A 72,089-nucleotide genomic window follows, 5' to 3' on the forward strand; every position below is an offset into this window, starting at 1 on the left:
TTAGCTCCAGTTGGAACGATACCATAATTCCTATTAATACAAGAGATAAATTACCTGAATTAGTACAGGATCATTGTGGATACTTGGTGAATAAAAGATGACTTGATATAAAGTGAGTTCAATTTATCCTGACAACGTCAAAAAAATTTCTTCCAGAGGGAACTGTTTTTTACCTATCATAGGGACGGATTCCCTTTCGTGTAACTTAACTAGTTACGAAGATATGACAAGGAACATGTCTTTTTTTTTTAATGGAACCCTATGTTTCTTATGTAGTGGTAGATTTTCTTCTGGTCGAGACCTGTCCAAAAACGTATTGCCGTGCACTATTCATGGACACACAACGTTATTAAAAACGTTAACACAAATCTGAATTTTACTCTCGTGTACGAGCACACAGTTCAGGAATCTGGGCTAACGTAACTCTTCCACCTGCTAGAGTTGAAAATAAATAAACAGAAACGCAAGGACAGTAACCGGCCGGGGTGACCGAGCGGCTCTAGGCGTTACAGTCTGGAACCGCGCGACCGCCACGGTCGAAGTTTCGAATCCTGCCTCGGGCATGGATGTGTGCGATGTCCTTAGGTTAGTTAGGTTTAAGTAGTTCTAAGTTCCAGGGGTCTGATGACCTCAGAAGTTACGTCCCATAGCGCTCAGAGCCATTTGAACAAGGACGATAGCCACTGGTCATTCTCTCGGACGTCTTGACATGAAAGTTTGTTTGAGTGCAATTTACACCAATGAAGAGATGGTAGAAATTCTAGAACGTTGTTTTACATGTTCTAAGTTTTTAACACTTTTTTTGTCACTTTCTTGCCTGTTCGTTCGGTACAATCTTTGCAATTGATTTTAAATTAACTTCTCAGTGAGCTAGAGACTTTATATTTTCCACTTTGCTTAGAACTTGATAACAGTGCAATATTAACTCGCTTTCGCGCCTGGTATGTGGTAGAGGATACCTCGTGTAGCACTGGTATTTCTCCGTTTTTCCGTTCCACTCAAAGAATGTTTCGTGATAAGAATGGTTGCTGGTAAGTCAACCGCGCGAGCTCGATTCTCTCTAATTTTTAATTTATAGGTCTTTTCGTGAGATAATCGCAGGAGGAATCGATGTACTGGTTGATGCAGGTGAAGAGAAACTGAAATAATCCTAATATTTACCACCTGTCTCAATCATCTGATGATGATGATGATGTCCCGTACTCCGAGGAGTGTAGGGGACGGCGCGGGAGACCCGCACCACCTATTAGGCAAGGTCCTAGCGGATGTGGTTTGCCATTGCCTTCCTCACCTGTTATGGGGATGAATGATGATGATGACAGAACACCTCCAGTCACCTTGAGGCAGGGAAAATGCCTGACCCCGAAGGGAATGGAGCCCGGGACCCCGTGCGCGGGAAGCGAGAACGCTGCAGTAAGACTACCAGCTGCGGACTGTCTCTATGTAATCTCATCCAAATGTTTGGAATCAAATGAAAAACTTGAAACAATGAAGACTAGAAAACAGAAAATAATTCTTTAAATAATAAAAAAAAACCTTTTTAATACGACACCTTCTCAAAATGGTCTCAAAAGTGTAAAATAGTTTCTGGACAGTCCTGAAAATGTGTGGTGGTGAATTTTTTTTATAGCTATGAAAATACTTGTAGAATTTAAAATGAAAAAACATGGGGCACATGTAATGCATACCTGATGCATGAATAGTTCATAACTAGTACGTACTGCATTCGCCCCAGATGGGGCACACGCTGTACATAGCTGATGCACGAACAGTCCTCCTGCTTACTGTTGTCTATTGAATACGGCCCACGTTTATTGTTTTAAAGTGTACAAGTATTTGCATAGCTACTAAAACTTCACTATAATGAATCTCAAGGATTATCTGCATGGGTTTAGGAATCTGTATGGGGCTAGGGTAAATTGTTTTACACTTTTGTGACCATTTCAAAAATGTCTAACATAAAAATATTTTTTATTTAAATAATTATTATCTGATGATGACAGAAGCCAAGACGATCTAATAAAGAGAGGAATATTTAACGTGATTTAGACGGTTTTATTTATAAAGAAGCAGTTCTCCTGTGCAGCTATTAAAATGGAATAACACAAGCTAGCCACTTTGTTTCTGTGTGCTGTGTTTTCTGTGCTGGTCAGAGCGGGTTATGCGAGTGGCTGGTTACGGCACTTGAAGATCACACACACTGTGGCCCTCGGAAATGACCACCCAGAGAACCAGAACTCTGGTGTAGCTCGGTTTCTATACAACTGAAGGTGTACATTCGCAGTCAGAATGGTCAAGTGGGATGTGCCCATGAAATACTCTGTCCACAGCAGCGATCTGGTTGGGTGGGTATGGTGACTGCAGAGCGCCAGGCAGAGTCTACCTGCCGTGTATGTAACGGGGAATACAGACTCTGATATTATACTGCTACAGTGTGGGCTGGCAGGTAGTGGGAGGGATATTAAGGTTGCGCGTTTCGCTGGTGGAATCGACGCACCGTTACCACAGATCCGACTGTGAGGCTATCACCCGCACCTAGACAAAACAGCTCGGCGGATCGGTTTGCCTGTGCCCTTTTACAACCTGACGAATCAGGCCAAACGAACACATGCCTTCTTTTCACTTGCTGCTTGTTTTTACCGACGTTACGTACTGCCTCTTGGCCACTATGATCGGTGTATGGCAACCGAGAGGATCTGAGTACAGTTCCAATCGGATCTTACATCCGATCATATTGTTGCCCGTACCCACCACGTGGAGCCGGGCTTCTTTTCTTCTTTTTTTGTTTTTTATTTATTTTTGTTTAGCAGCGCTGAAGTTTATCAAAATACAGTATACGAATTGGAAATCGAAACATAAAAACTTTGTTGAATTTAAGAAGAAACAAAAAGAAAGATAAGAAAAAGAGATGTTGGTCCCACAGCCTAGATGTCTGAGGGTGAATACCTCGGTATGTCCTTCAAGCCACTGACTCCCAGACGTCTTACACATTGCTAAGTAGAGTGGTCCTGATACTTTTAATAGTTTTTTCATAATGTGGGGCCACAGTCATAATTATTTCTATAAAGTCAGTACCGCCATTAGACTGTTTCTTTTTTAATTTTTTATTTGCAGTGTTACATTTACACGATCATGATTTCGGCTTTAAGTTGCCATTATCAAGTGTTTTAATGTTGTACAGTGCCTAAGATGGCATACTGTCGTATTTAAAATATACTATTAGACACATTGTCTAAGGGTCAATATTTCTGGTAAAAGCCCAGGCTTTATTATTTCCACTGGGGATTCAACGAATTACGTGAAAGTGATGATATCCTTCTACAGCCTGAGTCTACTGTGATTGAGTGGTCGAGGAACTTGTGGGCAGACGAACTGCTTAACGGGGATGAGGGCTTCCACCTTGATAAATTACGGAAAACGCTGATTCGACGTTTGTGTCTTCAGTGCTCTGTTTATTCTGTGTGCGACATCGGCCTCAGATTTCGAGAACAATATAATAATACCTGTTTTTTTAATGTAGATAATGAGACATGTGAATATTATAGAACCATCAGGTTAGTGTGTCATGGTTGCTAAATAGAGATACGAACCAATTACAGAAGAAAGAAAAGACTTGTAGAAGCAAGACTAGCGCAAGATGAGTTTGGGTTCAAATGGCTCTGAGCACTATGGGACTTAACATCTATGGTCATCAGTCCCCTAGAACTTAGAACTACTTAAACCTAACTAACATAAGGACATCACACAACACCCAGTCATCACGAGGCAGAGAAAATCCCTGACCCCGGCGGGAATCGAACCCGGGAACCCGGGCGTGGGAAGCGAGAACGCTACCGCGCGACCACGAGTTGCGGACTGAGTTTGGGTTACGGAAAAATGTAGGAACACATCAGGCAATAGTCACACTAAGACTTGTGTTAGGAGACAGAATAAAGAAAGGCCAAACTTACTTTTATAAAGTTTGTATATTCACAGAAAACGTTTGAAATGTTGACTGCAAAATACTGTTTGAAACTATGGAGGTAGCAGGAATTAAATAAAAAGAGCGAAAAGTTGTGGACAACTTGTACAGAAACCAGTCAGCAATTGTAGAAGTGGGGGATGAAAGGGAAGCTGGGGTTGAGAAGATTCTGAGACAGGCTTGTTACCTATCCCTGATGTTATTCAATCTGTCCATTGAGCAAGCAGTAAAAGAAACCAAAGTAAAATTTGGTGAAAGAATTAATATTCATGGAGAAGAAATAATAACTTAGAGGTCTGGCGATGACATTGTAATTACATCAGGGACGGCAAAGGACTTACAAGAGCAGTTGACTGGAATGGACAGTGTCTTGAAAAGAGATTACAAGATGAGCATTAACAAAAGTAAGGCAAAGGTAATGTAATGGAATTGAACAAGACGATGTTGAGGCGAATTAGATTAAAGACAGTAAAAATAATAGATGAGATGAGCTATTTGGCCAGAAAAATAACTGAGGGTGTCCGAAGAAGAGACTGGCAAAAGAAAGGAAAATGTTCCCGAAAAAAAAAAAATTGTTAAAATAGAACATAAATATAGCAGTTTTGAATTCTCTTCTGAAGGAAGTCGAGTGAAGTCATGTACGGGAGCAAAATATGGATGATAGAGCGTTCAGACAAGAAGAGAATATAAAATTTTGAAATGTGGTGCTGAAGGAGCATTCTTAGGATTAGACTGGTAGATCGACTAAGCAATAGGGAAGTATTGTGTCGAAATGGCGAAAAAAGAAACTTATGGCAGGGTTTGGATATAAGTTGATAGAAGACATCCTGAGGAATTACAGTATCGTGAATTTCGTAATGGAGGGTAGTTCAAACGGCTCTGAGCACTATGGGACTTAACTTCTGAGGTCATCAGTCCCCTAGAACTTAGAACTACTTAAACCTAACTAACCTAAGGACATCATAAACATCCATGCCCGAGGCAGGATTCGAACCTGCGACCGTAGCGGTAGCGCGGTTCCAGACTGTAAATGGAGGGTAGTGTAAGACGCACAAATTGGAAGGTGGGAGGGCAAGACGTGAAATACCATAGACCAGTTCAAATACAGGTAGGTTGCAGTAGTTATTGAGCGATAAAGAGGGCTGCAAAGCGTACAAGAGGAAGGCCTCAGACACCACCGACTGGTTGGGCTCATCTTTTCAAGTTGCTTGCGTACAATCTAAAAGGAAAGACTTGGAGTTGAGAAAACCATCCATAAAGTTCATGACGTGCAGTCGACTCAATATACTGACGGAATCGATACATAACTGAAAACTGAGCATTTTTCATCATTACGTATGGGGTCTGAAAACGCATGTTTTCATAGAAATCGAGGAAAGGAACTGTTACGACTGCTGCCTTCTTACCCTTTAGATAAATGATGTCTCACGAGAACGCCGATGGTGGAGCAACCCAGGGCATCGGGCAGGGGAACAGAGAACCTGTGTTCGATTCTCAAATGCATTCAGTATCTTTTTAAGCTTTCATTTATGTTTTTATCGAAATGGGCAGGTATAGTAGAGTTAATACGGCAAGTAAATCAATAGAGGTAGGCAAATAAATTTCAGGGAGAGCTCGAGTTGCAAGGAATTAAAACTTTAAGCCACGTTGTATGAAAAAATCAAAGATTCTGAGTAATGACGCTGGGAGTTCGCCACGAGAGACAAAATATAGCTGATCCTCCGGCGCGTGTTTACCGTTTGGTGCGGGACAGAACGCACACAGGGACAATTATGTTATCTGCGTTGCCTGTTTGTCATGCCATAGCTTTCAACTTAGAAGCCTGAGAGTTTCCTACAGTAACAGTACGTATTACACATGTCAGTTGAAAGATGTTCTTGGTGGCGAGCGTAAATTTGCTTCGAATGTTTGTGTGAGAATTACCGTTCACGAAGTTGTTCTAAAAGCAAGTAAGGAGACGTAACAAAGTCAAAGACCATGTGCAGAACGACAGGTATTAAACCATTAATTCGTTACTGATGCACGTTCTTAGAGAAATTTATTTGGCTACTTTGTTATTATTCCCGATTGATTCACTTATCACGTTAACTGTGGCAGTCTCGGTACGGAGAAAAACACAAATGAAAAAAAGACTGCAGAGTGCATTTGGAAATCGATTACAGTTTCTCTTCTCGCCAGGTAGACGCGTTGGCCGCAACGCCTGCGGCGCTTTCGGTGGATAGCGTTTACCTTATGGGTACATAAGCGCCAGTGCTGTTTCTTTTCTCGGTTTCTAGGAGAATATGCGTTTGCGGACCCCATTTATGCTGATAAAAATGCTCAGTTTTCAATTACGCATCGATTTATGACGAGTGTCCCAGGAGAGTGTGATAGGAGCGCTCTTTATACATAAGTGATCTGACGAACAGATATGAGGAACAATCTGCGACTGTTTGGTAATGATGCTGTGGTTTACGGGCAAGTTGAGTGACTGTAGCAGGATATAAGATGAATTAAACAAAATTTCTATTGGTGTGATTAATAGCACGTAGCACTAAACGTAGAAAAATATACGTCAATCCGGATGAGTAGGAAAAACAAACCCATAATGCTCGAGTACGACATTACCTGCTTGAGCTACCCACGTCGATTAAATATCTAGGTGGAACGTTGCGACCGATATGAAATTTAATGAGCATGAAAGGCGGTAGTAGAGAAGGCGAATGGTCGACTTAGGTTTGTTGGGTGAATTTTAGGAAAGGGTGGTTGATCTGTAAAGGAGACCGCATACAGGACGCTGGTGCGTCCCAGTCTTGAGTACTGCTCGTGTGTTTGGTACCCTCATGAGGTCAGATTCAGGAAAGACACCGAAGCAATTCAGTAGTTGTGCTGCCGGTATTTTCGATAATCATGCAACAGCTACAGAGATACTTCGCGATCTCTCATGGGACTTTCTGGAGGGAAGACGACGTTCTTTTCACGAAATACAAGGTGAACCCAAAGTCTTGCCCTGATTATAAAAATTTATAAGAGATAACCGTTTGACATAATAAGTTACATTTGATGCCGTTACATAGGTTAGTGTTGCTACTTACGTCAGTAAACCTCAATGCGTGCTCCCTTGGTAGCTCGGAGAATGTCGAGGCAGTATTCCAGTTCCCGCCAGGTGTATTGTAGCATGTGTTCTGTTACAGTACCCACAGCAGCTTGTATCCTAGCCTTCAGTTCGTCGACGTCAGCAACTGACGTGACGAAGACTCTGTCCTTGATATAGCCCCAGAAAAAAAAGTCAAGGGGCGAAATGTCTGGAGAGCGGGATGGCCAGGGTGTTGGACCGTTTCTTCCAATCCACCGTTCCGAACATTACTCCCCTTTCCATACATTACTCCCTTGTAACTTTTTTCTGGGGCTATATCAAGGACAGAGTCTTCGTCACACCAGTTACTAACTTCCACGAACTGAAGGCTAAGATACAAGCTGCTGTGGGTACTGTGACACAACACATGTTACGAAACACCTGCTGGTAACTGGAATACCACCTCGACATTCTCCGAGCTACCAAGGGGCACTTGTTGAGGTTTACTAACGTAAGTGGTCTTAAAAAAAACTAGTAACACCAACCTATGTAACGGCATCAAATGTGAATTATTATGTCAAACGGTTATTCTGTAATAAATTGTTATAATCAGGGCAAGACTTTTGTGATTACTCTGCATTATTGAGAAAATTCAGGGAACTGGTATTTGAAGCTGACTGCCGCCATCGTCCATTTCGCTTAAGAACCACGAAGGCAAGATAAGAGAAATTAGATCTCACTATATTTGCGAGTGGAACAGAAAAGGTATAGTTTCCGCCGTGTACCATGCGGTGGTTTACGGAGTATGTTTGTAAATATGCATGTAGAAAAACGGTTCAAATGGCTCTGAGCACTATGGGACTCAACTGCTGAGGTCATTAGTCCCCTAGAACTTAGATCTTGTTAAACCTAACTAACCTAAGGCCATCACCAACATCCATGCCCGAGGCAGGATTCGAACCTGCGACCGTAGCGGTCTTGCGGTTCCAGACTGCAGCGCCTTTAACCGCACGGCCACTTCGGCCGGCTAAATATGCATGTAGACATCAATACGGCAACCAGGTTGAAATGGATGTATATTGCAGCAATTATACGGAGATGATGAACGTTGCGCAGCTTTGCCCAGCGTGGAGAGCTTCATCAAACCAGTGTTCACTCTAGAGACCGTCAGCAATCCAACTGGCTTCCAAAATCCTCCCATCAACTTTGATAATTAACACGTAATTTGTGAAGCTCTCTCGACTGGCTGCTGGCTGACTCGCAACACGGCGACTGACAGTAGATGGGAAGAGCCGCCCAAAGTGGCGGTGTGCGGGCCAGAGATGGGTTTCCCCCACGGGCCGGCACGTCATTGTGATTCAAGGCGCGCTTCGCCGGGGACCTGTTGAGCCGGCGGCCGCCTCGAGGGTCCTGAAGAGATCCGAGGACACCGCACTTGTCTGCTGGTGGCCAAGGCTGCTCCCAACCTGCTGCCCCTGGGGGGCCCGCTCGCCGGGACACCTCCCACCTGCTCACGGGAACACGGAGAGGCAAATGAGAGAAATACCGGCCACTCAGATTGCCTGTTCATGGATCCCTGTTGCTGATGCGAGTAGTCTTGGTTGACCAATAGTAAACGCAGATGTTCTTAGAGTGGCTAGTACTGTATAAAAATGGTTGAAATGGCTCTGAGCAATATGGGACTTAACATCTGAGGTCATCAGTCCCCTAGAACTTAGAACTACTTAAACCTAACTAACCTAAGGACATCACACACATCCTTGCCCGAGGCAGGATTCGAACCTGCGACCGTAGCAGCAGCGCGGTTCCAGACTGAAGCGCCTAGAACCACACGGCCGGCTCAGTACTGTATATCGCTGTGTATGTGTGTATGTGAGTAAGTGAGAGAGAGAGAGAGAGAGAGAGAGAGAGAGAGAGACAGAGGGAGAGAGAGGGAGACACAGGGAGAGAGAGGGAGAGAGAGGGAGACAGAGGGAGAGAGAGAGAGAGACAGAGGGAGGGAAGGAGACAGAGGGAGAGGAGAGAGAGAGAGAGAGAGAGAGAGAGAGAGAGAGAGAGAGAGAGACAGAGGGAGGGAAGGAGACAGAGGGAGGGAAGGAGACAGAGGGAGGGAAGGAGACAGAGGGAGGGAAGGAGACAGAGGGAGGGAAGGAGACAGAGGGAGGGAAGGAGACAGAGGGAGGGAAGGAGACAGAGGGAGGGAAGGAGACAGAGGGAGGGAAGGAGACAGAGGGAGGGAAGGAGACAGAGGGAGGGAAGGAGACAGAGGGAGGGAAGGAGACAGAGGGAGGGAAGGAGACAGAGGGAGGGAAGGAGACAGAGGGAGGGAAGGAGACAGAGGGAGGGAAGGAGACAGAGGGAGGGAAGGAGACAGAGGGAGGGAAGGAGACAGAGGGAGGGAAGGAGACAGAGGGAGGGAAGGAGACAGAGGGAGGGAAGGAGACAGAGGGAGGAAAGGAGACAGAGAAAGGGAGAGGGAGAAAGAGCGAGAAAGTGGGGGGGGCAGGAGAGGGAGAGGGAGAGGGAGAGGGAGAGGGAGACGGAGAGAGAGGGAGAAAGAGCGAGAAAGTGGGGGGGGGGGGCAGGAGAGGGCGAGAGCGAGGGCGAGGGCGAGAAAGTGGGGGGGGGGGGGCAGGAGAGGGCGAGGGCGAGAGGGAGAGGAGTGTGAGAAGGGGAGGGAGAGGACGAGGGAGAGGAGGGAGGGTAAGACGCATACTTGCCTGTAAAACATTTGAGGGACACTTCCCAACTCAAGTATATAGGAACTGTACCAAATAGGACTAACGAGTGATATCTGTATTATATCTACGGGGGTATACTGAAAAGTAAATCCTCCCTACCTGACTCGGTAAAAACGGAATCCTTATAGGATCACAATATTGTACATCTGTTGGTGTATCTGTTTGTCTCTTAATACCCGTTCTCCTCACAAAGGGAGCGACGTATGAAGTTGAAATTTATGTTACATAGTAAGGTCTATGTTCCCTTGGCCACATAAAATCTTCAAGATTCCAAGTCAGTGCAATCAAACGTTACGGCCATTTATATCACGTATTCAGTACTCTCAAATTTACTCATCAAATTCTCTGAGGTACTTCCCGTTGATCTAGCATCATAAAATTTGGCAAGGACCAAGATTTCGCAGTACAAGTAATGGGAAAAAACCGAAAATTATTAATCTGTAGTTATATCACACGTATTTGTTTTTTGCAGTTTGTGATTCCATTGTTTGTCTGCAGTGTGTTAAGTACCCTTTTTCTAAGAACGAGTTGACGTACCAGGCTGATATGTATTTTACGTGCTAAAGTGCACGGTCTGTTGGCGGAGTACAACATTTAAGTTTCTACGTCAAGGCAGTCAAAAGATACGGCCATTCATGTCACATATTTTGAAGTCTTGCCGAATTCTAGCGTACAATACGGCAGTGCGTAACGCAACTATGCCACTGTGTGAGAAACAGCTTGCTGTAATCCCTCAGAAATCTGAAAGCTCGAATTCGAATACTTGGTCCACACGTGGAGAACCTCCTCCTCCAGCACGACAATGGAAAACCACAACAGAGCGCAGCGACATCTTTAACAATCCGACGCCTTGGCTTCATTGTCGCCGATCGTTCTATACAGTGGCGACTTGACCCCTTCGTTTTCCATCGGTTTCCAAAACTTAAAGAACACATTCGAAGACTTCACTTTTGATACTGGTGAAGCGGTGCAAACAGAGGTGAAATTGTGGCTCCGTCAACAAAGTCAAATATTCTACAATGGTGGTATGAACAGAGTGGTCTGTCATTGGGAGAAATGTGTTCGTCAGCATGATGACTCTGTTGAAAAACCAATATACAGACACGAAGAATAAAGATGTAGAGTATTAATAATCTTTATTTCGTTTAAAAAAGTTGTATCATCTTCCACATAAAAAATTCGTAGGCGTTAGTTAACACCACGCCCTCTCATGTCACTGACAATAACCATCTATCCAGGAAACAGGAACCCATGTACAATTGTAGGCGCCTATCCAGCGGCTTTAAAGAGTAAATTAGATGTTCAATACTTCCGGTAATGTTAGACGAAATTTAAAAATTTGAATGCTGTCATAATCTACCCATCAAGTGATATAATCTCATGTTACAGTTCTAACTCAGTAGGATAAGTATTGTTGTTAGAAAGTGTGTGTTTCTTTTGAGGCAGTTCAGCAGACGCCGTCCAAATAATTCGACTTTATTCATCCATTATCTGAGAAGACAGCTCTTAGCAACTTCCAACAAGCTTTCACTGCAATTCCAAACGTGTTTTAAACTTTCCCTCTCTTCTATGCTTGGGGTCACATTGTTGTTGTTGTAATTCTGGTCTTCAGTCCAGAGACTAGTTTGATGCAGCTCTCCATGCTGCTCTATCCTGTGCAAGCTTCTTCATCTCCCAGTACCTACTGCAACTCAAATCCTTCTGAATCTGTTCATATCTTGGTCTCCCTCTACGATTTTTACCCTTCACGCTGCCCTCCAGCACTAAATTGATGCCTCAGAATATGCCCTACCAACCGTTCCCTTCTTCTAGTCAAGTTATGCCACAAGTTTCTCTTCTCTCCAATTCTCTTCAAGACCTCCTCATTAGTTATGTGATCTACCCATCTAATCTTCAGCATTCGTCGGTAGCACCACATTTTAAAAGCTTCTATTCTCTTTTTGTCTAGACTATTTATCGTCCACGTTTCACTTCCATACATGGCTACACCCGATACAAATACTTTCAAAAATGACTTCCTGACACTTAAATCTATACCCGATGTTAACAAATTTCTCTTCTTCCGAAACACTTTCCTTGCCATTGCCAGGCTACATTTTATATCCTCTCTACTTCGACCATCATCAGTTATTTTGCTCCCCAAATAGCAAAACTCCTTTACTATTTTAAGCATCCCACTCTAATTCCCTCGGCATCACCCGATTTAATTCGACTACATTTCATTACCCTCGTTTTGCTTTTGTTGATGTTCATCTTATACCCTCCTTTCAAGACAGCGTCCATTCCGTTCAGCTGCTCTTCCAGGTCCTTTGCTGTCTCTGACAGAATTACAATATCATCGGCGAACCTCAAAGTTTTTATTTATTCTCCATGGGTTTGAATTCCTACTCCGAAGTTTTCTTTTGCTTCCTTTACTGCTTGCTCGATATACAGATTGAATAACATCGGGGAGAGGCTAGAACCCTGTCTGACTCCCTTCCCAACCACTGCTTCCCTTTCATGGCCCTCGACTCTTGTAACTGCCATCTGGTTTCTGTACAAATTGTAGCCGCGCAGGATTAGCCGAGCGGTCTAAGGCGCTGCAGTCGTAAACTGAACTGCTGATCCCGGCGGAGGTTCGAGTCCTCCCTCGGGCATGGGTGTGTGTGTGTTTGTCCTTAGGATAATGTAGGTTAAGTAGTGTGTAAGTTTAGGGACTGATGACCTTAGCAGTTAAGTCCCATAAGATTTCACACACACATTTTTTACAAATTGTAAATAGCCTTTCGCTCCCTGTATTTTACCCCTGCCATCTCCAGGTCACATATTTAATGCATTAACGTATTTGTAAAGTTCTCAAACGTCTGAGGCTTATGTATGGGAGCTCGATTCTTACCAGAATGGGGCGTTTACTGGTTTATTGAGCTTTCCATTACTCTACGGCAGCGTTGTTCCTCATGCCATACCGAGCGAGGTGGCGCAGTGGTTAGACACTGGACTCGCATTCGGAAGGACGACGGTTCAATCCCGCGTCCGGCCATCCTGATTTAGGTTTTCCGTGATTTCCCTAAATCACTCCAGGCAAATGCCGGGATGGTTCCTCTGAAAGGGCACGGCCGTCTTCCTTCCCAATCCTTCCCTAATCTGATGAGACCGATGACCACGCTGTCTGGTCTCCTTCCCCAAACCAACCAACCTCATGCCATACGAAAAAATTATCACAAAATACTTAAAACTTGTTTCTTCTCTTTCTTTAACACAGTCAGTATTTTGCTACAGATACGGTTCCTTCACCGGTTATCACGGCAATTGTACTGCTGGCGTTCATATTACAACACCGACCATGACTCAGATGGCATTCCCGTCGCCAGAAATTACATTACTCCTACCTTTCTTCGATTGGGATTTCCTCTCGAATTACAATGTTTCCTTTCTCTATTTTGTCCCAAGACATATTTAATATTTTTTCGTAAGCCGCAATAGGCTTCGGATTTCAGTGACCAAATTAACACGGAGTATATCGTTCCTTTTTTCTCACCAATTCATGTATCCATTTACTCTTTTGTTATTTTTCAGAGCCATAGTTAATAAAATAGTAACACATGTATAATTTTTTGAACATTTTGGGTTCATGAAATTGTGCTGCCCAATGAAAATGCTGACATAATAGCTGATGATGTGTGGTGGTTTCAGTATATTGATGGATGGACAATAGAGTATTTATAACACTAACTGAACTTGCGGAGGCACCTTATGTACTGGTAGCACCGGTAAAGATGTGGACATGGTAGGCTGAGAAAGGCTTTCCTTCGCCCCAAGGCATATGTGACCAAACTATCTTGCAAAGATGGTTTCTGCGCATCTCAGCCAAACCCTGCTGTCTCCATGTACGATTTTCTCTATCATTTGTCTCCACAGCGATTTTATTACCTACAATACATGGATCTCACGAACAGTGGCATTTAATGAATCAGGTTTCCCTCGCCCCATCTGCAAGTGGAGCAGGGAAGGGATGGGCAACGTAATGACACGAAGTGCCCTTTGCTCTGCATCGGACAATAGATTGCGAAGTACCTGCGTAGACTGCGAAGTACGTGTTGTGTACATAGTTGCGCGTAGTCAGCGCGTACACAACTTTCCCACTAGAGCGCGCCCCGCTAAGCACAACAGCGCAGGCGCAGCTGCCTTAGAGACGGACCAAATTCTGCTTCCGTCGATCCACGTATTAATATGTAACGCAGCCAGTGAGATTGCTGCTAATGTAGAACCTTTTCTCCTCGCGGATCACACTCGCGCAGTGATACCTGAACGCGCGGGGTATTATAACGAGTGTACAGACTTCTGGTTAGTCAGTCTGCATTTGTCTGTACCAGTCTACATTAGTCTGTACCAGTCTATAGTCAAGTTTCAGTCTGCACCTAATAAGATTACCACAAAGGAACTTCAGATTGTCAGTTGTAAATAGCATCCAGAATCAAGTTAAGTAATGTCTATGATTTTTATTATTTTAATAAATGTGTGTGAAGAGTAATCAAGTTCTGTTTAAAGTTGGTCACCGTAAATCTGCTACTCTAAGCGTGCAAGTGGCATTTCTATCGTCTGACCTAACGGCAGAATATAAGCACGTCACGATAAGACCACTAGACATATTGCTGACACTCGCCTACTTCGTTAGAGGGACAAGTCAAATACTCTGATGGTGTGTGTACCAAAGGTCTTACAGTACGCACACCACAGTATGCAAGTAGATAATGCACCCACTAGTATCGAATGCTAATTGATTTTGTTTTGGTACATGTCCTTACTTCCGTATTAAATGTCCAGTGTATCGGTATGTTCTCCAGCATACTATAAACACATTTCCATACGCCTTGGTGTTCTTCTTGAAATGTGCCTGTGTTGGTCGTAAGTACGATGCAATGTTCCTTCTGATATGCGGCTACAACCGTTATGAAGTACATGAAGCGTATTCGTTGCATACAACGCTGGAACATGCAAGAGCATACGTCGTTCGTAGCCTACAGCAGTCAGCTTCCCGCCGGCCATACGCACAATACAAAAAATGTATTCGTAGTTGCGAATATGGACAATCATCAGCTGTATAATGGAACTACGGCAGTGAAAATCAGTGCCAAACCGGAACGTGAACCCTGATAACTCGCGCTTTGTGTTATGAAGATTGTTTTGCTGGGTTGTAGCAAGGAATGCAGGGCATTTGCAGACTTTCAGTTTGATTCATAATGCAGACTTTGGTCCGTAAGAAGAATGTAGCTCAAGAGTGTTCCCCTATGTTGAAGCGTTCTTAGGTAGGAAGTGCACCCTCGGTTCAGTGTGAATGTCTGTGCGCCTGCGACTGCGTGTGTATACACTCTAATCTTTTCCGAATCTTGATAATTTCTTCCTCTTTGTGAATTTTCTCTGTTTCATTACTATATTTCCGTTGGAAACCATCCATGTGGGCTAAAGTTAGTTTTTGTTGGCCCTCTGCCATTACCCTTTGCCTATTCAAATGTGTCCCCTGGCCGGCCGAAGTGGCCGTGCGGTTAAAGGCGCTGCAGTCTGGAACAGCAAGACCGCTACGGTCGCAGGTTCGAATCCTGCCTAGGGCATGGATGTTTGTGATGTCCTTAGGTTAGTTAGGTTTAAGTAGTTCTAAGTTCTAGGAGAGTAATGACCTCAGCAGTTGAGTCCCATAGTGCTCAGAGCCATTTGAACCATTTTTTTGTGTCCCCTGTAAAATGTTAATTGTTTGCAGCTCCGTGGTTTAATGTTGCTAAAATTTGGCCACGGTACGTAGAAATTGTGTCTCCGCAAACCACGTGGTGACACGAGTTAACTGTGAGCCTAACTTTCCTGTGGACTGCTGCCTCTGTCCTAGAGTTTACTTATTGCTCTGATTTTGGAATATTAAACATATCCTCTCCGTATTATTCAATTGTATTTGTGGTTTGCGATTGCATGTTATGCACGTAAGCGTCTATGTGTGGCCTTCGTTGAGGCTGTGTCTCCAAACCGAGATTCAACTTTAAATGCAACCATTATATTCAGATTTTCTCTTTTATGTAATCATTTCTCAACACAGTGGAACAAACCTCCCAGCTTCGGTGCATGTTGGTGTTGGGGCCGTCCTTGCTGTTCTTTGAGTGAATGTGGGTATGATTGAGAGTATTAAATTTTTCCCTTCCCCTTCTAATTACGACCGCGATTCTATATTAAGAGATTCTGTTGTGAATCGTGTAGCGTTTCACAAGCAATCGCACATAGTTATCAGGCAACATATAGACGTCTTATATAAATGTTTCTAGCCTTATCCAGTGTACCGATGTTATGTCTCCTTTACCTATGCCATTTACCTTGCAGTTTCCTTGTTAGCCCATCCACAGCGTTTCCAGGATCACAGGTCCAATAATTAGTGTTCTTTTTTTTTTTAAACAAATCAGATGGTACAGATGTTGTCTTCAGGAATGTTGCTGAAAGCTGCTCTTATTCACAGTGTTCACAAACTTTTGACTTTATTTTTATATTTGATTCATGTGAACAATCTGTGGATCATGTTAATAATTACATCCCATTTTTTTATGAGTGACATTACAGTGAATGTTCTTTTATGTGTTTTCCAACTCAGTCGAATCTCTTGATTGTTGTGTGGCTAGAGTTGGTGCCGACCCAATTTTTTACTTTAATTGTAATGCCAGATAGCATTTCCATTTGAGTATGGCTCTTTCAGCCACATGAATATAGCTCAGGGCTCCACTCATTTTATGAACACCACTTAAATTCGCGTCACTTACAATACTCAACACATTTCGCACGTATTTGTGCACATATTCCCCCCGTACCTCTAACGAATTTCACCCTGCAGCTTCATTTTTACACAACCCGCCAGTGTAGCTGAGAGCGCTAATGCGCTGCTTCCTGGACTCGGGTAGGCGCGCTGGCCCTGGATCGAATCCGCCCAGCGGACTAACGACGAGGGAGAGTGAGCTGGCCAGCCTGGATGTGGTTTTTAGGCGGTTTTCCTCATCCCACTAGGTGAATACTGGGCTGGTCCCCACGTTCCGTCTCAGTTGCACGACTCGCAGACATTTGAGACACGTTCGCACTATTCTATGGCTTACACTACACGCAGACAGCTGGGGTACACTGATTCCATCCTAGGTGTACTGGGTGGCGACAAGAAGGGCATCCGGCCACCCCTTAAAATTAACATGCCACATCCGTTTAACCATAACAGTAGACCCCGCAAGTTGTGGTTAATGCTTGGAAAGAGAGAGCTTCATTTTCACGCAGCTCATCTTTTATGATGCCGTATCTCCTAAACTGGGTCTTGTACAGTAAAACAATTTCACTGGTACATCTATTATGACTATTGTCTGTGAAATGTATAGCGCATGGAGTTAATGGTAAAGAAGTAAGAATTTAAAAAGTCATAAATGATGCCACAGTTTTTCCATGCCATTGCCTGATAACTACGTCCGATTGCACAGTTTTTCATTATCTCCTGAACTATGTGTCTTATAATGTTACTTTTTTTTTCTAGGTACATTCAGCAACATATATTGATACTGCCTACGAAATGTGTTGTGAACAGAGTAAGTAGTAAGGAAGTATTACACTAAAACGTCATGCATTATGCAGCAGTATTCCACGCATCTCAGTATTGGACGTCATAGCTCCCAAACTATGTGGCGTACAAAGAAATATGTTTTTGCAGTTACATTCAGGTCAACGGCCTTGCTGCACTGTTAACACCGCTTCCCGTCAGATCACCGAAGTTAAGCGCTGTCGGGCTGGCTAGCACTTGAATGGGTGACCATCCAGTCTGCCGAGCGCTGTTGGCAAGCGAGGTGCACTCAGCCCTTGCGAGGCAAACTGAGGAGCTACTTGATTGAGAAGTAGCGGCCCCGGTCTCAGCAACTGACATACGATTGGGAGTGCGGTCTGCTGACCACATGACCCTCCATATCCGCATCCAGCGACGCCTGTGGTCTGAGGATGACACGGCGGCCGGTAGGTAACGTTGGGCCTTCCAAGCCCTTTTCGGGCGGAGCTTTTAGGTGCATTCAGCTGCAGATGTGGTTACCGTCTGCAAAAAGCAATGCGAATAGAGTTAAGGGCAATGAAGTAATAGATTTAACGAATATCAGTACCGACAGCAATTCAGTGATTGAAACTATGCGAAAATGCTATCCCTGTAGCTACTATCCACACACATCCAGCATCTGGAGAAGTCTCTCCCACGTCCCGTATACTGATGATCACAAGCGAATTACCCTTTCATTTTAAGGAACTTCAATTCCCTTTTAAGGTTTCATAGGCCGTAACAAACAAGGCTCAAGGTCAGAGAGAGAAGGGAAGTGGACGGAAAGGGGAGGGGGAGTAGAGGAGTGTAGAAATATACATCAAGTGGGGGAAGGTGGAGATGGGCAGAGGGAGAGAGAGACAGACAGAGAGAGAGAGAGAGAGAGAGAGAGGGGGGGGGGGGGGAAGAGGAGGTGGACAAAAAGAACGGGGAGGAGGAGATGAGGGTGTATACCCAATTGCCATGCATATTTAGCAATTGCGGAACAGTGTCACGTTCGCTAGTATGCTGTGTAGGCTCGACAAGTGAATATTTGTCATTTGCTACCCCGCGAGCTGTTGTAATGTTAATGGTCAACAGTGCGGAATTACACACGTCCGTGCAGAGACACCTGTAATTTCTGTCCTACCGAGTGCCTCAGGTCAAAGCCTTCTAGATACAAGGCCTACGCACAGCGGCCATATTGGCACGTGACGTCACAAACTGTTGGCCATCTTATCTGTAGTCGGCAGTACTGTTGGCGTGCCACGTGAAAGAGATATATATTTCCTGAAGTATTCGCCTACAGTTCTTCGAAGTATGGGATACAGGTGTTGCGTTCCCTTTTGCCAGGGAAATTATAAATCCCAAAAAGGCATGAAAGTGCACATGTTTCGATTTCCCAAATGTGTGAAGTTGAGAAATCGCTAGATTGCAGCTATTCCCAGACAGGAATTCGTGTGTACGCATCATTAAAGGGTAAGTAAATGACAAAAAATTTATAGCGTGTTATTTGTTTCCATTGCACCACATTTCCCAACTGTTTTTCAAAGCAGTTATGTATCATGTACCAGTATAATTTGTTTCTTAATTCTGCACCATTGCTGCGAGGTTTATACGAAGCAACTATTGTCACACAGAATAGTTATATTAATTAGTGTGGCTCGAAAATGTTTAGTATTCCTTACCATTCCTGCCAGGTTATTGAGTTTCCAGTACTTTTATTTGGAAGAGCTACAGAATGATTTTGTTCAGTTTTACATATACAGTTATTCGGAAATAATTTCAATTTGAATAAACTACCTTAGAAAATTGCTTTAACGAATTCAGTGTTCGACAGATTAAGCAGTATAGAAAGCAGAATTTCCATGTAAGTTCATTGTGATTAAATTAACAGCACTCTGTGACATGAATTTCAGTCAAGGATATAGGAGAAACAATGTTTTCAAGTTTAAGGTTCTTAAGTTCTGGAGAAAGAGGGAAATAAAATATTTTTTCGGGTTTTTTGATTTATTAAACATTAAGCCAGAAGGTGCTCCATTTCGTCGAACGATTTGAGTTTCGTGTGAGGTCAGCAAATTTTGAAGTGGAGAGGAAAATTTACGAAAATAACCACGGAAACAAATTCTTAAATTCTGTAGGGGCTCCAGCTGCTTTATTTAAAACCGAAAACGTCTGCTTGTTATCGCATATTGCCAATTTTTTACTGCAAGAAAACAGCTTCTGAGGTAAAAGACAGAATTTAAAATTACAGTTTGTATTCCTGCCTAGAAACGCGTATTTAAGGCAAACCGTCAAAATAATTTTACATCTTGAAATGTCATAGGGCAGTTTTGTTCAGTTACTTTACGCAGTGATATAAATTTCCATCCATACTTTCATTACGTAGATTAAAACTGAAAAAACTGCAAAAAGGTGGGAATTTAAGGAGATGGGACCTGGGTAAACTGACTAAACCAGAGGCTGTACAGAGTTTCAGGGAGAGCATAAGGGAACAATTGAAAGGAATGGGGGAAAGAAATACAGTAGAAGAAGTATGGGTAGCTTTGAGAGATGACGTAGTGAAGGCAGCAGAGGGTCAAGTAGGTAAAAAAATTAGGGCTAGTAGAAATCCTTGGGTGACAGAAGAAATATTGAATTTAATTCATGAAAGGAGAAAATATAAAAATGCAGTAAATGAAGCAGGCAAAAAGGAATACAAACGTCTCAAAAATGAGATCGACAGGAAGTGCAAAATGGCTAAGCAGGGATGGTTAGAGGACAAATGTAAGGATGTAGAGGCTTACCTCACTAGGGATAAGATAGATACTGCCCACAGGAAAATTAAAGAGACCTTCACTATTATGAATATCAAAAGCTCAGACGGAAACCTAGTTCTAAGCAAAGAAGGGAAAGCAGAAAGGTGGAAGGAGTATATAGAGGGTCTATACAAGGGCGATGTACTTGAGGACAATATTATGGAAATGGAAGAGGATGTAGATGAAGATGAAATGGGAGATATAATACTGCGTAATGAGTTTGACAGAGCACTGAAAGACCTGAGTAGAAACAAGGCCCCGGGAGTAGACAACATTGCATTAGAACTCCTGACAGCCTTGGGAGAGCCAGTCCTGACAAAACTCTACCATCTGGTGAGCAAGATGTATGAGACAGACGAAATACCCTCAGACTTCAAGAAGAATGTAATCATTCCAATCCCAAAGAAAGCAGGTGCTGTCAAATGTGAAAATTACCGAACTATCAGTTTAATAAGTCACGGCTGCAAAATACTAACGCGGATTCTTTACAGGCGAATGGAAAAACTAGTAGAAGCCGACCTCGAGGAAGATCAGTTTGGATTCCGTAGAAATGTTGGAACACGGGAGGCAATACTGACCCTACGACTTATCTTAGAAAATAGATTAAGGAAAGGCAAACCTACGTTTCTAGCATTTGTAGAATTAGAGAAAGCTTTTGACAATGTTGACTGGAATACTCTCTTTCAAATTCTAAAGGTGGCAGGGGTAAAATACAGGGAGCGAAAGGCTATTTACAATTTGTACAGAAACCAGATGGCAGTTACAAGGGTCGAGGGACATGAAAGGGAAGCAGTGGTTGGGAAGGGAGTCAGACAGGGTTGTAGCCTATCCCCGATGTTATTCAATCTGTATATTGAGCAAGCTGTGAAGGAAACAAAAGAAAAATTCGTAGTAGGTATTAAATTCCATGGAGAAGAAATAAAAACTTTGAGGTTTGCCGATGACATTGTAATTCTATCAGAGACAGCAAAGGACTTGCAAGAGCAGTTGAACGGAATGGATAGTGTCTTGAAAGGAGGGTATAAGATGAACATCAACAAAAGCAAAACGAGGATAATGGAATGTAGTCGAATTAAGTCGGGCGATGTTGAGGGAATTAGATTAGGAAATGAGACACTTAAAGTAGTAAAGGAGTTTAGCTGTTTTGGGAAGCAAAATAACTGATGATGTTCGAAGTAGAGGGGATATACGAAGTGCATTCAAGTTCTAAGGCCTCCGATTTTTTTCTAATTAACTACTCACCCGAAATCGATGAAACTGGCGTTACGTCTCGACGTAATCGCCCTGCAGACGTACACATTTTTCACAACGCTGACGCCATGATTCCATGGCAGCGGCGAAGGCTTCTTTAGGAGTCTGTTTTGACCACTGGAAAATTGCTGAGGCAATAGCAGCACGGCTGGTGAATGTGCGGCCACGGAGAGTGTCTTTCATTGTTGCAAAAAGCCAAAAGTCACTAGGAGCCAGGTCAGGTGAGTAGGGAGCATGAGGAATCACTTCAAAGTTGTTATCACGAAGAAACTGTTGCGTAACGTTAGCTCGGTGTGCGGGTGCATTGTCTTGGTGAAACAGCACACACGCAGCCCTTCCCGGACGTTTTTGTTGCAGTGCAGGAAGGAATTTGTTCTTCAAAACATTTTCGTAGGATGCACCTGTTACCGTAGTGCCGTTTGGAACGCAATGGGTAAGGATTACGTCGTCGCTGTCCCAGAACATGGACACCATCATTTTTTCAGCACTGGCGGTTACCCGAATTTTTTTTTGATGGCGGTGAATCTGTGTGCTTCCATTGAGCTGACTGGCGCTTTGTTTCTGGATTGAAAAATGGCATCCACGTCTCTCCCATTGTCACAACCGACGAAAAGGATGTCCCATTCATGCTGTCGTTGCGCGTCAACATTGCTCGGCAACATGCCACACGGGCAGCCATGTGGTCTTCCGTCAGCATTCGTGGCACCCACCTGGATGACACTTTTCGCATTTTCAGGTCGTCATGCAGGATTGTATGCACAGAACCCACAGAAATGCCAACTCTGGAGGCGATCTGTTCAACAGTCATTCGGCGATCCCCCAAAACAAATCTCTCCACTTTCTCGATCATGTCGTCAGACCTGATTGTGCGAGCCCGAGGTTGTTTCGGTTTGTTGTCACACGATGTTCTGCCTTCATTAAACTGTCGCACCCACGAACGCACTTTCGACACATCCATAACTCCATCACCACATGTCTCCTTCAACTGTCGATGAATTTCAATTCGTTTCACACCACGCAAATTCAGAAAACGAATGATTGCAAGCTGTTCAAGTAAGGAAAACGTCGCCATTTTAAGTGTTTGAAACAGTTCTCATTCTCGCCGCTGTCGGTAAAATTCCATCTACCGTACGGTGCTGCCAGCTCTGGGATGTACTGACAATGAAAGCGGCCTCATTTTAAAACAATGCGCATGTTTCTATGTCTTTCCAGTCCGGAGAAAAAAATCGGAGGCCTTAGAACTTGGATGCACCTCGTAAAATGTAGGCTGGCAATGGCAAGGAAAGCGTTTCTGAAGAAGAAAAATTTGTTAACATCGAGTATAGATTTAAATGTCAGCAAGTCACTTCTGAAAGTAGTTGTATGGAGTGTAGCCATGTATGGAAGTGAAACATGGACGATAAATAGTTCAGAGAAGAAGAGAATAGAAGCTTTTGAAATGTGGTGCTACAGAAGAATGTTGAAGATAAGATGGGTAGATGACATAAATAATGAAGTATTGAATAAGATTGGGGAGAAGAGAAGTTTGTGGCACAACTTGACTAGAAGAAGTAATCGGTTGGTAGGACATGTTCTGAGGCATCGAGGGATCACCAATTTAGTATTGGAGGGCAGCGTTGAGGGTAAAAATCGTAGAGGGAGACCAAAAGATGAATACACTAAGCAGATTCAAAAGGATGTAGGTTGCAGTAGGTACTGGGAGATGAAGAAGCTTGCACAGGATAGAGTAGCATGGAGAGCAGCATCAAACCAGTCTCAGGACTGAAGACCACAACAACAACAAGAACAACTTTCATTACAAGGCCATGTAGAAGAGGAAAGCACGAGAATCCCTATGCAGTTTCAGATCTAAAACTCGTAAAGTTCGTATAGCTGCAGAGTGCTTAACGGGAGCATTCCGATACAGACCCGGCCATCAGTATGTGACGTCACAAGTGTGCGCGCAGGCCTGTTGTCTTAGGTAGTGTTGCTCAGCTGCACTGTTACCTCGTCATCCGCGGAGGCGGCTGTCGCACAGAAACGAAACAGTGTCCGGTAGCGCTGGGACGAGGACAGAATTGAATGCAAAGCCGCCTGTAACGGTGGGAACGATGCCAGTGGTTCGGTCCGCTTCCCTCGCGCCCCTATTTGTAACCAGCCGGACGGAAAAGCAGTGATATTTTACGCACACTGTTTGCGTTTATTTAAATGAAACGTTCGCATCAATGCTGCGGCCAATTTCCACTAACCTTTTTTTTTCGTACCAGTTTCCCCCCGAACTCTTTAACGACGTGTTTCCGACAGATCCGATAAAAACGGTTTAATTAATAATTCCTGCTCCTCCACATTTTAACAAATAAGTCATTAGCCAAATGAAATTACACGCGCTAGAATAACATGCGCGTTTGTTTTGTGAATCGTTAGCAGCACTGTACACGGTGCGAGTTGTATTTTTGGAATCTCTCTTCGATACTGATTCCTCCATCCCCATTGTCTGCGTAGCTCTTGTTACATTTTTCAGTAATTTCTTTTGTAGCTGTTCGTGTGCACGATTGTACCACATTAAAAATATATGTGAACCACCGTCTTCTGCACAATGAAATCTGTTTCTCCAGAACCTGTTCCCTCAGGATGCAGTTCCACTGCTGAACGGGAATAACCTAATTACCTTTAAGTGTTTGTCTTCCCAAAGCTTGGAGAGTAATGATGTTGAGAAGCGGCTGGTCTTAATTGTTTAAACGTTCAAAAATGTTTTCCCAATCTATACAGGTATTAATATGTAGACTTAAAAGTGTTTAGTAGCCTACTTTAGATACTAGTACATACTCATGTCTCCAAAGTCACGTACTGTGCCGGCCGTGGTGGCCGAGCGGTTCTAGGCGCTTCAGTCCGGAACCGCGCGACTGCTACGGTCGCAGATTCGAATCCTGCCTCGGGCATGGATGTGTGTGATGTCGTTAGGTTAGTTAGGTTTAAGTAGTGCTAAGTTCTAATGGACTGATGACCTCAGATGGTAGGTCCCATAGTGCTTAGAGCCATTTGAATTATTTGAACAGAGTGGTAGCGATTTATGACTGCTTGCTAATGATGCTGTACGGCAAGGTATCACCGTTGAGTGAGTGTAAGAGTACACAAGATGACTCAGACACAATTTCTACTTGGTGTGATCAGTGTCACCTAGCTCTAAATGTAGAAAAATGTACATTTACGAGGATCAGTAGGAAAACCAGCCCTGTAATGTCCGATTATAGCTCTAGTGGGATGCAGCTTGACACAGTCACTTCGATTAAATATCCAGGGGTGACGTTGCAGAGTGACATGAAGTGGAAATAGCATCTTATTGGGAAATGTTTCGGAAAGTCTAGCTCATCCATAAAGGAAACGGCGTATGGAGCGCTTGTGCAACCCATTCTTGAGTACTGTTCGAGTGTTTGGGATCCGCACCATGTCGTACTACAGGGCAACATCGAAGCAATTCAGAGGCTGGCTGCTAGATCTACTATCGGTATGTTCTAGCAGCAATGCCTGATTTAAAAGAAGGCAAAATCCCCAAGACTGGCATAAGTTTTGCAGAAGTTTGAAACATAGGCCAAACCTCCATGCGAGATGCTTTTAATAATTTCCACAACGAAATTCTGTCTCGAAATCTGGATTCTGGTCATTCATAAAGCACACCAGTCGCCAGATGCATCCAATACCTTCACTGCTTGATAACAACGGTAAAGTCACACATGAGACTGCCACTAAAGCAGAGTTATTAAACACGGTTTCCCGAAACTTCCTCACCAAAGTAGACGAAGTAAATATTCCTGAATTTCAATCAAGAACAACTGGCAAGATGAGAAACATAATAGATATCCTCGGTGTCCCAAAGCAGCTTAAATCACTTAATAAAAGCAAGGCTTCCGGTCCAAATTGTGTACCAGTCAGATTCCTCTCAGACATGCTGATACAATACCTCCATATTTAACAATTATATACAACCTCTCGCCCACAGCAAGTTCCGTACCTAAAGATTAGAAAATTGCTCAAGTCAAACCAATACCCAAATTGGGAAGTAGGAGTAATCCGCAGAATTACAGGCCCATATCACTAACGTTGGTTTGCAGTAGGATTTTGGAACATATGCTGTGTTCGAACATTATGAAGTACCTCGAAGTAAACAATTTACTGAGACGTAGTCAGCACGGGTTCAGAAAATATCGTTCTTGTGAAACACAACTAGCTCTTTATACTCATGACGTAATGAGTGCTGTCGACAGGGGATGTCAGATTGATTCCATATTTTTAGATTTCCTGGAGGCTTTCGACACCCTTCCTCACAAGCGTCTTCTAACCAAACTGTATGGCTACGGGATATCGCCTCAGTTGTGCGACTGGATTCGTGATTTTCTGTCAGAAAGGCTCTGACCACTATGGGACTTAACAGCTGAGGTCATCAGTTCCCTAGAACTTAGAACTACTTAAACCTAAATAACCTAAGGACATCACACACATCCATGCCCGAGGCAGGATTCGAACCTGCGACCGAAGCGGTCGCGCGGTTCCAGACTGTAGCGCCTACAACCGCACGGCCACATCGGCCGGCCTTATCAGAAAGGTCACAGTTCGTAGTAACAGACGGAAAGTCATCGAGTAAAGCAGAAGTAATATCCGGCGTTTTCCCAAGGAAGTGTGTAGGCCCTCTATTGTTCCTGATCTATATTAACGACTTAGGAGACAATCTGAGTAGCCGTCTTGCATTATTTGCAGATGATGCTGTGATTTACCGTCTTGTAAAGTCATCAGATGACAAAAACGAATTGCGAAACGATTCAGATAAGATATCTGTATGTTGCGAAAATGGCAGATGAGCGTGAATAAAGAAAAGTGTGAAGTTATTCACTTGAGCACTAAAGGAAATCCGCTAAAGTTCGATTACATGATAAGTCACACAAATCTGAAGGCTGTAAATTCAATTAAATACTTGGGGATTACAATTACAAATAACTTAATTGGAACGATCACAGAGATAATATTGTGCATAGAGCAAATCAAAGACTGCGATTCATGGGCAGAACACTTAGAAGGTTGAACAGTTCTACTAAAGAGACTGCTTACACCACGCTTGTCCGCCCTACTCTGGAGTATTGCTGCGCGGTGTGGGATCCGCATGAGGATGACATCGAAAAAGTTCAAAGAAGGGTTGATCGTTTCGTATTATCGCGAAGTAGGGGATATAGTGTTATAGACATGATATATGAACTGGAGTGGCAATCATTAAAACAAAGACGATTTTCGTTGCGACGGGATCTTCTCATGAAATTTCAATCACCAGTTTTCTCCTCCGATTGCGAAAACATTCTGTTGGCACCCACCTACATAGGGAGAAATTATCATCACGATAAAATAAGAGAAACCAGGGCTCGCACAGAAAAGTTTAAGTGGTCGTTGCCGTTCAAGAGTGGAACGGTAGAGAGACAGCTTGAAGGTGGTTCACTGAAACCTCTGCCAGGCACTTTATTGTGGTTAGCAGAGTAATCACGTAAGCGTAGATGTAGGTGAAGCAAGCAAGCATTAAGAAGATGCATCGCGAAGTCAAATGAGAATCCCTACTGGGGAGAACATAAAGCTCTTTTTGCGAGGCACTATGGCGGAAATTTAGAGAACCGCAATTTGTGGTCGATTACAGAACGATTCTACTGCTGCCAAAGTACCTTCCGTGTACGGACTATGAACATCGATGCGATAAATTAGGGCTTGTGCGTTGGTTTTTAGACAGTCGTTTTCCGTTCGCACTCTCCGCGAGTGGGTAGATAGATAGGTGTGGATATGGAATCGAACATCAAAATAATATTTCCAGACTGGATAGAAGGAGAGAAAACCGGTACTCTACAGCTGTGAACAGTGTCGTTTGTAGCTCAGTTCATAACAGCATGGTTCATGAAAGGCAGTAACAAGTTTCAAAAAATGGCTCCAAGCTCTATGGGACTTAATATCTGAGGTCATCAGTCCCCTAGACTGAGAACTACTTAAACCTAACTAACCTAAGGGCATCACACACATCCATGCCCGAGGCAGGATTCGAACCAGTGACCGTAGCAGCCGCGTGGTTTCGGACTGAAGCTCCTAGAACCGCTCGGCCACAGCGGCTGGCCAGGGACGACTTTATTTTACTCTGTTATTGACTAAATGGAAGCGAACTAAGAAGTATGGAAAATGATGACGGACCCACAATTAAAGCTTCAGACGCTGTGGATGACTTAACTAGTAATGCTCCACCGCTGCCCAGTTGCTGAAGACATCTCTTAAACGCTGACCTGGGTTCTCCTGAAGCTCTATTGACCTCTTTACGTGTCCCATTCCGCCGACCTCTCACTGCTGCTGCCAAGTTACTTAGACACCTCGGTGAACAGCAAGTTTTTCAACATTTGTCATACAACTTACAGTGACTGAAAAACAATCTCAGCACCAAGAAGGAGTTTGGCGACATATACGAAAGTTGGTAGGCGCGTTTATACGTCTGAAAGATGTCTATTCAAATTTCGCAACAGTGGTTTTAGAGAATGCGAATCAGGTTTGCTTTAAATACATGCTGTATCCGTCGTAGGCTTTAATAACCTTTGAGATAGAACGTGGTGTGTTGGTGGAGACCAAGACTGCCTTTAAGCGACGAAGACGCCATTTTGAACACCTCACTGCCGACCGTGGTGGCCGAGCGGTTGTAGGCGCTCCAGTCCGGAACCACGCGACTGCTTCGCTCGCAGGTTCGAATCCTGTCTCGGGCATGGACGTATGTGATGTCCTTAGGTTATTTAGGTTTAAGTAGTTCTAACAAGGGAACCTCCGCATCGCACCCCCCTCAGATTTAGTTATAAGTTGGCACAGTGGATAGGCCTTGAAAAACTGAACACAGATCAATCGAGAAAACAGGAAGAAGTTGTGTGGAACAATGAAAAAAATAAGCAAAATATACAAACTGAGTAGTCCATGCGCAAGATAGGCAACATTAAGGAAACTGTGAACTCAGGAGCGCCGTGGTACCGTGATAAGCGTGAGCAGCTGCGGAATGAGGGGTCCTTGGTTCAAGTCTTCCCTCTAGTGAAAAGTTTACTTTCTTTATTTTCGAAAAGTTATGATCTGCCCGTTCGTTCATTGACGTCTCTGTTCACTGTAATAAGTTTAGTGTCTGTGTTTTGCGACCGCACCGCAAAACCGTGCGATTAATAGACGAAAGGACGTGCATCTTCAAGGGGAACCGAAAACATTTGATCGCAAAGTCATAGGTCAACCGATTCCTCCACAGGAAAACACGTCTGATATATTCTATACGACACTGGTGACGGCATGTGCGTCACATGACAGGAATAAGTTGTCGACCCACCTAACTTGTACACTTGGCGAATGGGTAAAATGATTCTTCTACCTTGCCCAATTTAGATTTTCTTGTTTAGGTGTAGCGTCCCCATACTACGGCACAGTTACTTCGCATCGGACGGACGGATAATAATTGTCTGAAAATCAAAAAAATAAAACTTTTCACTCGAAGGAAGACTTGAACCAAGGACCTCTCGTTCCGCAGTTGCTCACGCTAACCGCGGGACCAGGGCGCTTCTGAGCTCACAGTTTCCTTGATGTTACCTGTCTTGCGCATGGACTACTCAGTTTGTATATTTTGCTTTTTTTTTCGTAGTTGCACACAACTTGTTCATGTTTTCTCGATTGATTTGTGTTCAGTTTTTCAAGGCCTATCCACTGTGCCAACTTATAACTAAATCTACGGGGGGGTGGGGGGCGATGGGGTGGTTCCCTTGTAAGTTCTAGGGGACTGATGACCTCAGATAGTTCCATAGTGCTCAGAGCCATTTAAACCATTTTTTTCAGCACCTCACTAAGTTTGAACGAGGTCGTGTAATATGGATACAAGAAGCTGGATGTTCCTTTTGTGATATTGCAGAAAGACTTGACGGGAATGTAGCTACTGAACATGATTGCTGGCAGCGGTGGTCACTAGAATGCATAGTCGCAACCAGATCGGGTTTTGGACAGCCACGTGACACTACCGAGAAGGACGGCCATCGTGCTCGGCGTATGTCTCTCGTTCATCGCACTGCATCTGAGCGGCAGTTAGCACCGCAATGGCACAACGAACTATTATAAATCGGTTACTTCAAAGAGAGTTCCGAGCCAGATGTTCTGCCCGAAACTATCGCCATTTACGATTTGAGTGGCAGGGTGGAGGTCTGTGTTCTTTTCTGATGAAACCTGGTTCTGTCATGGTACCAGTGATGGCCGTGTGTCGGTTAGGAGAAGGCCAATTGACAACCTGCAATGAAATTGTCTGCATGCTACATGCGCTTGACCTACACCTGGACTTATGGCCTGGGTTGCGATTTGTGGTTCTCCCAACACCGTGACTGTAAATTTGTACGTCAATATGGTGATTCGACCTGTTGTGCTGCTATCCATGAACAAGATTCCAGGGCGTGTTTTCCAGCTGGATAACGCTCGCACATATACCGCTGTTGCAACCTAACACGCTCTACAAGTGTCGACATGTTGCCTTGATCTGCTCGATCACCAGGTATGTCTCCAATCGATCACATACGGGACATCATCGGATGACAACTCCAGTATCATCCACGATTAACCGCCACTGTATTCACAGACCAACTGCAACGGCCATGGACCTCCACCCCACAAAGTGACATTCGGTACCTGTACAATACAATGCAGGCACGTTTGCATGGCTGCATTCAATATGCTGGCGGTTACGCCGGTTATTAATGCACCAATATTTCACATTTTCAATGGCTTATCTCGCGCTTACATTAACCTGTAATCTTGCAATGTTAATCACTTAAATATGTTACCTAGAAAAATGCATTTCGGAAATTTCATTACTCTACATTAACTACTTTTTGATGTTTCGATTCTTTTCTGTCAATATATGTGTTTCTTTGAGTGCTATTATTCGCAAAAAACCTCGTTGAACCGTTTACGAAATATGTCTTCATGATTCATGATATGCAGGAGCGGAAATGAGTACGTAGCACGTGATCTTGTGTCGGATATAAAAATCATTAACTCGAGAGTGAAATAAAATATCGTTCTATCCGCAACAGTAAATAAAATTTCCGTATGTCATCTACATTTCAGAGGCTGCAACATATGCGCTAAAATCAACGGTATACAAAGTTTACACAATGTGTTTTTACCTCTGAAAACACTTTACAATTTAGTGCAATGTTTTACTTAATTTGATTCAGTGCAGTTGCTATGACGAATAACAAAAAGAAATTATGTCATATATCGAGAGAAGTTATTGGAGTGTAAGATCTGCACACATCAATTTTTTTTCATCGAATAGCTTTCCTAACATCGGATGATGATTATTTCATAGCAGCCGGAAGGCCACCTCTCAGTACAGGCAGCAGCATTAGGTGAGGATAACAGACATGAAGAGACGACCACTCAGCACGAAATACATAGAGCACGTCTATAATTTTCGTTTGTTTTTCTATTGTGAGATAGATACCAAGCACCAGTTTCAGTTCCCTTTCATCTAATATCTTCTTTTGGAACAATCATACTTCCACCTAATCATTATACCTATTTTTTCGCCCTAGAGATCACTTCTCCACTTTCCCTCTTACAACTGGGAATCAGTCAAACTTCAATATTTTCTTTCTGAAAAAAACTTATTTATTTTAACCGTTTTTCGTTGTGTGTTTCTAAATACTTCCAACTTGTCAGATACAGCTTGCATTAACTTCTTTTCCCAGAGATACGTCAAGTTCTGTTTCGTTTTCCTATGATCATTCATTTTGTACAAACACACTATTTGGTCATAAGTATCCGGACACCTGACTGAAAATGACTTACAGGTTTGTGGCACCCTCCATCGGTAACGCTGGAATTCAATATGGTGTTGGCCCACCCTTAGCCTCCACGACAGCTTCCACTCTCGCAGGCATACATTGAATCAGGTGCTGGAACGTTTCTTGGGAATTGGCAGCCCATTCTTCACGGAGTGCTGCACTGAGGAGAGGTATCAATGTCGATAGGTGAGGCCTGGCTCGAAGTCGGTGTTCCAAAACATCCCAAAGGTGTTCTATAGGATTCAGGTGAGGACTCTGTGCTGATCAGTCCACAACAGGGATGTTATTGTCATAACCACTAGGCCACAGGCCGTGCATTATGAACAGTTGCTCGATCGTGTTAAAAGATGCAATGGCCGTCCCTGAATTGCTCTTCAACACTGGAATGCAAGAAGGTTCTTAAAACATCAATGTAGGCCTGTGCTATGATAGTGCAAAGCAACAAGGACTGAAAACCCCCTCCATGGAAAACACGACCACGCCATAACACCATCGACTCTGAATTTTATCGTTGCTTCTACACACGCTGGCAGATGACATTCACTGGGCATTCGCCATTCCCATACCCTCCCATCGGATCGCCACATTGTGTATCGTGATTCGTCACTCCCCACAACGTTTTTCCACTGTTCAATCGTCCAATGTTTACGCTCCTTACACCAAGCGATGCGTCGTTTGGCATTTACCAGCGTGATGTGTGGCTTATGAGCAGCCACTCGACCATGAAAACAAGTTTTCTTACATCCCGTCTAACTGTCATTGTACTTGCAGTAGATCCTGATGCAATTTGGAATTCGTGTGTGATGGTCAGGATAAATGTCTGCCTATTACGACCCTCTTCAGCTGTCGGCGGTCTCCGTCAGTCAAGAGAAGAGATCGGCCTGCATGCATTTGTGCTGTACGTGTCCACTTCACCATCACATCGGAAACTATAGACTTAGGGATGTTTATGAGTGTGGAAATCTCGCGTACAGACGTATAACTCAAGTGACACCCAATCACCTGACCACGTTCGAAGTACGTGAGTTCCGCAGATCGCCTCATTCTGCTCTTTCACGATGCCTAATGACTACTGCTGCCCCCATGAACCATGAACCTTGCCGTTGGTGGGGAGGCTTGCGTGCCTCAGCGATACAGATGGCCGTACCGTAGGTGCAAGCACAAAGGAGGGGTATCCGTTGAGAGGCCAGACAAACGTGTGGTTCCTGAAGAGGGGCAGCAGCCTTTTCAGTAGTTGCAGGTGCAACAGTCTGGATGATTGACTGATCTGGCCTTGTAACACTAACCAAAACGGCCTTGCTGTGCTGGTACTGCGAACGGCTGAAAGCAAGGGGAAACTACAGCCGTAATTTTTCTCGAGGGCATGCAGCTTTACTATATGGTTAAATGATGATGGCGTCTTCTTGGGTAAAATATTCCGGAGGTAAAATAGTCCCCCATTCTGATCTCCGGGCGGGGACTACTCAAGAAGACGTCGTTATCAGGAGAAAGAAAACTGGCGTTCTACGGATCGGAGCGTGGAATGTCAGATCCCTTAATCGGGCAGGTAGGTTAGAAAATTTAAAAAGGGAAATGGATAGGTTAAAGTTAGATATAGTGGGAATTAGTGAAGTTCGGTGGCAGGAGGAACAAGACTTTTGCTCAGGCGAATACAGGTTTATAAACACAAAATCAAATAGGGTTAATGCAGGAGTAGGTTTAATAATGAATAAAAAATAGGAGTGCGGGTAAGCTACTACAAACAACATAGTGAACGCATTATTGTGGCTAAGATAGATACGAAGTACATGCCTACTACTGTAGTTCAAATTTATATGCCAACTGGCTCTGCATATGATGAAGAAATTGATGAAATGTATGATGAGATAAAAGAAATTATTCGGTAGTGAAGGGAGACGAAAATTTGATAGTCATGGGTGACTGGAATTCGTCAGAAGGAAAAGGGAGAGAAGGAAACAGAGTGGGTGAATATGGATTGTGGGAGAGAAATGAAAGAGGAAACCGTCTGGTAGAATTTTGCACAGAGCATAATTTAATCATTGCTATCACTTGGTTGAAGAATTATATAAAGATTATATAATGTTAAGACCGAGATTTAAGGACCAGGTTTTAAATTGTAAGACATTTCCAGGGGCAGATGTGGACTCTGACCACAATCTATTGGTTATGAATTTTAGATTAAAACTGCAAAAAGGCGGGAATTTAAAGAGATGGGACCTGGATAAACTGAAAGAACCAGAGGTTGTACAGAGTTTCAGGGAGAGCATAAGGGAACAATTGACAGGAATGGGGGAAAGAAATACAGTAGAAGAAGAATGGGTAGCTCTGAGGGATGAAGTAGTGAAGGCAGCAAAGGATCAAGTAGGTAAAAAGACGAGGGCTAGTAGAAATCCTTGGGTAACAGAAGAAATATTGAATTTAATTGATGAAAGGAGAAGATATAAAAATGCAGTAAATGAAACAGGCAAAAAGGAATACAAGAGTCTCAAAAATGAAATCGATAGGAAGTGCAAAATGGCTAAGCAGGGATGGATAGAGGACAAATGTAAGGATGTAGAGGCTTATCTCACAAGGGGTAAGATAGATACTGCCTACTGGAAAATTAAAGAGACCTTTGGAGAAAAGAGAACAACTTGTATGAATATCAAGAGCTCAGACGGAAACCCAGCTCTCAGCAAAGAAGGGAAAGCAGAAAGGTGGAAGGATTATATAGAGGGTCTATACAAGGGCGATGTACTTGAGGACAGTATTATGAAAATGGAAGAGGATGTAGATGGAGATGAAATGGGAGATACGATACGGCGTGAAGAGTTTGACAGAGCACTGAAAGACCCGAGTCGAAACAAGGCCCCGGGAGTAGACAACATTCCATTGGAACTACTGACGGCCTTGGGAGAGCCAGTCCTGACAAAAACTCTACCATCTGGAGAGCAAGATGTACGAGACAGGCGAAATACCCTCAGACTTCAAGAAGAATATAATAATTCCAATCCCACAGAAAGCAGGTGTTGACAGATGTGAAAATTACCGAACTATCAGTTTAATAAGTCACAGCTGCAAAATACTAACGCGAATTCTTTACAGACGAATGGAAAAACTGGTAGAAGCCGAGCTCAGGGAAGATCAGTTTGGATTCCGCAGAAATGTTGGAACACATGAGGCAATACTGACCCTACGACTTATCTTAGAAAATAGATTAAGGAAAGGCAAACCTACGTTTCTAGCATCTGTAGACTTAGAGAAAGCTTTTGACAAAAAATGGTTCAAATGGCTCTGAGCACTATGGGACTTAACATCTATGGTCATCAGTCCCCTAGAACTTAGAACTACTTAAACCTAACTAACCTAAGGACATCACACACATCCATGCCCGAGGCAAGATTCGAACCTGCGACCGTAGCAGTCGGCGGCTCCGGACTGAGCGCCTAGAACCGCTAGACCACCGCGGCCGGGAAAGCTTTTGACAATGTTGACTGGAATACTCTCTTTCAAATTCTGAAGGTGGCAGAGGTAAAATATAGCTAGCGAAAGGCTATTTACAATTTGTACAGAAACCAGATGGCAGTTATAAGAGTCGAGGTGCATGAAAGGGAAGCAGCGGTTGGGAAGGGAGTGAGAGAGGGTTGTAGCCTGTCCCCGATGTTATTCAAATTGTATATTAAGCAAGCAGTAAAGGAAACAAAAGAAAAATTCGGAGTAGGCATTAAAATCCACGGAGAAGAAATAAAAACGTTGAGGTTCGCCGATGACATTGTAATTGTGTCAGAGACAGCAAAAGACTTGGAAGAGCAGTTGAATGGAATGGACAGTGTCTTGAAAGGAGGGTATAAGATGAACATCAACAAAAGCAAAACAAGGATAATGGAATGTAGTCGAATTAAGTCGGGTGATGCTGAGGGAATTAGATTAGGAAATGAGACACTTAAAGTAGTAAAGGAGTTCTGCTATTTGGGGAGCAAAATAACTGATGATGGTCGAAGTAGAGAAGACATAAAATGTAGACTGGTAATGGCAAGGAAAGTGTTTCCGAAGAAGAGAAATTTGTTATCATCGAGTATAGATTTAAGTGTCAGGAAGTCGTTCCTCAAAGTATTTGTATGGAGTGTAGCCATGTATGGAAGTGAAACGTGGACGATAAATAGTATAGACAAGAAGAGAATAGAAGCTTTTGAAATGTGGTGCTACAGAAGAATGCTGAAGATTAGATGGGTAGATCACATAACTAATGAGGAGGTATTGAACAGAAATGGGGAGAAGAGGAGTTTGTGGCACAACTTGACAAGAAGAAGGGACCGGTTGGTCGGACATGTTCTGAGGCATCAAGGGATCACAAATTCAGCATAGGAGGGCAGCCTGGAGGGTAAAAATCGTAGAGGGAGACCAAGAGATGAATACACTAAGCAGATTCAGAAGGATGTAGGTTGCAGTAAGTACTGGGAGATGAAGAAGCTTGCACGGGATAGAGTAGCATGGAGAGCTGCGTCAAACCAGTCTCAGGACTGAAGACAACAACAACAACAACAACAACGACTACTGAGGTCGCTGATATGGAGCACCTGGCAGTAGGTGGCAGTAGAAGACATCTAATATGAAAAACGAATGTTTTTGGGAGTGTGTGGATGCTTTGGGTGCATAGTGTCTCTAATAATACAATGTTTTACCCTCCTCATTACTGCCTTGTTTTCTACGTTTTATTGCCATATTTCATTATTAATTCTTCGTATGTCCGCCTCTAACTTTATTGTACGTTAACATTTCCTTTCCATTATTCTCTGTAAAATTTATAGGTTGTTCAATTTGTAATTCATGTAGGTTAATTATTACAAAGAAGAAAACAGCAATCAGCCACTATTAATACTGCTATTTATTTGGGTAAATAGCGCCGATACCGGTTTCGAACTGGCAAGTTCATCATCAGACGGCTGTTCACATGATTTTCAAGATACACTTTACATTATCGTCCGTTTCCGATTTCTATTATTCCACTGTGGCGAAGTATTTTTGGTGTGTTGTTGCCCTAGGGTGGAAAAACAGTGTTAGAAGCACACTATGTGAAAAATTTGTAATTCACTTGCTTACAGGCACTTTATTTGTCGTGTTGAATAGTATAGTTCTGTCTTTTCTTGAAAGACACCTTTCATTATGAGTACGTTATATGAACATAGGCCTGATTTCATATATAATTAATTGTTTTGTTTGATCTTGAATTGAAGCAAAAATGATCTTAACTGTGTACAAGATTGGCAGTGCAACAGTTGCTAAGCTGTTTTGGTTAAGATGCTCTATAGCGCGAAAGTAAACGAATTGCATCGGCTAAAGCAGATTACTTTTGGAAAGGTTACATATTTTTTGACCAGTTGCATATAATGTAGTTCCATATGGTTCAATACTTGGTCCAATACTGTTTTCCATATATGCGAGTACTCTTCAGTCAAATAAACATGTAACATTAAACGAATATTAAAATGACATTATAACCTGCTACCAAAAAAAAGAAAAAAAAAGTAGTAGCAGCACGAACGCTAACTACGCTGTGCTACCAGCAGTGAACCATGAATTTACTTGCAAAACCTTTTCTTAAGAATTTACTTTATTTGCTAATGATTCATCAAGAACATTAACAGATTTGTTCACACTATGTGTGCGTGGAAGTAGTTGCCAGTGGGTAACTGATGAAAACAAATTTCCACAAATGGAAATTTTATTCCTAAAAAACCTTTCCTTAAAAAAAAACAAATTTAAAATTATAATCAGAATGACATTCATCAACTTAAGAAATTGTGATTAATATTTTTAAGGCAATTTCAGATCCATTATCTACAAATTGTTAATTTTTCGGTCACATAAGACGCAATATTTTTTAGAAGTATTCTCCTGAAGACGACAGATTGCATGTTCTTGTCGCATATGTGTATTATGCGGGCTGTCTCAGGAGGAACGGTCAGTATTTAGGGAAAGAAGATCATTTGGGAAAAAAAACTGTGTGTTCTGCCTTACGGCATGTCTTGTGATGGAGGAAGCCTCGTCATAGAGGTCCAACGCATGAGCGTCTAGGGAAGTGATTCCAGTTGTGGTTTCCCGTTGCCTTCCTCTGATGATGATGATATGATAATGAGGACAACACAACACCCAGTCGCTGAGTCGAGAACGACCCAGCCGGGAATCGAACCCGGGTCTCTTGGCGTGACAGATCCCAGCGCTGACCACTCAGCTATCGGGGCGGACATTCTAAAAAAGGAACTCTAGTAAACATCTCTAAAACGCATACCTGAAAAGCTATGAGCACTTGTTCCGTAGAAGTGGTTCGTTGTAGCGAAGATGAACATGTGCTCATAACTCTTAAGGTATGAATTTCAAAGTTCATATTTACCAGACTTTTTTTTCGAAGGACCATTCCTGCCATATGCGTGAATATTGAGCATTGCTCTTGTGACACACTGTGTATATCCGCTGCTCCCTATGAAAGTATTGTTCACTGTATGGAATGTAGGAGAGACCAAAACAGTTCGGCTAAGAGGCTGTAAGGTGTTCAAGTAAACCACAACATACTTTGCACCGGCAGTGGCAGATGTTTCGCTATGACACACAGGCATTTCCCTCTGCGCCACCCTGCCCCATCCCCCAACACACCACCTCTGTTTCATAATGGACCAGCCGTCATGAATACAGAAGTCCATTACGTGTGTTTTAAATTTTCGCCGGCGAAATTGCAGCACCGCGCCAGGGCAGCGCGTGGGTGCAGCTGATTGATTCCACCCCCTCTCTATCACGGGGGAGGAAGTGTGGGGCGGGGGGGTTGGCGGTCTGGTTCGGGCGGTAGCGAGGGGTGTGGCTATTGAATTAACACCGGGGCTTTTCCCGGGACCAGCGCGCCGCAGTCGGCAATTGATGGCCCGTCTGCCTTCCGGAGCACCGGTGGTAGGTGGGGGTGGGGTGGGGGGTACATCGAGAGAGGAGAAACTCGACCAGACCAGGCTGCAGCCGGCGCCAGTGGGGAAGTAGGTACGGGAGCACCTTTCACTTTGTTTACACCAGGCCTGCTGGTCTGTCCGTGTGTCGTCCGATCATTTCATGCGTTATAGATTACAGAGACACGTTTTCCAACTTCTACACTCATTAGCTTCCGAGTGACATCTGATCATTTGGAGCAACATCAACCATAGCTTAGGCAGAAATTGTAGTTGCCATTTTCCAGAGAAGGTACCATGCAGTGGCAACAAAGTAAACAACACGTGGTACTGTAAAGTTTGCTTTGACAAAGGAAAGAAAGAGACTGGCAAGCGGACAAGTAAAGAAGGAAATGGTACATGGCGTACAAAGACTGCAGTGCTGGGATTTGTGTACCACATTCCCATGACCACCATTTAGAAATAAACTAGGTATAAATTTAAGTGTAATGATATTTGTTATGAAATACGAAAATATACTGTTGTGTACATAGTTCCACGTAGTCAGCGCATACACAACTTTCCCACTAGAATGCGCCCCGCTAAGCACAACAGCACAGGCGCAGCACTCGTCCGTCTCTGCACTACGAGATGGCGCTCCCTTAGAGACGGACCAAATTCTGCTTGCACCGATCTGCGTATTAATAATTAACGCAGCCAATGAGATTTCTGCTAACATAGATCCTTTTCTACTCGCAGATCACACTCGTGCAGTGATACCTGAACGCGCGAGGTGTTATAACGAGTGTACAGACCTCCGATTAGTCAGTCTGCATTTGTCTGCACCAATCTGTACCAGTCTGCAGCAGTCTGTATCAGTCTGCATTAGTCTGTACCAGTCTATAGTCAAGTTTCAGTCTGCGCCTAATAAGATTATCATATACCCGTACATAGCCGTGACGATAAATGAATAGGCACTTTGCCAAGTATCAGAGATACGTGAAAATGAGATTAATGTACCAAGACCAAAGGAACTTCAGATTTTCAATTATAAACAGCATCCAGAATTAAGTTACGTAATGTCTATGCTTCTTATTATTTTAATAAATGTGTGTGAAAATTAATCAAGTTCTGTTTAAAGTTGGTCACCGTCAATCTGCTACTCTAAGCGTGCAAGTGGCATTTCTATCGTCTGACCTAACGGCAGAAGATAAACACGCCACGATAAGACCACGTGACATATTGCTGACACTCGCCTACTTCGTTAGAGGGACAAGTCAAATAATCTGATGGTGTGTGCACCGAAGGTCTTACAGTATGCACACCACATATACCTACCTGAAATCTTTGTGTGCGCAAGTGTAAAACTTTTTACAGGGGGCAAAGGACAGCGATCTTTTCTTTTTCATGTTTTTGGCGACGCTAACACACCAGTACTGATGCGAACATACATACAGGGTCATTTTTTTCTCATCGTCCACCAACTCTACGGATTGATGGATGAGAAGATACGGAATAAAAATGCCTAGTTTTCATGCTACAGAACATTTATTCAATTATACTTTGCTAAGGAGACCGTGGTCTAATACGGGCAGTACCATGCAGCCACACTTATAGTATGCATGGTTTCCTCCTAGAGAGTTGTACTGTTCCTCAAACGTCATGCCCTAGCGCCATTTCCTGACATAGTACTCGTAATTGGTAATCTTGTGTCCGATTTACATCTCTTGCTGACTAACCTTGTAGTCGATGTGATACAGCGCTGCACACAATGGTTCAGTATTCGAATCGAGAGCTTGCCGACGTGATGTTTACTTACGGAAAGGCAAATGACAATAGGCAGCAAGGTTGTACCAGGAGACCTATCCATGCTGACAACATCAACAGCATTCAATATTTGCAACAGTGGTTCGACGTGTGTCTGAGACAGGATCGCTTAAGGAAGCAGCAAATCATGAAGGATGTACCCGAAAAATTCGGACACCAGACTTAGAGAAAAATGTGATAAACACTGTGGAGGGCGACTGCCGTGTCAGTACCAGGCAGTTGGTCCGCCATTACAGGTTAAGCCAGACGACCGCTTGGAACGATTCTTCTTCTTTACTTGAGCCTTTATCCTTCAATTTACGCACGGTCGGCACTATTACAATCGAATTTGGCAAGGTTAGTGCACAGGGGTGGCAAGATGTCCCTTCTGTCACCAAGCCATACCCCCTGGGATGGAATCAGTGTAGCCCAACTGCCTACTTTTAGTGGAAATCATGAAAGAGTGTGAACGTGTTTGAAATGTCTGTGTATCGTGGAACTGAGGTGGGACGTGGGGACCAATCCGGTATTCACCTAGCGGGCAGCGGAAAACCGCCTGAAAACCACATCCAGGCTGGCCGGCACATCGACCCTCATCGTTAATCCGCCAGGCGGATTCGATCCGGGGCCGGCACGCCTACACGAGTCCAGGAAGCAGCGCATAAGCGCTCTCTGCTAACCTGATCGGTTATTTTCCATGACAATTGTTACTACCATTATCAGATATGGCTTGTGCAGGGCTTAACAACGACAGACTGTCCACAACGGGAGTAGCTTTATCACTGTTTTTTCTTCACCAGGCAACCACGATTCTGGGATTTGTGTCATCCATCCTATTCACAGATGAGGCCACCTTTATGCGGAGTGGTATCTTCAGCTTACACAATGGTCATCTGTCGGATAGTATGCAGAACCCTCATGGTATGGTGACAGTGAATCATCAGCATCGGTGCAGCTGTAATTGTGGGCCGTGATAATTGGCGACCGTATTTTGGGACCATCCTTCATTTCACGTCGCCTAACAGGCTAGAACTATCGGCGTTTCTTGCGGACGACTGTCTCCCCTGCCGGAAGAAGTGCCATCGATGACTGAAAGGGTTATGTGGCTGGTACATAATGATACTCCAGCCCACTTCGCCGTTAACAACGGGACAGATCTCGGTCTCCCTGGTCAATGCATCGGACGAGGGGGTCCACTTGCATGGCCTATTCATTCACCGGATCACAAACCGCCCAATTCGGGTTATGGGACCACCTCAATAGTATCGTGTATGCAGATCATATTCCAGATGTGGAGACACTGGAGCAGCGTGTTCATGCTGCCTTCGACGCTGTTCGGATTCAGCATGGCTGGTGTGAACGTAGTAGGCAGTGAATGCTATGTCGCGTTCACGGATGCTTTGAGAACATGGAAATCATTTTCAACACATTCTGTAACTGTGGCTGCATAGTACAGCGCATATTAGACTGCAATATTTGTAGCAATGTGTGACTCAATAAATGGTCTCTAGCATGGAAACGATGCATTTCCGGACATAAGTTCAATAGTAGGTTTTTGTTCTATATCCTCCTCAATCCCTACAGATTGCACACGATGGAAAAAAATCAGCCGAAATATATTATGTGTGCCTGTAAGATGTTTGACTACTGTGTAATTCAAAATTGTTAAGGCTGTGTAAGTATTCTCTAAATTTCCTTAACAACCGCCAGCTAACATTCGCAATCGAAAAGGAGGGGTAGCACTGTTGAATGAGTTAACCTGCCAGTAAGTTTCAGTCCAGCACACACACACCGCTGCAGAGTGATAATTCACTACAGAAAAATTTCGAAAGTTGTTCAGCGATATTTTCTGGGTCTTTTCGCATAATGGAACTGCGTTCTTCGATGGCTCATTACAAAGTACTTGCATTTCGTTCCATGTCTTACTCCCATCGATTCATGTATGTGATTTGCTCTGCATGACGCTGAAAATGTCAATGGTATACGCTATGTGTCTTGTTTGGAAACTGTAACGCTAATTTTACTCTTAGCCCACAGGCTGCCATTTAGTACGACTCGATGTGGCAATAAAACATTTCACAGAACGAGGCAAAAAGGCTCGAGTGGGCAGGATATATGGCGTGTATGTCCAGCACTGTGAAACCAAAGCAGTGCTGGTGGAAAGAACAGCTTGTTAGGGCTAAGAAAAAAATGGGTGGACGAGATATTCAAAGACATCCCAAAGCTAGAAGTTGAGCTGAACTAGAGCAAACAGCTTGTCCAGCCAAACGGCGCTCGACGGTCGTGTTGCTGTTCCATTGGTGCCTGAGGCTTCTCCATGTGCACCTTCGCTGGTTATTGGGGCTCAATTCGATGCGGGACTCATCACTGAAGACAATTCTATTCCTCTCAACGAGATTCCACGAAGACGTGTCTGGAGGCGTCCCAGACAGCGATGGAATACCATCCTGACTGTCGCCGATACGATCCGACAACCAGGAGTGATGGTCTGAGGTGTTGTCATCCGGGGCACACTTTTACAGCGCAGCGGTACGTCGACGATAGTCCACGACCGTTTAGTTGGTCTTCATGGTAAGCCAAACTGGCCTTACGTTTCAGCAATATAATGCCTGCATGCACATGGCGAGAGTTATGTATCATGTCTTCGTGCTTGTCAAACCCTACCTTGGACTGTTAGGTAGCCTTATCTTTCCTCAAATGAGAACGTTTGGAGCATTATGGGCATGACCGTCCAGCCAACTCGGGATTTTGACGATCTAACTCGCCAACTGGACATAATTTGGCACATTATCCCTCAACAGGAGATCTAACTATTGTATCGATCAATGCCAAGCCGAATAACTGCTGCTTGCATAAGGGCCAGAGGTGGACCAACGCGTTATGGACTTGCTCCATTTGAGAAGGTCTTTTTATTGAAGAAATAATCCAATTTTTCTGAAACTGTCATCATTTACTTGTGTGTACATCACATCTACCAATTTCCGTCCCATTCGAATAATTCCTTCGTGGTGGGTCTTTTTTTTGTCTTAGAGTGTACTCCTATTGCCACTTTTCATTTTATATTGTGCTTTTTTTGACATAGCCAATTGTTTACCTGTCTAAACAAGAAAATTTGCTAATTTTGCACGTTCAATTACCTAATCCAACTACCCCAACATCATCTGAAAAAATCTACTCCATTGAATTACCTTTGTTTTAGTTTTGTTGCTGTTCATCTTACAAACTCTATTCAACACATTATCCATCCTATTCTACTGGCCTTGCAACTCCTTTTCTATCATTGACAGAACTACTTTGCCATTTGCAAATCTTAAGAGTATTTATTTTTCCATCCTGTACTATAATTTCATTTTCACTTTATTTGTATGTCCATCCTTTTAGCAGGACGTCTCAGGGACTACGGCCGTTTAATATCGAGACGAAAAATAAAAACACCTACAGCCGTCCTTACGATTTGATTTTATTTTGTCGCTACCACTTTTTCTCCTTAGTTTCATTTGCTTCTAGCTCAAGCTACAGATCGAATATCATGTGGATGGGCTGCAATCCACTCTCACCTCATTCTCAACTTCTGCCTCCCTTTAACGTCATTCAACTCTTCCTCCGCAGCCTGGTTTCTTTTCAAGTGGTAGAAAACCTTTCGCTCCCCGTGCTTTACTCCCGTTGTCTTCAGAAACTGAAAGAGTCTATTCCTGTAAAAAATGTGAAAAGATTTTTTTAAATATTGGACTGCTGTAAATGTGTCTTATTTTTTCTTCTAAGATACGCCATTTACTTTCAGAACAGCTGCGAATTTAATGAAAAATGCAATTATTTTATTTTTATTTCATTTATTCAGTAGTCTTGTTGTAGTATTTTAGTTATTCCATATTAACGTTAATTCTGTCTGATCTTGACTACTTTTAGTCTAGAAAGTCAGTAATCTCCATCCCACATTGATGGTACTGAGTTGTTATATCTTCAACCTTAACTGATGGTCACGAAAGTTAAAGAATTCCTGCAGTTTCTGCCAACGTGAACAATTTTTATCACACTTAACACCAGAAGGCACGGCTGCCACCGAGAGTAGTAATTCACGATAAATTTCTAGTGCAGATTGCTTACATTTATTGGCAACGGAAAGCGGTATTCCCGAAAGCTTATCTGCCTCTAATTCTGCAATCAGCGTCCGTTTAATTTCGAAACAGTCTGCTGCTGTGGTTGTTTTACGATGAGGCGATAGGACAAATTACACAGCGAAATGAAAGATTGCGATAATCCTTTTTATCGTGCCGCATCGGCAATTGCAATTCGAGGAAGATGCTATTAGCTTAACAGCTTCTGTCACGCATTTCGACGTCGCCCTTCTGATATACAACACTGTTTGATTAAGGCAGTGTGGTAAATGCCCTTCTTGTAGCGCCTTCGCGAAACGTTCGCAGCGCTGAACAAAATCAAATGATAACGTGTAGTTATCAGCCGTACAGCTTGGGTAATGAGTGAATTAAAACTTTAAGTAAAGTAGGCGGATGCTTCCGTCAAAATTCGGTAGAAAAATTTCATATTTATCGAAGACATTGACCGTGTATTACAACCACCACGACCATCACCACCAACATCATCATCATTTTCTTCTTCTTCTTCTTCTTCTTCTCCTTCTTCTACACTTTCCGGCCCCTTGTTTTGTCTGCTCCTCCATTTTTTCATGTCCCCCCACCATTCTTGACCCAGAACTCTGTCCCTATCATGTCCCCTCTTCTTCACAAACTATCCTTCACTGCATCAATCCACCTGCCTTTCGGTGTTCCGCTAGGTCTCTTACCTCATACCGTCATTTCATGAGCATGTCTCGGTGTCATACAAACGCTCCTTCTTTCAACACATGCATAGCATCATAATCTCGTGTTTTCTATGGTTTTTCGTATGGGCTGATCTTTTGTTATTTCTCCCATCATCTCATTCCTTATTGTATCCATTCCTATACGTCCTATCTTGCTTATTTAAAAATTATTCTCGTTAGCCTGTATTTTGCCCACCTGACTTTTCTCCACTACCTACTTTTCCGATGCGTACATGAGTACTGGAGCATAACATGCTCGGATAATTTCTTTTTTTTTTTTTTGCTCCAGACCAAGTTTATTAGACTCTGCACGAATCCATGTACTTGCCTTCACCTTTCACTAACCTCCTTATCAATCCTCCCAATATTACACTCCTCAGGTACTTGAAACTTTCTGCTTTCTGTAGCAATTGCTCACTGATATTTATATCCTTCGCTACTATCCTGTAATTCTTCGTTCTCCACATCACTTAAAATTTCTCTACATTAAATGTCTATCTATACCGTCCCACCAATCCCTCCCACACTTTGTACGTCTCCTTCCCTGTTTCACCACATCATTAAAGCATTTTCGATCACCATTGCTTTCATATTTTCATTTTCTATTCGCACTGCCACGCCTGTCAGTACTTCATTCGTAAAAGTGATGAAACGTAGACGTAGCCAACTCCCTAGTTTCATCCCACTTTTCTGTTCTTCCCAGTCTTTCTTCTCTCCTTCTATTTTTGCATCTCACATTACCTTGATGCAATTCCTTTATTCTTTTCATTGTCAGCGTACCAGTTCCTCTATTCAGACTAATTTCCAAGATCTTGCTTCTATTCACACTATCATCGTCTTCGTAATGTCCAGTACACCATTACTAAATTCTTCCCATATCCGCAGTGTCTCTCTTGGAGCTGACTTACCATAAAAATTAGATCTACTGTCGACCTTCCTTCTCTAAACTCATATTGTTTCTCCCGCAGTCATCCTCCTACTATCTTTCACTTTCTTCACTAACTTCGCAGTATGATACATCTCAGTAGCTCCCCTATGCATTTGACATAGTATCTTGCAATCCTCCTAAAACACTGGCACTATGATGTCGTTTTCCCATATTCTGGAGTGTTTTGTTTCGATACGGTTCTCACGACCAGACAGAGCCACTGCAAGAAGCTCTCATCAGCCAGTCCTTGCGCTTTTTCCCCTTTCATGGTCTTTATTGATTCCTTTACTTCCCTCCAGGTTAGGTAAATCTCGACATCCTGTAGATCCCCAGGTTTCTCATTTTCCTCTTCAGAACTTCCTTTCCCTACTATTCATCGTTACATTTCCTGTCATGCCTCTCTACTTATCCTTGACCATTCCCTCACTGTCCTGTTCCGCCATTGTTCTCCACTTTTCCATCCATTTCCTCTTCTTTCCTGCTACCACTTTCTTAGACATCCTCACTGACTGTATGTAAATTTTATTAATTATTTATCCATACGTTCCATATACCGATTGAACATTTAATTATCTGAATTACAAAATTTCAACTGTCATCGTATGTATTCAGCCACGTATTCTTTCGGAAAAACGCAAAATTAATGTTAATGACCTCGTAGTTCAGTGAGTAAGATCTCATGATTAACAGGCTAGTGAGTGAAGAAAAATTGCTGTTCCGTAGATTTCAAGGTTGGGACCAATCCAATTCTTTAACTAGGCCTTCAGCCTTATTGTTTGATTGTGATCTTTTAAAGCAATGTGTGAGAGAGTGGTTCTTAGAAAAATAAAGTTGGGTGTTTGATGTTTGTTTGTGCAACTCACAGTAACTGTTTACGGCCCCATCCACAATCATAACCTTATCCTGTGCGCTCTCTGAGTACGTACCAATCAGGCTTCACCCTTGTAACTTTCATCATTTTCCTGTAGCACCACGTTTCAAAAGCTTTTATGCCTTTTATGCCTCACATGTCACTTCCGTAAAGGCTACGCTCCAAATCAAAAAGCTGTAGAAAAGGACTCCTCGCACTTAAATTTATACTTTTCAGCAAACAGAAATACGTTTCTTACAATTGCCTGCCTGAGCTTCGTACACTCCTGTTCAGAAGAAACAGAACACCTCGAAAGCCTGGAGATAGGACGTTCAAATACACTGTGCATGTTCTGCCGAAATGATTACCATTTTAGTCACCTCGGTTCAGCATGTGTCCTATCCCCTAATAAGCTCAGGGTCCGATAACTTGTTCCATGCGTGACGACATCGCCGCGTATAAGGCGCGAATAGCGTCCTGTACTATAGCAATCTGTGCTTCTTTCACCAGGTTCTGAAGTTCATCTGCGGTGGCTGGCGTTTGGTCACACCGCTACACCCGTCATTACACCAGATCCCACATATTTTCGACTGGCGGCAAATCTGGTGAAACGGCGGACGAGGGAAAAATGCTGTCATCCTGTGACACCAAGAAGACACGTGTTCCTACAGCAGTATGAGGTCGTGCATTGTCTTCCTGAAAAATGAATCCTGGGGTGTTGCGCGGAAAGGGTGTGGCTACGGGTCACTGGATGCCATTCGCGTAGGTCACACTGGTCACAGTACCCTTAACACGCACCAACTGCGATTTGTGGTTGTATCCAGTAGCACCCCACACTTTAAGGCTTCGAGTTAGCGCTGTATGTCTTGTGTAAATGCAGTCACTGTGATGCCGTTCCCCGTGTCTGCGGTGAACCAAAATGCGGCCATTATTTTCAAACAAACATAACCTGAATTCGTCAGAAAACACTATCTGATGCCATTTGCCATTCCTGTCCCCAGTGAGGTCGTTCCATTCACCATTGCCCTCTGGAATGTTTCTCCACATTCATCAAAGGTAGGCGGAGGAGTGGACGACGCGCACGTAACCTGTGCCGCAATAAACGGTGACGGTCTGTCACCCCTGATAGTGTACAATGAGTCACACTACTCCGCTGTTCCACTTAATCCCAAGAGGACGCCTTTTTCTCCTGCTGTGCCATTCGTATGAGGTGTCGATCTTCTCGGAGGATGCTTTGGACGGTGCGACCCAACCCGTCTCGTCGTGTTCTACATCCTTCCGTGAACCATTCTGTACATACCCGTCCCTCTGGCCAAAGCACTTCGCCCCCACACGAAGCAAGTTCCCAGAAAGATGCATCACATTCCCTCATACCAATAACGCGTCCTCTTTCAAACTCACTGACGGTGCAGTTCGCTCATACACCTGCAAGTCACACTATTCCATTACCTTCGGTTTACAGTGACAACGAGAGCCGCAGGCACATTTTATCGGTAGGTGGTGGTGTGCCGCGATATCGCTGCTGACCTTGATTCCCCGAGCCGACATGGTTCAAATGGTAATGATTTCTGCAGAACATACTAATGCACATGTCCTGTGAGTATGAACGTCCTATCTTTAGTCGTTTATGGTGTTCTGTTTTTTTTTTTTTTCTCTGAACGTGAGTGTATCACTGTAATTAAATATTCATTAGGCCCACCCGGTTAGCCGAGCGGTCTAACGCACGGCTTTCCGGAGTGGGAAGGAGCGCCTGGTCCCCGGCACTAATCCGCCCGGTGGACTTGTGTCGAGGTCCGGTGAGCCGGCCAGTATGTGAATGGTTTTTAGGCGGATTTCCATCTGCCTCGACGAGTGCGGGCTGGTTCCCCTTATTCCGCCTTAGCTACACTATGTCGGCGATTGCTGCGCACGCAAGTTCTCCACGTACGCGTACACCATCATTACTCTACCACGCAAACATAGGGGTTACACTCGTCTGGTGTGAGACGTTTCCTGGGGGGGTGGGTTAACCGGGGTCCAAACCACACAACAACCCTGTGTTCGGTGTGGCGGGCCGGGGGGGGGGGGGGGGGGAAGTGGACTGCGGTAGTCGTCGTGGGGTTGTGGACCACTGCGGCTGCGGCGGGGACGGAGCCTCTCCGTAGTTTTTAGGTCCCCGGTTAACATACAACATGCAGCATACAATATTCATTAGCTATTTTCCTGCCCTGATGCCAAACTCCTCCTTCAATTCTTGGTACTTCGTTCCTAAATGAATTAACTCTGTATCACAAGATTTGACTATGCGCCACTACACTTTGTCTACCTTTGATGATATTCATCATATGGCCTCTTCCCAAGAAACTGTCTAAGCTGTTTTACCAAGTCCTTTGCCACCTGTGATGGAATTATAGTGTCATCAGCGAACGTCAAAGTCTTAGTTCTTCCTCCATGATCTTCGACTCCTTTTCCATGTTTCTTGCTCATTCCCTTCAAAGCTAGCTTAATCCTGTCTCACTCCCTTCTCATCTACTGCTTCCATTTAATGTCTTTCGAGTTTCATAAATGGAGTCTTGTTTCTGTAAACTTGTCAACTACCGTTCACTCCCTCTATTTTGACAACTTCAGAGGGTAGTCCAGTCGCCATTTCCACAACTCCAGAAAAAAACCGTTCTCTATATCTTTAAGCGCTATAAACGCAATTTTTTGGCATAGTTTCTAGAATCAGTGAAGCACTGCGTCGCGTGATTCTACATTTCTCCTCAACGCAAACTGACCCTCCTCGAGGTCGGTCTCTAAGACCTTTTCCATCGTCGTGTAAAATATTAGTCTAAATAGCTAGCAACCATGACTTAGTAAAGTAATGGTTTCTAATATTCTTACTTATTAGCCCCTACTTTACTGGAACTGTAAATGTTACAAGTTCATGGTTATTTACCCTGTTGCGTACATGTCACACACGAGGTGGCTCTCCCAAGGATATCAGCAGTTATTAAGGACTGTCGTCTACTCCCGGTGCCATGTTTCGGTTTGGGTCTTTCAGCGCTCTGTCATATTGTACTCGCATTATAGCATCTCCTGACTCAACTTTATTCACTTCTTCTTCTGCATGTATAACATCGTCCTGAAGTCCATTTCCCTTGTATATCCCTTCTATAATTATATTCCTTTCATCCTTCGGCCTTACCTTTCTATTTTACCGTTGGCTTGCCATCGGACATTTTGTATTCTTACAGCTGCTTCTCTTTTCCAATGCGCTTTTTAATTTTTCATATAGGTGGCATCTATCTTTCCCCTAGTCACGCATGCTTCTACAATCTTATGTATGTCCTGATTCATTTGCTGAATTTTTATGTTTTTTCATTTAAATTCAAGACGTATTGCCCTTGGATTTGTACTTTGTCTCGTCTGTCGGCTTATTTGATCATCTGCTGCCTTCACTATTTCATCTCTCAAAGTCACCCATTCGTCCATCCATTGCATTTCTTTAACCTGTTTCAGTCAGTTGTTGCCTACTGCTCCCTTTGAAAGTATCACCCATATCTGGTTCTTTAAATTTATCGAGTTCACATCCTCTTAACTTCCGGCCTTTCTGCATTTTCTTCAGTTTTAATTCGCAGCTTATAATCATGAAATGTTCTGGTGTCTATCGTAACATCATATAATGTATCTGAAACCTTCCAATGTCTCCTTGTCTCTTCCAGGAATACAACTTTCTTTCATAATTCTTAAACGAAGTGCTTTCACTGTTTAAATTATGATTTTTGCAAAATTCTACTGTGTGGCGTCCTCTTTCAATCATTTCCCTTACTCCATTTTATTCTACTATTTCCCTTCCCTTAGTTTACCTGCTATCGAATTCCTGTCTCGTATCAGTTACATATTCATCTGCTTTAATTATCAGGGTAACTTATTTTAATCTCATAATTCAATTTTTCGATCTCTTCATCATCTTTGCAGCTAGAAGGCATATAAACTTGTATTACTGTTGTGGGAGCGAAGTTCATATTTACAATGGCTACGAGCGATACTAACCAACTTCTATACAGATATAAATGTCAGCTCAACGTTTTGGTGTATGTTATTCGATACTTATTTCTCCCTCTCTTCGAGAATAAAGCAGGGTTACACGAAAGGAACCACGAAATCGAGTCTGCTCCCAATACCGGCAGTGGAAGAATTGACTCGTATTACACACGGGAAATGTGCCGTTCGTTTTCTCCTGTAGGAGAAACTGCATTCTGCAGGTGCACTTATTCGCCTTTCAGTCTCGTCCGAAAAGAAATGGAACTTGCTCTATCTGTGAGTCACTGACCGACAAAGAAAGGAAATAATTCTGATAACTGGCCGATATCGCGCCGACGAGATTTGCGGTGGATTGGAGAACCCGCGGATAAAGGCAGTCTAACAGCGGGGCGGCCAATCTCCGGCGCTGAAAGGGAATGGAGGTCAGATCAGGAGAGACCGTAAAAAAGTGGACAGGGGACGAGAAAGTAGGAGCAGAAGGGAGGGGGTGGGGGCTGGCGTTCTACTGGAGACTGGCTTTCCAAAATTAGTGAGGAAGGTGGGGAAACTGAAGTTATCGCATCCTTCTTAACACAACAAAATCCCCAGATGTAGAACAAATACCGCGAGTACACTAAGGTAATGTGAAAAGGGCTTTATGGTTTGCAATTTAGAATGATATTCCAGAATATTATGACTATCTGCTTGAAGGGGGACGTTCATGAAATTGACCGGAAATGTAGATTTTTAGTTTATTTTTTTGTTTATTAGTAGAATTAATGAAGAATGAGTTCCCAAAGTTTCATTGATGAAATCGGATCGGGAGTGACTGAGAAATAACTAAAAGAGTGACGCGGCATCTCTGTCTAATCGAGTTTTTGAAGAACCGCTTCAATACTAGCTCGGTGAACAATGATTCTGTGGATTACCTTAAAGCAGACTTGCTTGGGGTACATCTAGAAGGCTGTGATATGTACTGCTTGGTATCAGAGATCATTTATGACTCTTTCTCGTATCTTAGAAACAGTAACAAACCAACTGCTGTAATTTTGTTCTGCCTCGTGTTACTGATGTAAATTTGGGCCAGTATTCGTTTATGATGGTCTTGTGTTTAATGATGCGAACGTAGGGGGGATGGATGTTTCAGAGCGAATGGCATTTCAGACAGGAAATTTCACTCAAGACAACTTGAGGAAAATAGGTCTTCAGCGCGTCTCTGCATCTGAAATGTCTGTTGAAAACCTGGTAAAAGAAAGAAGGGAAAGACGATACTGAGTATAAATCTGGGGTCTTCTGAAGAGGTGACATAAGAAGAAAACATTAGCTTGAACTTTAAACAGCATTTCCAGAAAATTGTGTTTTTCAAAATTTATGTATCTTTTTCTCAGAAGCTATCAAGGATAGAATTATGAAATTGTGTACACATATTTCTATAGACCTAATAAAAATTGTCTCAAGAGTATATTTTTAAATTCTGGGTTCAAGCTGAGATATGAGGCAAAGTTCTTAGAGTTTTGCCTGAAACTTATACTATACTTACAGAATTATAATTAAAAATTACAAAAATTCTCCTATTCGATATATTAAAAAAGCCCCATGGGAGAAGCTTAGTAAATGCAAAGAGATTAATCACAGAAAATTTTGAACAAATCTCTTTAATAACTTCTGAGAAAAACGTACAAATATCATTCCTAGAAAATAAAGTTAAATCGCATAAAATAGTTAAACATAGATAATACAAAGATTTTAACAGTAAATGTGTTAATTCCATGTAAAGCATGACAAAATTTAATTGCCGGATGTTCTAAATTGTGGATTTCATACATCTTTTAAACAATGTGTGTGTCTCACGAACGTCCCGCCTTAAGGTGGTGCAGGCCCATATCTGACAGCCCTGTGTGAAATAAATATTTTAGGGTGGCACACGAGAAACCGTCTTCAAGTACTAAACTGCTCATCGTCGCCCGCCAATTGTCATCCAATATTTCCGAACTTTGCCACTACGTTTCGTTTTGTCAGTACTGTCAGACTTGATTAAGATCTGTGAAGTAAATATCTCAGCGAGATTGTAACACGATAGCTCTAATGCTCTACTGATTTATTTTGCCTTTTTGTTTTATTAATGTTACATCGATGAGCTTCTGTAAATGTGTTTGAATCGATAACACAAAATTGTATACTCCTGTCTTTGTTAAAACTTTGATGTCATGGTTTGATTCTATGCAATGTAGAATATCTGTCATTTAACTCCTTTGTCCCAATTGGAGGAAGACAAAACTTACTGTATATATTTGGAATTTGTTTAAATAATTTTGTTTAGAACTACATATGTGTGCAAATGATATATTTTGTTTAAAATGATTGTTTGCTGTTATGTAAACTGCTGACCTTCACTTAGAATTCTTAATTATCTAGTGAGTAAGAGGTAGTGTGGTTCCCCTCGGGAGCGGAACTAAGTAGCGCGCGCACATTGTGGTTGGCCTAGGAAGAAAAGGTGCAACTGAGAGTCTGTCGGGGACGAGCTACCAAACTGTGAACTGCCCACGTAAAAGTTGTATATTGTGCTGTTTCCGAGAGAGGCTTTTCCTCCCGCTTAACCAATGCCTCGGATGGATGGATAAATAGCTGGAACTAATCTGGAATTGGTATCTTATCATCGCCACCAAGAAGGGACAGAGTCCAGCAATTCTGCCTGCAAATCCACCTACCAACATGCAGTTGCCACCACGTTGCGCAATCACTGTAACGGAATACTTTAATAAAGTACAGTGAAGGATCAGCTTATTGGCTGTCTTAGTGTGCTCAAATATAAGGTAACTTATAACGGAATTCATGTACCAACCTTGATTTTTTTCCTATCACAACACCTCTCAGGTTCCTCTCCATTTGAACTACGATTACCGAGTGTCCTAGTTTGTGGAAAAAATGAAAGCCTCAAAGCCAAATAGTTAATTAAATAATTTTGTTTGATCTTTGGTAAGAAGGGAGTATTCCGATTTATTGTGAATTTAGTGAACTTGTTGGAGGTAGTAAATGTAGTCTTGTGAAAGCCTACCAGTGATGGAAACAGTCCAATTTAAGATTTTTTTTTTGGAGTTTCAAAGTCACCCATTTAATCATTTACTTGAAAGTAGAAGACTGTGGTAATTAATACAATTTGCTGTTTCTTTTGAAAATTAAAAGTTCTTAAAACTGAGGCTTATAAAGTGTTGCTTAGTTAATGATCATAGTGCTGCCTGTAGTAAATTTTAAAAGGTGAGTCAGTTTCTTGTAAACTTGTCAACATTGTGTCTCACTCTAGTAAAAGTCGTGAATTGCAGTTGTGGAAAGTTGGATGCCTGATAAGCACTTGTTTCTTTTGGGTATTGAAAGTGCATATTAATAGTGTAATAAGATCCACAGGTTATCCTTTACCACTATTTATGAAAAGAATAATTTCCTTATTCAAAAGACAGTGAGAAGTAACCTGTTAGTGAATTCCATTTAACTTTCATTCTAAATAGAATAGTATTTAGTTGAGAGATATTTAACCTGTGACCAGTTCATAATTTTGCAGTGAAATACACTTATAATTTTAGGTCAGCTAAGAAAATGTTTCAAGAATAATACTGAACCTATCTCCAATTAATGATTCTGCAGTGAATATTAATAGTAATGTTATAAACATCATTCAGTTTGAATAGGCCCTGAAAGTAATAGTGTGTTTCGTTATCTGTTATATTTATGCAAATAGTTTGTTCTGCTCTGTCAGTTCAAATCTTACCGTGAAAATATGCAGGTGTCAGAGTTCAATGCACTCGCGTGTAGCAAAGTATAGGTTGTGCTTATCCGTTAAGGTTACTCACACTTAATTGCTTGAACAAGAATGTCAATCATCCTCTTGCCTAATTAGGCTGGCGACCGTTTTCTTCATCTGTTAAAAAGTGCAGATAGGCAAAAATTTTGTTTGTTACTGTCCAAATATTTACGCAATTCTGACTTTCATTTCCGATAAGCCACCTCCGTTAGGTATATCACGGTCAACATAACAAAATCCCTCTCAGAGGGTAACACTGCTCCGTTGCTTTATACCATAATTGTTTTAACAATATAGTTTTATTTCACGACTTATCTCCTAATTTAAGGTTATGGTATAGCAGTAGCAGACGGTAGTGTTATAAGATGTATCCTATTCAAGAAGGAGTCGTCATAGTGGAGGTGTTACTGTCTACCAGTTCAATCAAGAGAACACGGTGCATCTTTGCAAAGTAGTTTCGTGGCGTTTCAACGCCAGCAAAGAGCCGTATACAGTATTTGGTGCAAAGTGGCGTACTGCCAGGGTCAGCTACATAACCAAAAAAGAATTGAGCCCCATCCTTTCGTACACATGATGTGACCGCGGATATTCGAGCATACATGATGCATTGTCCAGAGAAGGCTACATGTAAACTTCGTACTAGGCCTCACCTATCGACGTCGATACCTCTCCTCAGTGCAGCACTCTGTGAAGAATGGATTGCCATTTCCCAAGAATCCTTCTATCACCTGACTGACCGTATGTCTGCGAGAGTGGAAGTTGTCATGAAGGATAAGGGTGGGCCAACACGATACTGAATTCCAGTATTACCGATGGAGGGCGCCACGAACTTTTAAGTCATTTTCAGCCAGGTGTCAGGATACTTTTGATCACATGAAGTAGTCATCATCATCATCATCATCATTTAAGACTGATTATGCCTTTCAGCGTTTGGTCTAGAGCATAGTCCATCTTATAAAATTCCTCCATAATCCCCAATTCAGTGCTAACACTGGTGCCTCTTCTGATGTTAAGCCTATTACTTCAAAATCATTCTTAACCGAATCCAGGTACCTTCTCCTTGGTCTACCACGACTCCTCCTACCCTCTACTGCTGAACCCATGAGTCTCTTGGGTAACCTTGCTTCTCCCATGCGTGTAACATTACCCCACCATCTAAGTCTGTTCGCCCTGACTGCTACATCTATACAGTTCATTCCCAATTTTTCTTTGATTTCCTCATTGTGCACACCCTCCTGCCATTGTTCCCATCTACTAGTACCTGCAATCATCCTAGCTACTTTCATATCCGTAACCTCAACCATATTGATAAGGTAACCTGAATCCACCCAGCTTTCGCTCCCATACAACCAAGTTGGTCGAAAGATTGAACGGTGCACAGATAACTTAGTCTTGGTACTGACTTCCTTCTTGCAGAAGAGAGTAGATCGTAGCTTAGCGCTCACTGCATTAGCTTTGCTACACCTCGCTTCCAGTTCTTTCGCTATGTTGCCATCCTGTGAGAATATGCATCCTAAGTACTTGAAACCGTCCACCTATTCTAACTTTATTCCTCCTATTTGGCACTCAATCCGTTTATATTTCTTTCCCACTGACATTACTTTTGTTTTGGAGATGCTAATCTTCATACCATAGTCCTTGCATTTCTGATCTAGCTCTGAAATATTACTTTGCAAACTTTCAATAGAATCTGCCATCACAACTAAGTCATCCGCATATGCGAGACTGCTTATTTTGTGTTCACATATCTTAATCTCACCCAGCCAGTCTATTGTTTTCAACATATGATCAATAAATAATATGAACAACAGTGGAGACAGGTTGCAGCCTTGTCTTACCCCTGAAACTACTCTGAACCATGAACTCAATTTACCGTCAACTCTAACTGCTGCCTGACTATCTATGTAAAGACCTTTAATTGCTTGCAAAAGTTTGCCTCCTATTCCATAATCACGTAGTACAGACAATAACTTCCTCCTAGGAACCCAGTCATATGCTTTTTCTACATCTATAAAACATAGATACAATTCCCTGTTCCACTCTTAACACTTCTCCATTATTTGCCGTAAGCTAAAGATCTGATCCTGACAACCTCTAAAAGGCCTAAACCCACTCTGATTTTCATCCCATTTGTCCTCAGCTAATACTCGCACTTTCCTTTCAACAATACCTGAGAAGATTTTACCCACAACGCTGATCAAAGAGATACCTCTGTAGTTGTTACAATCTTTTTCTGTTTCATGTTTAAAGATTGGTGTGATTACTGCTTTCGTCCAGTCTGATGGAACCTGTCCCGACTCCCAGGCCGTTTCAATTATCCTGTGTAGCCATTTAAGACCTGACATTCCACTGTATTTGATGAGTTCCGTCTTAATTTCATCCACCCTAGCTGCTTTGTTGCACTGCAATCTATTGACCAGTTTCTCCACTTCCTCAAATGTGATCCTTTTTCCATCATCATTCCTGTCCCATTGTACATCGAAATCTGAAACATTTCACCTCCATTGAGCAACTCTTGAATATATTCCCTCCATCTGCACAAGGCATCAACAGGATTCACCAGCAGTTTTCCTGAGCTGTCCAAAATACTTGTCATTTCCTTCTTACCTCCCTTTCGAAGACTGCTAATTACACTCCAGAATGGTTTTCCAGCAGCTTGACCCAAGGTCTCCAAACTGTTTCCAAAGTCTTCCTAAGATTTCTTCTTGGATGCTGCAATTATCTGTTTGGTTTTGTTTCTTTCTTCAACATAACTTGCTCTGTCTACCTGAGTTCTAGTATGTAGCCATTTTTGATACGCCTTCTTTTTCCTTTTACAGGCTGCCTTGACTATGTCATTCCACCAAGCTGTTTGCTTCATCCTACCTTTACACACTACTGTTCCACGACATTCTTTAGCCATTTCTAGTACTGTGTCCCTGTACCTTGTCCATTCCAATGACTGTAATTGACTACATTCAACTAACTGGAACCTTTCTGAGATCGCTGTTATGTACCTGTGCCTGATTTCCTTATCCTGAAGTTTCTCCACTCTTATCCTCCTACATATGGACCTGACCTCCTGCACTTTCAGCCTCACAATACCAATTTCACTGCAGATTAAATAATGATCAGTGTCATCAAAGAATCCCCTGAATACACGTGTGTCCCTCATAGCCTTCCTGTATTACTGATCTGTTATTATATAGTCAATGACAGATCTGGTTCCCCTGCCTTCCCAAGTATACTGGTGAATGTTCTTATGTTTAAAAAAGGAGTTTGTGATTACTAAGCCCATACTGGCACAGAAATCCAAGAGTTGTTTCCCGTTCCTGTTCGCCTCCATATCCTCTCCAAATTTACCCATAACCTTATCATAGCCATCTGTTCGATTTCCAATCCTGGCGTTAAAATCACCCATGAGCAGAACACTTTCCTTGTCCTTTACTCCAACAACTACATCACTGAGTGCCTCATAAAAACTATCCATCTCATCTTGATCTGTCCCTTCACAATGCGAATATACTGACACAATCCTAATTTTCTTGCTAGACGCTGTCAAATCTATACACATCAGTCGTTCGTTTACATACCTTATTGCAACTACGCTGGGTTCCATTTCTTTCCTGATGAAAAGCCCTACACCTCACTGTGCTATTCCTGCTTTGACTCCTGACAGGTACACCTAGTATTCTCCCACTTCCTCCTCTTTCTCACCCCTTACCCGTATGTCACTAACAGCTAAAACGTCCAACCCCATCTTACTTGCAGCCTCTACCAGCTCTACCTTCTTCCCAGAGTAGCCCCCATTGATATTAATAGCTCCCCATCTCGTTACCATTCGTTTGCCGAGTCGTATCTTAGGAGTCCCTGGTTTGTCAATTGGAGGTGGGACTCCGTCACCTCCAAAGGTCCGAGGCATTTTGCTCTGATTGTTGCCAGCATCATATTTATAGTACCAGGGAAGCAGGTTACTAGTCTTACTTGCCCCGAGTCCCATTGAGTTTTACCCCTAACGCTTGAGGGACTAACCGGTGGATTTGGTAGTCTTTGCCGTCTGAGCACAAAGGTGGCCACGACTCGGAATATGCCCGAGATGCCCAGCTTTATTCCAAAGTAACTGGTATCCCGACTGTCAGGACCACTTCCTTGGCCACTCATACGTTGCCCGTGGTTCATGAACTAGGACATGATACCAGGAACCCCACACCATGAACCACACATAAAGTAGTTCCCAAATAAAACATCAATACTCAATGGTCAACCCTGAAATGAAACACACAACTTCCGTGGCAATAATTTTAACTACTTCGGCAAACATACAGTAAATTGCGTTCTCCGGTATCGGCATTGTCATTGCATAAGCACACACCACGGAAAAAATAAGCCACGACTCCTCTAGGATCAAGCACTGCGCTCGCTAAAGACCAAACTCTTGATAGGTATGTGCTGGATAGGCAGCGATACCACAGCACGCTTACAAACCGTAACAACGTCAGCGGCACACATGTCACTTTTTAAATGAACTCAGCCGTTCAAATCCAGAAAATTGCGTGCAAGTTGGTACTGGAGGCCAAGCTATGAGTCTTTGCTGCACACATTCACCTTGGTCCATATCGGTGCTTTGTACAGGATGATTCCGTGATGATGCTAAAAAGCCTTCATAGGTGATGGAGAAGGACAAATGTAGCAATTTGCGGTAGTGGAGCCTGATCTGGAAACGACCAGGTCTCAAGTTAGGAGCGAAAATCGTTCTGATAGCTCTGGCAATGGAATACATGTGCTGGATCTCTTGCAGCTATTGTTGTGGGGTAGATATTGTCAGAAATTACTACAACAAGAAAAAGATGCCCAGTGATGTTGGGCTCTAAAATTCATACCTTGAAAGCTATGAGCACTTGTTTATCTTCCATACTGTGACCTCTCTGATTTTTATCTTTTTGTTGAGATAATTTGGATCAAAACAAGGAAAGAATTGTTAACATGGACTCTAAAAGGCATTCCTTCAGCTATGGGCACTTGTTCAGTGGATTATGAGGATTACTCGGGAAGTAAGGTCCGATAAGTGGTGAAATGGAAACGACAGTGAAAATTCGATGAAGTTTTATATAGATGTGTCGAGCAGCATCTTTAGTATACCTGTCGATCGCGTCGTGTTACTCTTTTCAGTTCTCAGTACACAGTCATCACGTAAAGATGCCTAGAATAAGTCTTTCGCCAAGTATGGGTGTCCACTGCGAGGTTGCGCATGATTTCATGCAACCCCACAGAACGTACCTGTCATGGAATTCCTTCTTCAGATCAATTATTGACTGCACACTGCTGGGGCAATAGGGGACCCTCCTGCAGCGTTTGATCACCCACCATACAGCCCAGATTTAGTTCCCTCTGATGTACATCTCTCCTCTCACGAAATGCTGGCTATGAAGGCAACATTTTGGTACGGATAACGACCTGCAGACCAGCGTAGAAAAACACAAGTGGCTACCTTCTATGACGAGGGTATTGTACAGCTGATACAACACCATGACAAATGTCGAAGTCGGAGCCATGTAGAGACGTACACTATGTGATCAAAAGTATCTGGACACATGGCTGAAAATGGGTTACAAGTTCGTGGCGCCCTCCATCGGTAATGCTGAAATTCACTATGGTTTTGGCCCACCCTTAGCCTTGATGACAGCTTCCACTCTCGCAGCTATACATTCAATCCGATGCTGGAAGGTTTCTTGTGGAATGGCAACCCATTCTTCACAGAGTGTTGCACGGAGGAGAGATATCGATGTCGGTAGGTGAGGCCTAGCACGAAGTCGGCGTTCCCAAACATCCCGAAGGTATTCTACAGGATTCAGATGAGGACTCTGTGCAGGCCAGTCCATTACAGGGATGTTAGTGTCGTGTAACCACTCTTCCACAGGCCGTGCATTATGAAGAGGTGATCGATCGTATTGAAAGATGCAATCACCATCACCGAATTGCTCTTCAACAGTGGGAAGCAAGAAGGTTCGGTTCAAATGGCTCTGAGCACTATGGGACTTCTCAGGTCATCAATCCCCTAGAACTTAGAACTACTTAAACCTAACTAACCTAAAGACATCACACACATCCATGCCCGAGGCAGGATTCGAACCTGCGACCATAGCGGTCGCGCGGTTCCAGACTGTAGCGCCTAGAGCCGCTCGGCCACCCGAAGCAGAAGATGCTTAAAACATCAATGTAGGCCTGTGCCAACACAACAATGAGTGCAAGATCTCTCCGCAAAAACACGACCACACCACACTACCGCATCCGAATTTTACTGTTGGCACTACATGCTTTGGCAAATGACGTCCACCAGTCATTCGCCATACCCACTCACTGCCATCGGATTGCCACATTGTGTACCGCGATTCGTCACTCCACACAACGTTTTTCACTGTTCAATCGTCTAATGTTTACGCTCCTTACACCAAGCGAGCCGTCGTTTGGCATTTACTGGCGCGATGTGTGGCTTATCAGCAGCCCCTAGACCACGAAATCCAAGTTTTCTCACCTCCCACCTAACTGCCATAGTACATGCAGTGGATCCTGATGCAGTTTGGAATTCCTTTGTGATGATCTGGATTGAGCCGGCCGAAGTGGTCTTGCGGTTAAAGGCGCTGCAGTCTGGAACCGCAAGACCGCTACGGTCGCAGGTTCGACTCCTGCCTCGGGCATGGATGTTTGTGATGTCTTTAGGTTAGTTAGGTTTAACTAGTTCTAAGTTCTAGGGGACTAATGACCTCAGCAGTTGAGTCCCATATGGCTCAGAGCCATTTGAACCATTTGAACCATCTGGATTGAAGTCTTCCTATTACACATTACGACCCTCTTCAACTGTCGGTGGCGGTATCTGTCAGTCAACAGACGAGGTCGGCCTGTATGCTTTTGTGCTGTACGTGTTCTTTCACGTTCTCACTTCACTACCACGTCAGTAATAGCGGACCTAGGGATGTTTAGTAGTGTGGAAATCTCGCGTGCAGACGTATGACACAAGTGACACCCAATCACATCACCACGTTCGAAGTCTGTGAGTTCGGCGGAGCGCCCCATTCTGCTCTCTCACGATGTCTAATGACTACTGAGGTCGCTGATATGGATTACTTGGCAACTTCTGGCAGCACAATGCAGCTAATATGACAAACGTGTGTTTTTTGTGGTGTCCGGATATTTTTGATCACATAGTGTAGCTAGAAGGTGCTGCGAACTGTTGAAAATAAATTTCGCGCCCGATCCGACCTTACTTTCTGAATAGCCCTCGTAGGCGTGCTTCGCATAGGAAAGATGAACAAGTGCTTATAGCTCGTGCGGTATGCACTTTAAAGCAAGCGTTTACTGGACTTTTGTTTACTGGACTTTTTTTCTTGTTTTGATTCATACTACTCTCAGAGGTACTAAATGATTTTCGCTTATAACATTAGACTCAATCGTTTCCAGCCAGGGTCCGTTGCTTCAGATTGAAACGTATACGCTTCTACATTATCCCTTAAAGTTTGTAACATCAACACGGAAGGATCCTCTGTGTCGTCCTACGTAGGCAGTAGAAGATATTCTTACAGTAAATCATGAAGGTACCACATTACACAATAGTTGGATAGTGGTGAAATTTCAGTCCGTTTAAATGGAGACTTCAAGAGAACGTTTAGGTTTCCAATTCATGTGTTGTGACTAGCACAACATTGTATGGAGAAATCACATCCAGTCCGTTACCATGCATTCGCACTTATCTCGCAAGCGGTCGTTAGCAGATCCATGTTTACCAGAACGTTCTAGATTGTACCAGTAGAGCGCCAGTTTCTCAAGAAATATAACACCAATGCACAGAACACCATTGAAAGTCTGCTTTCGTACAATTTGATTCATGTGTCAAATATCTGCCTTTAAGTATATAAGCTAGAAAAACTTTAGGAAATATTTGAAGTTTTGCTTAAAACTTTTTGGAAGTCGCTAAGTGCTCTCAATAGGCAGCTCTGGATGAACTAAATTTGGGTAATTGGCGCTCCATTTTAAGCATAAGCTTCTCACGGACCTCAGTGTTTATGACGTTTTATTATCTGAACTACGTGTCAACCAGTGATATAATTTTGCAGATACATGCGGTTGTGTGTATGCTTACCGCCTGCGAACACTGTTGCGAATAGTGTCGCTAGCAAAGAAGGAAACGTCTGACTGCATGAACAACGAAAACGAAGTGAGCGATGAACTTTTTTTCCTTTCATCATTTTGTGGGGGGGTGACAGGGCGGAAAAGTGTCGTAAAGGCTTGAAATTATGTGTAATGTTTGTTGCAAGTCGCTAAGTGCCCTCATTCTCAAATACTGGCGGAATGAGATCAGGGTTCCGCGCGCCATGTGTTACGCTGCCTGAAGACAAACAAGTAGTTTCTAACTATGAGGCTTGTTTACTGTGTCAAACTTGTAACACAGGGTTATAGCTCTAACTGGGTAGATTATAACAGCATTTAAATTTTTTCGAAATCGGTCATTAATTTCGCGAAACATTGAAAATCGACTTTTTGCTGCTACCACGCTGTAACTGGTTCCAGGTGGCACAGTAGCGTATTAATATACGGAATATCGTGTAATTTCCTACTTAACACATGTATTACAATATTATCCGATAAGCATCCATGTACTACCTGAATATCTTCTCTCGCCGTCTACTTAGCTACCATTAGGTAGATATCATCGCCTCTTCCTATCTCTTAGAATACTGCAAAAACTTCAGTGTTTATATATATATATATATATATATATATATATATATATATATATATATATATATATATATATATATATATATATATATATATATAGCCGCATCGCGTGGCTAAATTTCCCTTACACCTCCACTTCTTTTCTAATTAATTTTAAGTATAGTGGCTGTAGTTCAACATACCATAATTGAATTGTTCAGTCTCCAAATGAAAATGTCACAACGTAAGCACGATAAACAAATAATAAAATAAAACAAAAATAAATAAAAAAATTAAAAACATTTTCATTCTGGATGCACAGTCCCATGACATTTTCGTACAACTCCATGCTGTCTGCAACTGCTAAATCTGATTTCAGTTTAATGCCACAGTACAGTTTCGGCTTTAAGTGATGTTCAAGTACATGGACACCGTAATAACGTCTTTGGTAATAAAATATTTGTGATGACAAAAGTTGTCAATTTCGTTGAAGCCTTTTTTATGTAGCTTAAAATTCGCCAAAGACCAAAATTGTACAGTATTACGGAAATAGAGTGAAACCGATGCAAGGGTCATGGAGTCATTCAATAAATAAATTAAAAAAGGAAAGTGATAACGCTGATGACCTTAGCACAAGGAGGGGAGGTTTGCAAACTGCAAATGCAACCAGTTAGCATCAGAATACAAAAACATGGGATTAAGGATACATTATCAAAAATCGTAGTACCCTACCTACTATCTATATGAACTGTACATAGATGTGAACAAAATAAAGGAGATCAAAATTTTTTGCTGCTGATATCCGTTTTAGAAAAAGAGGGAAAAATCAGATGTCGAACATAATAAAAGAATTAGTAACGGTCGAAAGGTCACTAGGATACTCAACTGACTCTCAGGCATGTTGCGAATAGAAATACAAGAATCATATCAAACTCGATATTAGAGAGTCAATTCTTGAATGGAGTGGGAACCTGGACAACCAGTCAGAAACATGTTAATAAGCTGAACGTATTAGAGATGTGCTTCGGAGAATACCAGCACTCATTTCAGGAAAATAAAAAGATTGGAGCAATGAGGTGTTAAAGAGAAGAGAAGGAATATGTGACGTATTGGGCAGGATAATGGCACTGGTATAGGCGCGTATGACGAGAGGAGGAAACAAAAATACCAAATCTAATAGACGCAAACTGAAGGAAGTAGGAGAAGAGTACGATTCATCACTAAGTGACTCCAAAATGTAGAGTTGACAGTACGATGGCGTGTGTAGAAGAAGAGAATTTACATAATCCATACAACCTGGAGGAACAACTTAAAGAGACAAGTGTTGAATGTTTCTGTGCCAATATGTATGTTAAAATTTCGGAACTGTTATCATGTTAGACAAAAAACCTCCTGCTGTGGAAATCTCAAGTACATTAATAATTGCTTGTCTTTCTTGTACGAATGCCGGCAAAACTGCAACATTAATAACACAGCCAATGATGGTTAGAAGTATAGATGGAAAGCGGAACCAAGATGCTCCTAAATTGCGTGTAAAATGTCATTTGGATATTTTTATCGTGTGGACAATGCTATGCCGCGTCTGGAACAATGGTAACCCCACCCCGTTTGCGGCACAATTGTTAGTCACATCATATCTCACATGCATTCCGCCGATATGAGTGAGATATGTGTCGGAACAAATCAGCCGCATTAATTCCGCGTCACAAAAGCAATTATAATCGCCGGATACGCGCTGACAAAGACGCTAAAAATATGGCCTCCCATTTCCGCGCTCGGAAATAAGGTTTCCTATCTGTTCCCATGGTGGACGCAACAAATTATCAACGGACGGGGCGGAATACATCACGCCGGATCTCGTTACTCTACTTAATGCGCTGATCGGCCCGCGCACAATTCCCAAAGCACAATGTCCGACTTTCATCCAGCCGTGTTGTCGTGATTTATATATAAAAAAGGTATCGCGATGTTATTACATCTACAAACATATACCTGCAAACTGTCGTTTAGTGAACAAAATACGAGCTTACCGAGCATTGGAACAGATTTGTGACAGGACCCATGACTTTCAGATGGAACTTGGTTCAAATGGCTCTGAGCACTATAGGACTTAACATCTGTAAGTCATCAGTCCCCTTGACTTAGAACTACTAAAACCTAAGGACATCACAGACATCCATGCCCGAGGCAGGATTCAAACCTGCGACCGTAGCAGCAGCGCGGTTCCGGACTGGAGCGCCTAGAACCGCTCGGCCACCACGGCCGGCCAGGTGGAACTCACCACGTTGTTCTTCAAGGAATGAAGTCAACGTATGTAAGGTAATTATATAAAATTATGTATTATATAAAATAACGCGTTTCGCCTCGTTAAGACCCCCCCCCCCCCCCCCCCCCCCCCATGAACCACAGACCTTGCCGTTGGTGGGGAGGCTTGCGTGCCTCAGCGATACAGATGGCCGTACCGTAGGTGCAACCACAGCGGAGGGGTATCTGTTGAGAGGCCAGACAAACGTGTGGTTCCTGAAGAGGGGCAGCAGCCTTTTCAGTAGTTGCAGGGGCAACAGTCTGGATGATTGACTGATCTGGCCTTGTAACATTAACCAAAACGGCCTTGCTGTGCTGGTACTGCGAACGGCTGAAAGCAAGGGGAAACTACAGCCGTAATTTTTCCCGAGGACGTGCAGCTTTACTGTATGATTAAATGATGATGGCGTCCTCTTGGGTAAAATATTCCGGAGGTAAAATAGTCCCCCATTCTGATCTCCGGGCGGGGACTACTCAAGAGGACGTCGTTATCAGGAGAAAGAAAACTGGCGTTCTACGGATCGGAGCGTGGAATGTCAGATCCCTTAATCGGGCAGGTAGGTTAGAAAATTTGTAAAGGGAAATGGATGGGTTAAATTTAGATATAGTGGGAATTAGTGAAGTTCGGTGGCAGGAGGAACAAGACTTCTGGTCAAGTGACTACAGGGTTATAAACACAAAATCAAATAGGGGTAATGCAGGAGTAGGTTTAATAATGAATAGGAAAATAGGAATGCGGGTAAGCTACTACAAACAGCATAGTGAACGCATTATTGTGGCCAAGATAGATACGAAGCCCACACCTACTACAGTAGTACAAGTTTATATGCCAACTAGCTCTGCAGATGACGAAGAAATTGAAGAAATGTATGATGAAATAAAAGAAATTATTCAGATAGTGAAGGGAGACGAAAATTTAATAGTCATGGGTGACTGGAATTCGTCAGTACGAAGAGGGAGAGAAGGAAACATAGTAGGTGAATATGGATTGGGGGGAAGAAATGAAAGAGGAAGCCGCCTTGTAGAATTTTGCACAAAGCATAACTTAATCATAGCTAACACTTGGTTCAAGAATCATAAAAGAAGGTTGTATACCTGGAAGAATCCTGGAGATACTAAAAGGTATCAGATAGATTATATAATGGTAAGACAGAGATTTAGGAACCAGGTTTTAAATTGTAGGACATTTCCAGGGGCAGATGTGGATTCTGACCACAATCTATTGGTTATGAACTGCAGATTGAAACTGAAGAAACTGCAAATAGGTGGGAATTTAAGGAGATGGGACCTGGATAAACTGAAAGAACCAGAGGTTCTAGAGAGTTTCAGGGAGAGCATAAGGGAACAATTGACAGGAATGGGGGAAAGAAATACAGTAGAAGAAGAATGGGTAGCTCTGAGGGATGAAGTAGTGAAGGCAGCAGAGGATCAAGTAGGTAAAAAGACGAGGGCTAATAGAAATCCTTGGGTAACAGAAGAAATACTGAATTTAATTGATGAAAGGAGAAAACATAAAAATGCTGTAAATGAAGCAGGCAAAAAGGAATGCAAACGTCTCAAAAATGAGATCGACAGGAAGCGCAAAATGGCTAAGCAGGGATAGCTAGAGGATAAATGTAAGGATGTAGAGGCTTGTCTCACTAGGGGTAAGATAGATACTGCCTACTGGAAAATTAAAGAGACCTTTGGAGAGAAGAGAACCACTTGTACGAATATCAAGAGCTCAGATGGCAACCCAGTTCTAAGCAAAGAAGGGAAGGCAGAAAGGTGGAAGGAGTATATAGAGGGTTTATACAAGGGCGATGTACTTGAGGACAGTATTATGGAAATGGAAGAGGATGTAGATGAAGACGAAATGGGAGATAAGATACTGCGTGAAGAGTTTGACAGAGCACTGAAAGACCTGAGTCGAAACAAGGCCCCGGGAATAGACAACATTCCATTAGAACTACTGATGGCCTTGGGAGAGCCAGTCATGACAAAACTCTACCATCTGGTGAGCAAGATGTATGAGACAGGCGATATACCCCCAGACTTCAAAAAGAATATAATAATTCCAATCCCAAAGAAAGTAGGTGTTGACAGATGTGAAAATTACCGAACTATCAGTTTAATAAGTCACAGCTGCAAAATACTAACGCGAATTCTTTACAGACGAATGGAAAAACTGGTAGAAGCGGACCTCGGGGAAGATCAGTTTGGATTCCGTAGAAATGATGGAACACGTGAGGCAATACTAACCTTACGACTTATCTTAGAAGAAAGATCAAGAAAAGGCAAACCTACGTTTCTAGCATTTGTAGACTTAGAGAAAGCTTTTGGCAATGTTAACTGGAATACTCTCTTTCAAATTCTGAAGGTGGCAGGGGTAAAATACAGGGAGCGAAAGGCTATTTACAATTTGTACAGAAACCAGATGGCAGTTATAAGAGTCGAGGGGCATGAAAGGGAAGCAGTGGTTGGGAAGGGAGTGAGACAGGGTTGTAGCCTGTCCCCGATCTTATTCAATCTGTATATTGAGCAAGCAGTAAAGGAAACAAAAGAAAAATTCGGAGTAGGTATTAAGATTCATGGAGAAGAAGTAAAAACTTTGAGGTTCGCCGATGACATTGTAATTCTGTCAGAGACAGGAAAGGACTTGGAAGAGCAGTTGAACGGAATGGACAGTGTCTTGAAAGGAGGATATAAGATGAACATCAACAAAAGCAAAACAAGGATAATTGAATGTAGTCAAATTAAATCGGGTGATGCTGAGGGAATTAGATTAGGAAATGAGACACTTATAGTAGTAAAGAAGTTTTGCTATTTAGGGAGTAAAATAACTGATGATGGTCGAAGTAGAGAGGATATAAAATGTAGACTGGCAATGGCAAGGAAATCGTTTCTGAAGAAGAGAAATTTTTTAACATCGAGTATAGATTTAAGTGTCTGGAAGTCGTTTCTGAAAGTATTTGTATGGAGTGTAGCCATGTATGGAAGTGAAACATGGACAATAACTAGTTTGGGCAAGAAGAGAATAGAAGTTTTCGAAATGTGGTGCTACAGAAGAATGCTGAAGATAAGGTGGGTAGATCACGTAACTAATGAGGAGGTATTGAATAGGATTGGGGAGAAGAGAAGTTTGTGGCACAACTTGACTAGAAGAAGGGATCGGTTGGTAGGACATGTTTTGAGGCATCAAGTGATCACAAATTTAGCATTGGAGGGCAGCGTGGAGGGTAAAAATCGTAGAGGGAGACCAAGAGATGAATACACTAAGCAGATTCAGAAGGATGTAGGTTGCAGTAGGTACTGGGAGATGAAGAAGCTTGCACAGGATAGAGTAGCATGGAGAGCTGCATCAATCCAGTCTCAGGACTGAAGACCACAACAACAACAACAACAACAACAACAACAACAACAAGACTTACTGAGATTTTTCTAAAAGAAAAGGAAAAGCAAGGATGTAATTATATAAAATTACAAAGTAGGGAGCATGGTTCTAAGCTATGCTAATAATTTAAAAACAAATTACCACTCACGAGAGGCTATCAAAGTGATGCGTATCACCAGCAGGTAGAGCAGTTAGTCAGAACGATACTAACAACAATCCAAAGGCAGAACCGTTGAACAAGATACAGTGGAATAGATTCAACTCAAAAGAATAAGAATCGGGGGAAGATTTATGGATACAAAAATAAAGGGAGGGAGGTCGAGTCAGGCAAACGAAGTAACAGAAATTACGTTGATATTGAAGGTGAATCGCAACGTAACCCACAACTACTTTGAATACAGCTGGAGAGCAGGTGAGTAAACGGTCTAATAGAACCCCACATTGAAACTAAGGTGCAGAGAAAGCCATGTTTCCCTCGTTACGAGAGGGGTACGACAACGGAAGGCATTGGAATCGGCAAAACTTCATTACTCTAGACGTTGGCCATTAAAAATAGCTGCAGGCAAAACGTAGAAGTAATAAGGTGCAACTTAGCTGACAATGTATGACAGCCCAATGGATAAAAATTCAAAATGCTGGGAAATTAAAAGAACATAAATAATAAGAATTAATGTAAAATCAAATATTACCATAAAATCAATAAAGGGTCTCATGAGATTACGGATGAGTGTACATAAAATACGACCGAAATTAGTATAAGCTTGAAAGCAGTCAGAGTATTAAAATCGTAATCAAATGTTGCCATAAAAAATAAAATATCCCGTAAGGTTAGAGATGAGTACGTAAAAAAACGAAAACAACTATATACGTGAAAGCAGGCAGAGTGTTAAAATCGTTACAGTAAATTGTACAAAATACGGAAAAAAAGGTGGGAGCAACTCAATTAGACATATTTTAAAACAGATGTCAAGACCTCATAAAAAGTCTGATCCATACTGACAGACTGATCATTCAGAAGACCATCATTATCGTCAGTTAAATGAGGAGGAATTTCCATCTTTTCGAGTAAGTTCAGTGTTTCTCCCTTTTTTAAAAAAATGAGGTGCATTTGAGGTTTTTTTTTAAGATTGGTTCAAATGGCTCTGAGCACTATGGGACTCAACTTCTGAGGTCATTAGTCCCCTAGAACTTAGAACTACTTAAACCTAACTAACCTAAGGACATCACACACATCCATGCCCGAGGCAGGATTCGAACCTGCGACTGTAGCAGTCGCGCGGTTCCGGACTGCGCGCCTAGAACCTCTGGAGCACTGCGGCCGGCTTTTTTTTAAGATCGGAGGATGGTGACGACTAGTCTTATGCCTAGATTAGTTAAGTTTTGCCGACTCTGCCTCCTTTTGTGGCCGTACCGCCCCAGTAGCGCGTGAAATGTGGGTTTCCTCTGCACTCTAGTTTCAATGTGGTCGTCTATTGAACAGCTTACTCACCTGCTCCCCACGTTCATTCGATGTGTTTGTGACTGTACGTTGCGCTTCATTTGGCAGTTATGACTATTTCACGTTAATTTCTGTCATGTCATTTGCCTCTTGATCCACCTTGTATTTTTGCATTCATACATTTTCTCGTAGTTGTTATCCTCTTAAGTTTATGCACGTGCTTTTGCGCCACGTGCTTTTGTTCGACGATTCTGCCTTTGGATGGCTTTTACGACTAACCGCCCAACCAGTCGATGATATTTGTTGCTCTGGTAGCATTTAGTGAGTGGCAATTTGTTGATAAAACTTTGACACTGCGTAGAACCATGCTCCTTAATTTGTAATTCTTTTGTTATTACAGCCTTGCTTTTCCTTTTCTTTTGAATAAATCTGGCTAAGTCTTAAGCAGGCGATACGCGTTGTTTGTAATAAAAGAAACTTTGCAACCTAGACTATCTCTTTATGTAATTATGAAAACTAATTGCTCTAATTGCTAGCATGGAATGCTTTATGTACGGTAATTTCTGGAGTGCTCCGAGGAAGTGTGACAGGACTGTTACCGCTTACATTATACACTGGTGTGCAAAACTGAAGGACTTCTATCGTAAACTGATAGGCCTGCTAGAATATAGTGTAAACTGATGACCTGAAACATTAAGACATCATGACTATCTGCTTAATAGACTGTTTGTACATCTCCGGAGCGAAATACACCATTGATTCTGCGTATCAGGGCTCCGACACTTCGTTGGTAGGCTTATGGAGGTATGTGACATTAGACGTCTGCATAAGGGTCATGAAATTCACGGGGAAAACGGGCCGCTGATTTGCGTACCCTGTGATTGTGCCTGATACCGACCCAGATGGTTATATAGGAAGTATATCGGGGGAATTTTGTCGCTGAGACATCAGCGAAAGTTCACCAGAATGGTCCTCAAACCACTGCAGCACGGTTCTGGCCCCGAGACACGGACCGTCATGGTGCTGAAAGATGACTTCGCAGTCGGGGAAGACATCAAGCATGAAGGGATGCGGTTGGTGCGCCGCTGTCAGCGTATCTTCGATTTCTGCCACAGGTCCCATGCGAGAGCAGAAGAATGTCTCCCATAGCGTAGAATTGTTGGAACACGTGAGGCAATACTTATTCTACTAGTTATCTTAAAAGATATAGGCAAACCTACGATTCTAGTATTTGTAGACTTAGAGAAAGCTTTTCACAATGCTGACTAGAATACTCTCTTTCAAATTCTGTAGGTGTCAGGGGTAAAATACAGGTAGTGGTACGCTATTTACAATTTGAGCAGAAACCAGATGGCGGTTATAAGAGTCGAGGGGCATCAAAGGGAAGCAGTGGTTCAAAAGGGGGTGAGACATGGTTGTAGCCTATCCCTGATGTTATTCAAACTGTATACTGAGCAAGCAGTAAAGGAAACAAAAGAATTCGGAGTAGTAATTAGAATCCATAGAGAAGAATTAAAAACTTTGAGGTTCGCTGATAACACTGTAATTCTGTCAGAGACAGACCTGGAAGAGCAGTTGAACGGAATGGACATTACCTTGAAAGGAGGTTATAAGATGAACATCAACAAAAGCAATACGACGTTAATGGAATGTAGTCGAATTAAATCGGGTGATGTTGAGGGAATTAGATTAGGAAATGAGACACATAAAGTAGTAAATGAGTTTTGCTGTTTGGTGAGCAAAATAACTGATGACGGTCGAAGTAAAACGGATATAAAATGTAGACTGGCAATGGCAAGGAAAGCGTTTCAGAAGAAGAGAAATTTGTTAACATCGAGTGTAGTGTCAGGAAGTGGTTTCTAAGTGTAGCCATGTATGGAAGTGAAACGTGGACGATAAATAGTTTAGACAAGAAGACAATAGAAGCTTTCGAAATGTGGTGCTACAGAAGTATGCTGAAGATTAGGTGGGTAGATCACTCAACTAATGAGGAGGTAATGAATAGAATTGGGGAGAAGAGAAATTTGT

The sequence above is a fragment of the Schistocerca piceifrons genome, chromosome 10 (assembly GCF_021461385.2).
Source record: "Schistocerca piceifrons isolate TAMUIC-IGC-003096 chromosome 10, iqSchPice1.1, whole genome shotgun sequence".
NCBI lineage: Eukaryota > Metazoa > Arthropoda > Insecta > Orthoptera > Acrididae > Schistocerca > Schistocerca piceifrons.